The sequence below is a fragment of the Amblyraja radiata genome, chromosome 14 (assembly GCF_010909765.2).
Source record: "Amblyraja radiata isolate CabotCenter1 chromosome 14, sAmbRad1.1.pri, whole genome shotgun sequence".
In the NCBI taxonomy this organism is placed as follows: Eukaryota; Metazoa; Chordata; class Chondrichthyes; order Rajiformes; family Rajidae; genus Amblyraja; species Amblyraja radiata.
The window spans coordinates 30,306,953-30,379,041 of NC_045969.1; the positions used below are offsets into that span (position 1 = coordinate 30,306,953).

General features: G+C 43.7%; 2 protein-coding genes across 6 annotated transcripts; both read right to left on the minus strand.

The window, feature by feature from the left end:
- Positions 1–3,914: 3,914 nt before the first annotated feature.
- On the minus strand, positions 3,915–10,368 carry LOC116980598 (kelch repeat and BTB domain-containing protein 7-like). Its single transcript, XM_033032981.1, has 2 exons — positions 9,903–10,368; positions 3,915–5,590 (listed from the first exon to the last, which is right to left on the minus strand). Exons 1-2 carry the CDS (start codon positions 10,323–10,325, stop codon positions 4,097–4,099), a joined length of 1,917 nt encoding a protein of 638 aa, XP_032888872.1. The 5' UTR covers positions 10,326–10,368; the 3' UTR covers positions 3,915–4,096.
- A 4,651-nt stretch (positions 10,369–15,019) lies between these two features.
- tmco3 (transmembrane and coiled-coil domains 3) lies at positions 15,020–47,245 on the minus strand. 5 transcript variants are annotated; one of them, XM_033032984.1, is made up of 13 exons: positions 47,098–47,244; positions 40,909–41,423; positions 39,799–39,978; positions 37,097–37,288; positions 36,052–36,180; positions 31,470–31,562; positions 30,600–30,786; positions 28,305–28,422; positions 22,519–22,714; positions 18,790–18,940; positions 17,084–17,163; positions 15,665–15,814; positions 15,020–15,543 (listed from the first exon to the last, which is right to left on the minus strand). In XM_033032984.1, exons 2-13 carry the CDS (start codon positions 41,353–41,355, stop codon positions 15,430–15,432), a joined length of 2,037 nt encoding a protein of 678 aa, XP_032888875.1. In that variant the 5' UTR covers positions 41,356–41,423; positions 47,098–47,244; the 3' UTR covers positions 15,020–15,429. The 5 variants fall into 5 exon arrangements, 3 of the variants coding, with proteins under 3 accessions (XP_032888875.1, XP_032888873.1, XP_032888874.1); XM_033032982.1 differs by having other exon boundaries at positions 22,519–22,717; XM_033032983.1 differs by lacking the exon at positions 47,098–47,244 and adding an exon at positions 44,237–44,649 and having other exon boundaries at positions 22,519–22,717.
- Between the last annotated feature and the right edge of the window lie 24,844 nt (positions 47,246–72,089).

Here is a 72,089-nt window from a genome sequence, read left to right on the forward strand (position 1 = left end):
AAACTTGTTGAACTGGTGATTTCAGAAAATACTTTGTACAAATGTGCATCATTTAATTGCAGGTCAGGAAGGGGGAGGTTAGTGGAGTGGCTATTCCTTTTGGAAGATATTTCTCAATCTGCCTCATTGGACATTCAATGACTTGCACTTCCTATATTCCTTGAATCTTGTTCTTAAATGGTTCATGGATACAGCAGCTCCCATCGATGTTGCTGCTCCTCGTTGGGGGAGGCTGCAGTGTTCACTCACTCCATCCCTCCCCACTTATTGTGTAACTATGTGTCGGGGCAGATGTTAGTGGATAGGCTATTACTAAGGAGAAGGTGCTTGGGAGGCTGAAAGGCCTGAAGGTGGATTATTCACGGACCAAAAGGACTGCATCAGAAGGTTCCAAAGGAGATGGCTTTAGAGATCGCGGAGGCAAGAATGGTGATTTTCCAAGAATCACTAGTCAGCAGTAGTTTCAGAGGATTGAAAAATTGTAAATGTTTCTCTGCTGTTCAAGTAGGAAGTGAAGCAGGAGGGGAAATGATAAGCCGGTTACCATGACTTGTGGTTGGTAAGATTGGCCAGGAAGCGAGCGGGTAAGATCATCTGACCCCTCTCACCCTGGCCATAAACTCTTTGAATCACTTCCCTCTGGAAGGCGACTCCGGACGGTCAAAGCTGCCACAGCCAGGCATAAAAACAGCTTTTTTTCCACGAGTGGTAGCTCTACTCAATAACCAAAAATCTGTAGCATCCTTTTGCTCTGGTATTTTATTTAATTCATATGTTTAATCAATAATGTTTTATTATTAATGTTTAATGTTTTATGTATCATTCTTAAGTCACTGTATAGAAACATAGAAAATAGGTGCAGGAGTAGGCCATTCGAGCCTGCACCGCCATTCAATATGATCATGGCTGATCATCCAACTCAGTATCCTGTACCTGCTTTCTCTCCATACCCCCGGATCCCTTTAGCCACAAGGGCCACATCTAACTCCCTCTTAAACATAGCCAATGAACTGGCCTCAACTACATTCTGTGGCAGAGAATTCCAGAGATTCACCACTCTGTGTAAAAAATGATTTTCTCATCTCAGTCCTAAAAGATTTTCCCTTTATCCTTAAACTGTGACCCCTTGTTCTGGACTTCCCCAACATCGGGAACAATCTTCCTGCATCTAGCCTGTCCAACCCCTTAAGAATTTTGTGAGTTTCTATAAGATCCCCCCCTCAATCTTCTAAATTCTAGCGAGTACAAGCCGAGTCTATCCAGTCTTTCTTCATATGAAAGTCCTGATATCCTAGGAATCAGTCTGGTGAACCTTCTCTGTACTCCCTCTATGGCAAGAATGTCCTTCCTCAGATTAGGAGACCAAAACTGTATGCAATACTCCAGGTGTGGTCTCACCAAGACCCTGTACAACTGCAGTAGAACCTCCCTGCTCCTATACTCAAATCCTTTTGCTATGAATGCTAACATACCATTCGCTTTCTTCACTGCCTGCTGCACCTGCATGCCTACTTTCAATGACTGGTGTACCATGACACCCAGGTCACATTGCATCTCCCCTTTTCCTAATAATATTACCACTCAGGTAATAGTCTACTTTCCTGTTTTTGCCACCAAATTGGATAACCTCACATTTATCCACATTATACTGCATCTGCCATGCATTTGCCCACTCACCCAGCCTATCCAAGTCACCTTGCAGCCTCCTAGCATCCTCCTCACAGCTAACACTGCCCTCCAGCTTCGTGTCATCCGCATACTTGGAGATGTTGCATTCAATTCCCACGTCCAAATCATTAATTTCATAAATCATAAATACTCGTCCAAGTATGGCATGCTGTCACTTGCTGGCGGAGCACCAAGGCAAATTCCTTGTATGTGAATACTTGGCCAATAAACGTATTCATTCATTTTAGAGTCCATTATAAAGGATGAGGTTTCAGAGTACTTAGAAGCACATGATAAAATAGGCTGAAGTCAGCATGGTTTTCTGAAGAGATCTTGCTAACAAATCTGTTGAAATTCTTCAAGGATGTAAATAACAGGATAGACAAAGGAGATTTAGTAGATGTTGTTTACCTGGATTTTCAGAAGACCTTTGATAATGTGCCACACAAGGCTGCTAAAGAAGATGAAAGCCCATGGTATTAAGAGGGAAAATAGAATGTTGGCTGAATGGCAGATGGAACACAGCGTAGGGAGGTGTGGAGTCATGCATTTTTGGTGCAGGAGTAGAGGCTGAGGCTATTTTCTAAATGGGGAGAGGATTCAGAAATCAGACGTGTGAAGGAACTTGGGAGTGCTGGTATAAGATTCCTAGGACAGACCATTTTAGACCAGATTTTGGACTTCATGGCCAACTCAGGCCAAGACTTCAGCAGCCAAGGCGTTTAGCAATCAAATTCAATTTCAAATTCCTCTAACTGCATCTGTCCACCAACTTCCCCCATACATAAGCCCTGACTGACCATACAACCCTTTGTGCACACTACCAAAGGTAGATTTTACAATGTTAAAGGCCTTATATTAATACAAGTTGTTGCTATGGCTAATAAGGTTTAATTTTCAAGTTTCAAAATTTCTTTCCACTCTGTTGCTTTAAAAATTGAATTCTATTTTTTTAAACGAAAGATTTTAAACATCCATTTGGAATACCTCCTCCATTTGCCAAGCATAAAAAATATTTTTAAAGGATTGAAGCTAAATTTAAGATGCTTGATTCAATTATTATATCAATGTTTTCAAACTAGGAAAATAATTTCATCTAAAACAAAGATCTCATTTAGTAGCTGAATATTTCATTCGTGCACACCACCTAAACCTCTTTCAGTACTGTTTTACAAGAGAATCATGTATTACTAAGCCAAAACACAAAAAAAAATTCTGAAGCAGTTTGCAGATAATAGCTACTCCTAATCCAGATTTTGTTCTTTTTAACTGAATACCATGCCATTGTTGCTTCTATCAATTTCAGCATAATATTTAAAAATGTAAATGAGTAGGTTTGTTATTTTCACAGGTTTTTCAGCCACAAAATTAGAAGAGTAGACCATTCTGCGGTTCACGTCCGTGTTGCCAATGAAAGTGATCATGGTTAACCTTCATGCCTTGCAATTTTGCCTGACCAAATTCCCTAGAGACAAAGACCACTGCTTGTTCAGCAATGACAACACAAGTGCTGGGACTGAGTGACCACCAGGAAACAAATGTTCACATTATGGTCAGTTCCAATGTTCAAAACTACATTCGTAATCTCTGTAGATCTGTACTTTTAGTTTGTGTAGTGGGACTCAAAAGGGCTTCAATTTCACTGGTTGTCAGATTGTCAATTTCTGAAAAACAATACAACAGATTCCAAACTTTTACAAATATACGTGAAAGACTTAAGCATGTTGACATACTTCTCAAAAGGCGAATATTACTCAAGGATTCAATTACCATCTTTTAAAAATAGTTTTACACCAAAGGTAGTTGGGTTCTGTAATGGAGATACGGAAAATTACTATTTAATCTGTTGCTTACTTCCAATGCAAAAAACACTATGACATTTCCGAGTTACTTGATTTCATTAAATTGATACATTACCCAAATGAAACACAGGATAAAACTCTGGATTCACCTTAAACTGGAGCTCAGTTTCCACAAAGGGTTGAAATAATCCCACTTAAAGAATCCAAAGGCTTTTCCAGTTGTAAGATCCCTGTTGCTTTACTAAATTCTTCATGGATTTACCATCTTATAAAATGTTTGAGAACATGACGTAACTGTAAACCGCTACTTTTATCAAGGATAATTCTAAATATTGTTACCACCCTCCAAATCACTTTCAAAAGGATGTGACGTACTTTAAAAGGATCAGAGCACAATTCAACACAATTTCATGGTGTACCTGCTGATAAGAGGAAAATAAAACATCAATTTCAATGCAATTTTTATTTTTCCAGTTCTTCCAAAGACACTAACATGTACTGCAAAAAATATAATTGTCTGTATTTGCCAAAAACTACCATATCTGCAACAATCCAAAAAAAATACTAGTTACTTTTCACTATTTTTGACTTTTTTCCCCATTAATGACCGTTTAAAATAGAGCCTGTTAGTTCCCAATCTGACCGTTCATATGAGGAACTCTATTATCTGGAGGTACTGAATGACCATTTTGCTGTATTCTTTCAACTCTTAGTCCTCCTGGCGGCTGCCAATCATCATCTGAAAATGAACTGGAGCTTCCCGACTCCGAGTCAATATCACTCGATCCTTCAAAATCCCAATCTGCACTTGACTCGCTCCGGATATCATCATCCTCGCTAATAAAACTCTGTCCGGGATCCAAGCATGAAGGGTACAGACGTGCTGAAAGGCATATGAAGTCACTGTCATAGTGTAACAAACCCAACATTGTACCAACGTTGACCCACTGATCACCATTTACATCATACTGATGAACAGTCACTCTGTTCTTCCTCCACTGTGGGACTATAGTGGTTATGAGAAGCAGTTTGTTGCCATGACAAACAATTTGAAAATTGTGGGTATTAGCATCGATGGGGATATCACTGATCTTTCGCCACTCACCCTTCGAAGGGTTGTAAACCTTAATGACCGGGATGTCACAAATACAATAAATTTCATCATTGAAAACACAAGCTTCCTGGAACTCACTCCGCTTTAAGGAAGCACAATTCAGCCACTGATTTCTCTCTGGCACATAGCACAACATCCTCTTATTATTAACTGCATACAAGCAGTCTCCAACTGTAATCAGCTCAAATGAGTGCAATGCATGAGGCAAGGAGGCCACAAAAATCCACTGGTTTCTCTGAATACTGTAACACTCAACCTCTTTAACTTTCAGGTCCGTAGATGGGTCTCGACCGCCTAGGATGTAAATGTATCCATTCAAATAGGCAACATCCATACCTTCTCTTGCCAGCAGTCGCTCTGCAAGTTGTTGCCAGCTATTCTGAACGGCATTATATACCCATAGTTGTTTACTTGGTTGTGCTGCCAAAAAGACGTCATTGTCTGGCGAAACACAGACAGCGAGTGAACTGATGGACTTTGTAAGAGCTGGACTAGTCAAAGGTGAAGACATTGCATATATGTCACCAGAATATGGATCATAACACAGGAAAGGCTCCTTTCGATGGCCAAAAAAAATAACCATCTCCTTAGCACTAAATCCAACCCTCTTTGAAGAGTTATGCATATTGGTGGATAAATCAACAGCTTTGGGAAGTGAAAGGTCATGCAAAATAGAACTAAGAGATTTGTTTTTGACAAACAGCTGAGATTTAAGTGTATTGATGTACAGTCTGTCTTTCTCACTGAAATGATGCCACCTTACAGACTTCAACACTTCAAGCGCATATGCAGCACGCTCACTGATATTTGATTCAATCCACTGAATTGCCACGGTGCACACTTTCCTCTCACTGTCGATATCCAGTGTATCCAGCTTTAGGATCTCCTTAATCTGTTCCAGCGAAAGTTCACACAACTCTTCTGTTCTGCACAAATGCTGCAGGTTACGAGCGATGAAGGCAAGTGCCTTCTCTTTCAGTTCCACATTGTCAAAAGCATCTGCAAACTAAGGCAAAGGAAATTGGTTAGAGATCTGTCAGACACTGACAAGTGACTCTTCACAAATGAATTGATTTATTATGTTACATCCTCAAGGTGCCTCAGCTAATCAAGCAATTTTTGAAATATGAAATAATTACTATGTCTACTTGTCATCCACACATACATAGATCCCACAGCGAGTGTAATACCATTAATCTATTTTGGTGAGGGTGGTGGTGGATAAATGCGGATCCGATGTTGTTGTATATTTTGGGTACTTGGAACTGACTTAAAAGAACTCTCAGATACAGGAGTAAACTCACAAGCTACTTTATTGCAGGACGCCACCTTGAGTCTCCGCCAGCGCATGCGTCCCCTCGCACAAGACATAACATATGCTAATTACATTATATACATTACAGATGTCTTTTGTTTTTAAATTGTAAGCAGATGGAGGACATATTTATGCAACTGTCTCTGTGTAAGCAAGACTGCAGCACAAGCAAACGGTCAAATGAAAACATGCTAGAACTTCATTGTTAAAAGCACCAACATTTATCTCTAAATCTATTCTGTAACAAATGTAAGCATCGCTTGCTAAACCTAGAAAATAGGTGCAGGAGTAGGCCATTCGGCCCTTCGAGCCTGCACCGCCATTCAATATGATCATGGCTGATCATCCAACTTAGTATCCCGTACCTGCCTTCTCTCCATACCCCCTGATCCCTTTAGCCACAAGGGCCACATCTAACTCCCTCTTAAATATAGCCAATGAACTGGCCTCAACTACCTTCTGTGGCAGAGAGTTCCAGAGATTCACCACTCTCTGTGTGAAAAACGTTTTTCTCATCTCGGTCCTAAAGGATTTCCCCTCTATCCTTAAGCTGTGACCCCTTGTCATGGACTTCCCCAACATCGGGAACAATCTTCCTGCATCTAGCCTGTCCAACCCCTTAAGAATTTTGTAAGATTCTATAAGATCCCCCCTCAATCTTCTAAATTCTAGCGAGTAGAAGCCGAGTCTATCCAGTCTTTCTTCATATGAAAGTCCTGACATCCCAGGAATCAGTCTGGTGATTCCCAAACATTATGGAGGGCACTGTATGTGGCAAATAAAGCTCTATTGAACTATTGAGAGTTTCCTCCAGCAATATGTAGAGGGGCCCCACAGGGGAATGGGCAATACTTGATCTAGGTTTTGTAAATTGGGATGGGTAAGTGGATGTCTTTTTTAATTAGGTTTAAGATAGTTATGGGAGGGACAGAGCCGGCCCACGAGTTAAAATGATAAATTGAGGCAAGGCCAACTTTGAGGGTACGAGACAGGAACTTGCTCAATTTGATTGGATTCAGCTGTTTGAAGGAAAAAGAACGTGGGATGTTTTGAAAAGTGTGCTGACAAGAGTTCAGGACATGCACGTTCCTGTTAAGACTAAAAGGCAAGGCTGGTAAGCGTAAGGAAGTTAGGATGACTAGGGAAATTGGGGCTCAAGTCAAGAGTAAGGAGGAGGCATGAGTCAGGTATCAGCAGCTGGGATCAAGTGCATCCCTGGAGAAATTTTGGGAAAGAAGGAGCAAGCTACAACAGAAAATCAGGAGGGCAAATAATGGGCAGCTCTGGCAGATAGCATCTATCTTTTCATAACTAAAATTCTGATCTTGTGCTCTTCTGGTTTGTGGGGTTTTTCTATTTGCGCGAAAACGTTACGCGATAGCGCTACGATTATTCACCAGGTTACTCACCGTTCTCCTGTGCTGCGAGTGCAACAAGCTTCGTTCTGATCGGTGGTATATTGTAAAAGTTATCGAGGTTTAAAAATCATGAAAAAACACGAGTGCGCAGATCGGTCTCTTCTCCTGTCAGTCAATACCACGGCCGGCATGACGACGCCCCTTCCTGCCCCACTGGCGGTGGCCTGTGCCGCCTCACTCACAAATTCCTCTCTCCCCTCACAGTAACTTGTCTATCGTTTCCCCCACCACTGGCCGCGCGGGGGGCTCAGTGGGGGCCCTGGTCCCGTCTCTCTCTCCCTCATCGCTCACCACTCACCACTCTCCCCTGCCTGCCCTCTGCGGCAATGGCGGTCCAGTCTAACTGTTCCCCAGGTCCATCTCCTCTGCCGCCACCGTTGCGGTAACGCACCCTCACGCCTTCTCGGAGATCTTCTCCATCAGCTCATCGAAACTCATGGTGCTCACCGTGACGAACACCGATACCAAACCCCCCCCCCCCCCCCCCCCCCCCGGCAGCAGCGAGCAGACAGGCAGGTAGGTACGGCGGGCCGAAGTGGGCACAGGGAGAGAGGGAGAGTCAGGTTACAAGGCGGCCTAGCAGTTTGCACGGAGCTTGAGTAACTCACACACACACACACACGATTCAAAGTGGTCCAATCGTCAAGTCACGGGATCTAAGCCACAGCTAACAATGAATGACCTGTGGAGGATGGATGGGAGGGAGGGAGTCACTGAGGGTAGGGGAAAGGAGAGGGCGGGAGGGATTGGGGGAGGGGAAGGGGTAGGCAGGGAGAGGGGGAAAGTGGGGAAGGTGAGGAGAGTAGGGGTGGAGGGGGAATAGAGGGAGAGGAGGGGGGGAGGTAGGGAGTGGGGAATAGAGGGAGAGGAGGGCAGTGGGGGAGATCATGAGCGATAGTGGGGGGGATAGGGGGATAGGGAGGGGAGAGGAGTTATGGAGGAAGTGACTGAGGGTAGGGGAAAGGAGAGGGAGGGATTGGGGGAGGAAAGAAGAGCGAGGGTCAAGAGGAGGGGGAGGGTGTGTTGGGGGATGAGGGGAAATGAGCTGTGCCTGCGCAGTTGGGGCCTATGCGCGAGTGGTGCAACAATGTGTTGGGGGGACGGGTTGCATTGGGGGAACGGGTGAGTGTTGGAATATTGCATTGGGGAACGGGTTATGTTGGGGGACCAGGCCTCCCATGTGACAGGAACCCAACGGGTCCCACTTAGTCTAGTTCAGGATAATCCCAAGAGATTTTATAAGCACATAAAGAGAAAAGGGGTAACCAGAGAGAGACTGGTGATGGTGGAAAGTTGCTTGTGTGACTGGAGGCCTGGAGTGGTGTGCCTCAGGGTTTGGTGGTGGTCCCATTGACGTCTGTCATCTATTTTGGATGAGAACGTACATGGCAATTTTGTAGATGACACAATAGTGGGTGGTATTGCAGATAGTGAAGATGGTTGTCAAAAATTGCAGTGGGAACTTGATCGGTTGGCCGAGTGGGTTGACGAATGGTTAATAGAATTTAATAAAGAAATGTGAGATGTTGCATTTCAGGAAGTCTAACGTGGGCAGTACCAACATAATGAATGGTAGGGCTCTGAAGTGTTGTAGAGCAGAGGAATCTATATGTTCAGGTACATAGTTCCTTGAAAGTGGCATAGATAGGGTGGCCAAAGGCTTTCAAAAGGTACATGAATAGGACAGGTTTAGAGGGATATGGACCAAACACAGGCAGGTAGGACTAGTGTAGGTGAGACATGTTGGTTAGCGTGAGCAAGTTGGGCTTAACGGCCTGTTTCCACGCTGTATGACTCTATATATGAGGTGCTGGAGAAAGCCAGTGGTTCAGGCAGCATCACTTTGCACACACTATCCAACATGTGTCAAATACAGGAAAATAAGACATGGGAGCAGAATTAGCCCAGAGTCGACTTCGCCATGTCATCATGGCTATCAACCCTGTTCTCCTGCCTTCTCCCCTTAACCTTCGACATAATTAAGAACCTATCAATCTCCACTTTGAAAATGCCCACGGTCTTGGCCTCCACAGCGGTCGACGGAAATTAATTCCACAGATTCACAACCCTCTGGCTAAATTCCTCATCCCTGTTCTAAAAGGTACGACCTTTTTTTCCTGAAGATCTTCCCTCTTGTTCTAGACTCTCCCATCCTTTCCACGTCCACTCTATCTCAGCCTTTCATTACCCAGTAGGTTTCAATGAGACACCCACCCTTCCCCCCCCTCCTCTCCTCCCCCCCCCCCTCCTCATCTATGGGCTCCTATCTTGTCTAGCAATCTCACGTGCAGCATCTCATCAAGGGCTTTCGGAAATGCAAGTCCTGCTTGTTACCTCCTCAAGTCTATTCTGCTTGTTACCTCCTCAAAACAGGTTTGTCAGACAAGATCTCCATGTCAAAACCATGTTGCTTCCAAATACCCCGAAACATCATCCTGAACTGGGACTAGCTCAGGTAGACACCTTGGTTAACATGGACATGGGTCGAAGGGACTATTTCCGTGCTGTATGCCCCTCCCCCTCGCAGCCCCCGGGTGGGGCAATGGGAATCCCACTCAGCAACCCGACAGGTAGGGTGGGCTCACCTTTAAGATGCCGGCGCAGTTGTAGAGGTCGAGGCGCCGCGCCATGAAGGCAGCGCAGGCTTGCCGCACGTAATCGAGCTGCAGCATGTTGGCGGCCACGTAAAGCTTCTGCACGCTGGCCTCGCACACGGTGACGCGGCCCGTGTAGCAGTAGTCAATGATGAGGGCCATCGAGTCCGAGTCCACGTCGTGGATGGTGACGCTCTGCTGCTTGCTCTCGAACAGGCCGCCCGTGAACATGCTCCTGAAGTAGGGGCTAGCGGCCGCCAACACGTTCCGGTTGCACAGGAAGCGGCTCCCGCCGTCCACCTCCAACGTCACGTCCACTAGCAGCCGCGCGTCGTAGAAGGACTTGAGTTCCCGGAGCAGGGCCCCGGCGTAGGCCGTATCCTCCAGCTGCTCAGGACCCGACAGAGCCTCCATCTTGTCTCGGCCGCACCCAGAGCCCCGCCCTCAGCGCGTCACCAGCTCCCGCCTCGCCGGTCGCACTCAGCCAATCAGCTTCCATCACATCCGCCCCCTCCCCATGCTCATTGTCCGCCTTGGACGTCAATCACCGAACGTCACCGGCGGGCCGACCAGGGGCTCCACTTTTGTTAGGGCGCCTCCTACAGACCAACTCTACTCATAGCGGATTCTATTCTGGTAAATTCCAGAACTTTCTCCAGTTCAAAATAGAAATAAAATGATATAACGTGATTCCATAAATGCAGTTTAGGCAATATTGTCTAATAAGAAACAAGCTGGTTTTTCTGAATTAAAGGAAACGCAAGTAAATTTCCATTTCTTGGCTCTGCAGCTAAAATCTAGGACCCTCTATTAAATCCAATTAATGAGCCACCGTTTTCATTAGAAATGCTTCTGTGAGTATTGACCCGTATACCGATTATACCTCGTAATAGCACCCAGTCTCATCTATCCACTATTGTCACAACCCCACTGCATGCATTAAGTGCAATGTCACACTGAATGTTTTTGATTATTTAAACTTTACTGTTTTAATCACCAGTTCTCCAAGGCTTATGCAGAATGCATTAATAATGTTTCCCTTTTTGTGATTATCCGTTGTAGTGTTACTGGTCAGGTCGGAGGGAGTCCCCCCCCCACCACGGATACCATGTAATCCCGTGCTACCTGCTCCATGATTGAATAGTCGGCGACTAGACAGTCTCCCGCACCTGGTTTGCCAGGTGAGGAGGGGGCTGTGGACCCCCAGCAGGACCAAGAACAAGACCTGTCAAAGGGCGGATGAGCTCCTAGCGAGCCAACGGCCATCCACACTTCAGTAGAAGTTGAGATCACTGTCTTACATAGCATTGTGAGGCACCGTGCCTGTTGATGTTTTCAACGATGATGATGATTTGTAGTGTTGAATGGAAGTGAATTTCTTGGGAGAGACAAATAGGATTCAGCAAAGTCATCTTGTCTATAATTAACAGGACGATGATGGAGATTCAAAAGAGTCAAATTCTTGGGCATGCATATTTCTGAAGATCTTTCCTGGGCCCAGCACACTGATGCAATTATAAAGAAAGCACATCAACACCTCTACTTCCTGAGAAGACTATGGAGATTCCGTATGTCAGAGAGGATTCTCTTGAACTTCTACAGGTGTACAGTAACGAATATATTGGCTGGTTGCATCATGGCCTGGTTCGGCAACTTGAATGTCTAAGAGTGATGAAGATTGCAAAAAGTTATGAACACTAACCAGTACTGACCTCCCCACCATCGAAGGGATATACCGGATCGCTGCCTCAAAAAGGCAGCCAACATCATCAGAGATCCACACCACCCTGGCCACATACTCATTTCACCCCTGCCATCGGGAAGAAGGTACAGGGATCTGAAAACTGTAACGTCCAGGTTCAGGAACAGCTTCTTCCGTACGGCCATTAGGCTATTAAACACTACAATCTCAAATAAGCTCTGAACTACATGGACTATTATTGTTATTGTTGCAGTTATTGTTTGTTTTTTATGTGTACGTGTGAGTGTGTGTATACCACCAGGGGCGCTGCACAATTGGCAGCCCCGCCAACAGTCTGTCTATTTTTTCTTTTTTTTTTGTGTGTAAATGTTCTCTGGTTTGTTTTATGTGGGGGTCGGCGGAAATTTTTTTTTTCAGTTTCTTACCTTGCTGGAAATGCGATTGTTTTCGAGATTGCACCTCTGGTTGCTCTGCGGCCTACCATCGATGCAGCTGGAGACCTTCTCGGACTGACTTTGAGCCCCAACACGTGTCGTGCACTTAACATCGGGGTCGATCCCTTGCCTGGGATCGCTCCAACCGCGGCCTGTGAATTTACCATCAAGAGCTCACAGTCTCGGGAGAGGCAGTCGGGAGCTCCAATGACGGTGAGGCTCGATCAGCCCCAACCCGGGGTCCGATCGCCCAGCGCGGGGGAGCTGACATCCCCCCGATGCAGAAGCAGATCGCCCTGATGCAGAGGGCCCAAACGCCGTCAGCTACGGGAGTCAAGTTCATCCCGTCAACGGAAGACTCAAGGCCCCCTGCCACGGGAGAGCAAAGAAGGGAAGAGATTTAATCTTTTTTTCGCCTTCCGTCACAGTGAGGAATGTGGGGAAGTTACTGTGGTGGATGTTTATGTTAAAATGTATTTTGTGTGTTCAGTTGTTTTTTATTGGTATGACTGACTTGGCAAATGAAATTCCTTGTATGTTACAAAACATACTTGGCCAATAGAGTATTACTGTGATTGTGATACACACATTGAACTTTTTTTTCATATCGTTTACAGAGTACTATGTTTACATATTCTGTTCCGCTGCTGCAAGTAAGAATTTCATTGTCCGATCTACGACATATGACAATAAAATACTCTTGACTCATTGATCAATAGAATCAAAAGATTTAGTGAAAGAGTATGCACATTGGTTTATGTTACTTTCTGCATTTTAATTTGGAGTTGTCTTATGATGATCATGCTCACCTTGGTTCCAAATGGACAGGATACACACTGCAATTCACAGAGCGTCTCTTCAGCCATTTAGAATATAGTCAGTCTATTGAGTATAGAAGATAGACACAAAAAGCTGGATTAACTCAACGGGTTGGACAGCATCTCTGGAGAAAAGAAATCAATGATGTTTCGGGTCGAGGCCCTTCTTCAGAAGGAAGGTGATCTGAAGATGGGTCTTGACCCGAAACATCACCTATTCCTTTTCTCCAGAGATGTTTGTAATGGGCCTGTCCCACTTGGGTGTCATTTGGGCGACAGCCTAAAAAGAGGTTGTCGCTTGATGACGCGGGCGTGATGCGTGGTGACGCATGCAGTGACGCGCAGTGCTTCCCTGTCGCCCCAGGACTTTGGAATGTTCAAAATCCTGGGACATCATTTGGGAGTCTCTGTATGCTGTCCTGTGGGTGATGCCCGGTTAGGGTTATGGACCACAGATTAGCGATGTTACAAAACTTACCTTCAGCGGCGCTGCAGTTCTGCCACTGGCCGTGTATGCGTCTCTGGCGCCTTTGGGGGGGGGGGGGGGGAATTAAAATTCAGTTTTGTACTGCCTGACGGAGGCGGATTCCCTCGGGCTGCTAGCTACTGAAGAAAAATCGATCGGACTTCTGTTCCCGTTTTTTTTGTTTGTTTTTTAAAATCGCTAGACAATTTAATAATTGGATTAAAATAAAAAGCGACTTCTAACGCCCTCAGCAGGGAATAGGGAACAAGATGCTAATTTCCGAGTATGGTCATGACATTTTTAATACTGAAGATATGAAAGTGAATTAGGTCAAATTAAACTTCTTTTTATGCTTTATCTGTTGGGATAAATTGCAGACTTGATTTTTAAAATCTCAAAATTTTGTAACATTGCTACACAGATGGGCTGTAAAATATTCTTCCTTCAATGCATGGATTTTAAACATTAATATATTAAAATTAATACAATAAAATCAATTGTGCAAATGAAAAGATGTCTGAGTCGTTCAATTTTATTTATAGATGTAATGTCCGCTTCCAGATCCGATCACCGTCTCTATAACTTTTCACAGGGATGGATTCAGTGAGTGGAGACTAAGCTCCCCTCTCCCCTCTTTCCCCATCCCACCCCCATACCTCCTTCTCCACTCCCCCATATCCTTCTCCCCTACCCTCTCCCCCCTTCTTCCCTTCTCCCCTCTTCCTCCCTTCTCCCCGCTCCACTCTTCTCCCCCTTATCCACTAACCCCCCCCCCCCTCCCATCCTATCCTCCCCCTCCCTTCTCCCATTCTTCACCCACCCCCCCCACTTTCCCCAACGCCCCCCCATTTGTGGACCCAGCCTGCGACCAGCGATCCCCCGCACACAATCTCACACATGCGACAGACAATTTATACAAACCTGTGCGCCTTTGAAGTGCGGGAGAAAACCCTAACACTAGCCCTAGCTTCTGCTTGTCCCCCTCTCCTGCCTTCTCCCCGCTCCACTCTTCTCCCCCTTATCCACTGCCCTCTCCCCTTCTCCCATTCTCCACCACCCCTCCCCCCACCTTCCCCGACGCACAAAGGCCACATCATCTGGTTTAGTAACATTGGCTATGCGATTAATGCAGACTTTGGGAACAACACCCCCCCACCTCCCCCCTTGCTTCAAAATGGATGATGGGTATTTAGACCGTGGCCGGAGCAGGTGGGTGGCACTGTTACATTGACAACATTGCCTATACCCAGTTGAAAAGCCCACTGCCTCTGGGGGTTTGGAGAGACCATTGGAAGAGAGATCTGCCTCTGGGACAATTCGTAGCCATGACGAGCAAGCAGAACATTGCGGGTTTGAGTCCAACTCCTGGGATCCCTGTGTCACATTTAGTTCAGAACTTCAGAGATACAGTGCCCTTCGGCCCACCGAGTCCGCAACGACCAGTGATCCCCCGCACACTATCCCACACACACTAGGGATAATTTATACTTATACCAAGCCTATCAACCTAAAGTTAGGGTTGCGGTTAGGGCTAGGGTTTGGGTTTCCTCCCGCACTCCAACGGCGCACAGGTAGATAATTAGGTGAAGATTAGTCATGATTTAGTTAAATACTTTAAATTCAAGTTCAATAAAGCATTTGTAACAAGGATTCAAGCCAATTTGGAATATTCATCAGCTGTACCATCATCCAATGAAAACATTGCCAGTATTTATAAATTAAATACATTTACCAAAAATACATCTTATTCCTTCCTTCAATTGTTAATCCACAATATATATTATAAAGTTCAGCACATTTGCCTGTCATTTTGCCCTGAAACCCATTTCCTCATTTAAAGATCAGAAATATGAAGCAGCATGTACAAAGCATTCTACCAATGGATTTAAAGTGACTATTGCTCTTCTGAATCCAGTTGTCAGTTATATGCATGGGAAACAAAAGATAAAACAGTGATGTTAGGGGAAACCAACTTCCATATTTCAACTGGTACCAGCTTCTGCATAAAAGCTCCTTATGGAAATCTAGAGAACAGGAGTCTTCAATCTCCAACATTTAACAAATGCAGTGATTGGAACATTATCTTATCCGCTTTTCATCATGTGGTTAACCGCCTGTCCGGCTTAGGCGCACATTTTAAAATTGTTCCTCTCCACAGTGCTGGGGCAAGTAAAAGGCTCAAGGTAGTGACACTGAGAATGAGGAGGTACACCTGCAGAGAAAGAAGTTGTACAACAGCTTTAATTTTTACGTTGTATATAATGAATTGAACCACAACTGAATATATTATTGCTACATTTAAACAGATGCTGAACAATTACAAGGCAACTTACTTCTCGAGAGACAATCCCCGACTTGCGGGCTCGACTACTCAGAACAAAGGAAAATTCACTGACTTGTGCTAAGCCAGCGGAAACGATCCACCTGATGTACCTGCTGTTTCTTGGAAGAATTAGAGAGAGGACAAGTACTGCTAAGACGAACTAGAAAAAATAAATTTAAAAATGTGTTAACATTATCACTCACACATCTTTCGCTATGTTCTAGGTGATTTAATTGTATATATTTCCATGACCTGCATTCCACTTTCATCCCACATTCCAAAGACAAGCAGGCGTGTAGGTTAATTGGCTTTTGTAAATTGCCATTCGTATGTAGGATGCAAAAATGGGATATCATAGAACTAATGTATGGGTGATCATTGGATGGTGTGGACATAGTAGTCCAAAGGCCTATTTCCACACTGTAACTCTAAACTAAACTTCCATTTTGATTAGTTGGAAAGACCATCTGGTGTTGGTCCAAAAAAGCAGCAGCAACTAGTAACACAGAGTTTATTTTAAATACAAATTGGGGCATTGAGTATATTAGTTAGGGGCAATAAATATAAAGTGCAGGGAGTCATGTTGAAGCTTTATAAAAAGTTGGCTAGGCCGTATTTGGAATATTGTGTCCAGTTCTGGTCATTCCATTACAGGTTGTGGAGGCATTGATTGATTGATAAAGAATGCAGAAGAGGTTTACCAGGATGCTGCCTGGATTAGATGGCATTAGCTGTATGGAATGTTTGGACCGACTAGGATTGTTTTCCCAAAACCAGAGCTGAGGAGAGACATGATTGAAGTTTATAAAATGAAGGATAGACAGTCAAAATCCATTTTCCCAGGGTGGAAATGTCAAAAACTAGAGGGCATAACTTTAAGGTGAGAGGGGGAAAGTTTAAAGGAGAATTAATTTTGTTACAGAGAGTGGTGGGTGCCTGGGATGCACTGCCTGGGGTGATGGTGGAAGCAGATACATTAGTTACATTAAATAGTTTCATTCAGATAGGCACATAAAGATGGATATGGATCAAGTGCAGGCAGAAGGGATTAGATTAATTTGGTATTAGGTAGTGTTGAAGCTTTATGCGCATGAGCTGAAGAGCTTGTTCCTGTGCTGTACTGTTCCAAGTATAATTTTAATAAGGCAAAAGCAGAAACAATTGTGGATAACAATGTACAAATGTACAAAAACAAGACAATTACGCCAAACCCATATGAAGTTAGAGCTTAATTTTAGCTGGAATATAGTATCCACATTCTTCACATTGAATTTCATGTCATGTTGTGAACGCATAGCCATCCCAGCAATACATTCTAACACCACAGATTTCCAAAACCCAAACATTAGAAAGTGGAAATGCTTGGGTCAATCTATGGAGAAATGAACGTTTTGTCAACCTTCCTTAAGGCTAACATTAACTACGTTACCTTCAACACCACCACGGCCAGTGTAAGGCACATTAGCACAGTCAGTTCATAAAGAACAAATGTTGGGAACACGTGAAGACCTAAGAAGAGCAGAAGAATTGGATGTGCATTCATTCAATACGCAGATACCTTGTTAAATGATAGTTTACATATCATTACCCAACAGCACTAATTTGGCTTTATCAGCTATAAAACAGTCAAACACAAAATGAACATCAAAAACTCCAGATGCGGGAATTTGAAACACTATCAAAAATGGTGGAACACTCAGCTGGCCTGGCAGCATCAATGGAAACATACACAAGTTAATGTTTTAGGTTGGAGTCCCTTGATCAGAATTGGGACAGATGGATAACCCGTCAGAACTGTCCATTTTTGATACTAACAAAGAAAGCACATGACCAGAAGCTGTTGAATTCAGTAGAGTTCAGAAAGCTGCAACATTATTCTCCTGTAGTTAAGGTGAAAAAGTGAGAAATGGAATGATTGATGGGAATGGAAGAGTGGACCAGGGAACATAGAACAGTACAACACATGAACAGGCTCTTTGGCCCACAATTGTTGCATTGAATATGATGCCTAGTTAAATTCAACCCAACTCGTCCATGCCGATGATGATGCCCTAAGCTCGTCCCATTCGCCCACATTTGGCCTATCTCTCAAATATTTCCATCCATGCACTGTCCAAATGTCTTAAATGTTGTTATTATACCTGCCTCATCATTTTAAGGTGAGAGGAGGAAAGTTTAAAGGTCATGTAGGGAGCAAGTGGTTTTTTTGTTCGCACGCACACACATGCGCACACACACATAAACACGCACGCACACACGCACATACACGGTGGTGAGTGCCTGGAACACGCTGCTGGGGGTAGTGGTTGGAGCAGACACTTTAGTGGCATTGAAAAGACTTTTGGATAGGCATATGTATATGCAGGGAATGGAAGGATATAGGTTATGCGCAGGTAGATAAATGATGGTCCTGGCATTATGTTCGGCACAGACATTATGAACCGAAGGGTCCTTTCTATGTAACGATTATTCGTCAATTTCTAAAGTAACTGCCCTCCCATGATAAAACTGGCAGCATGTTTTTTTTAATTAAACAATAATGTTTGATTACAAGAAAGCTTAATCAGTTTCTAAAGTAACATTTTTGTCTGATTCCTGTGGGGCTAGTTCCTGATCAAAAACATATTTTATCAAATCCACCCACATAATCTAAGCAGTGCTCCCTAATTCATCACTCTATTTATATCCGGGGCGGCACAGCGGTAGAGTTGCTGCCTTACAGCGCCAGAGACCTGGATTTGATCCTGACTACGGGTAGTTGTCTGTATGGGGTTTGTACATTCTATCCATGACCTGCGCGGGTTTTCTCCAGGATCTCCGGTTTCTCCAAAAAAGTACAGGTTTGTAGGTTAATTGGCTTGGTATTATTGCAAATTGTGCCTAGCGTTAGTGTGCAGGAATCGCTGGTCGGTGCAGACATGGTGGGTCAAGGGGCCTGTTTCCATGCTGTATCTCTAAACTAAACAAAAAAATATCCAATTTGTGTTATGTAAAAAAAGACCTCATAGCAGAAATAACTGTATTGTTAATACTTATTGTGATCTGCCCAAATCTCTGGCTGTTATTAAATACCTTTTAAGAATAAGTTATAAACAGCAGACACATTCCCTAACAATTTAAAATATTGTTAATTACCAACAGATGCAAAGAAAATTATGGCCAGAAAATCCCGTATAGGTTCCATACACAACATCACTTCGTCTGTGGCAATGTGGCCTTGTGATGAAATTAATGCCCCGGCTAAGAAACAACCCAGTTCCATGGAAATATTCAGAATTTCAGTCACCTGCAGGAGTAAGTAAACAAAGTTCAACAAGTGAAATGTAGTTCAAAGATCTGCAGCTAATAACAATTTAATACCAAATAATTAATGGAAAATAAAAATAGTAGCACTTGTATTGGTATATCACAAAGCAGTGATATACAGTACTTATAGGCCATAGACTAGTGTAGCCATAGCATTATACTGCATGAAAACAGGCTCTTTGGACCACCTTGTCAATGCTAACCAAATTGGCATACTGGACTAGAAACATAGAAAATAGTTACAGGAGTAGGACATTCAGCCCTTCGAGCCAGCATCGCCATTCAATATGATCATGGCTGATCATCCAAAATCAGTACCCCGTTCCTGCTTTCTCCCCATATTCCTTGATGCTGTTAGCCCTAAGAGCTATATCTAACTTTCTCTTGAAAACATCCAATGAATTGGTCTCCACTGCCTTCCGTGGCTGTGTAGGAAGCAACTGCAGACAAAATGTGTAGGAAAGACCTGCAGATGCTGGTTTAAATCAAAGATGGACACAAAATGCTGGACTGCCTGCTGTGAAAAAAAGTTGCCTGATGTCCTTAAATCTATCCCCTTTCACCTTAAGCCCATCTCTAATTTTAGAATTCTTTACCCTGGGAAAAAGATTGACTGTTCACTTTATCCATGTCTCTGATCTTATACACTTCAATATGGTCACCCCTCAGACTCACAAGCTCCAACTCCTCCTTATAACTCAAATTTGCAAGCCAAAGTAATATCCTGGTGAATTGTTTCCAACTTAATGACATAATTCCTGTAGCTGGGCAACCAGAACAGCTTGTACTGGAGCCTACCAGGGAGAAGGCAATTCTGGATTTAGTATTGTGTAATGGACCTGATTTGGTAAGGGAACGAGGTTAAGGAGCCATTAGGAGATAGTGACCATAATATGATGTTTCAATCTACAATTTGAGAGGGAGGAGGGTAAATCGGAGGTGTCGGTACTACAGTTGAACAAAGGGGACTATGGAGCCATGAGGGAGGAGCTGGCCAAAATTGACTGGAAAGCAGGGATGACAGTGGAACAACAATGGCAGGTATTTCTGGGAATAATACAGAAGGTGCATGATCAGTTCATTCCAAAGAGGAAGAAAGATTCCAATGGGATTAAGGGGCAACCATGGCTGACAAGGGAAGTCAGGGATCGTATAAAAATAAAAGAGTAGTACAACATAGCAAAGATGAGTGGGAAGCCAGATGATTGGGTAATGTTTAAAGAGCAACTGGAGACAACTAAAAAGCCAATACGGGTAGAAAAGATGAGGTACAAAGGTAAGCTAGCCAAGAATATAAAGGAGGATAGTAAAAGCTTCTTTATGTATGTGAAGAGGAAAAAATTAGTTAAGGCCAAAGTTGAACCCTTGAAGACTGAAAAGGGTGAATTTATTATGGGGAACAAGAAAATGGCAGATGGGTTGAACAGGTACTTTGGATCCGTCTTCACTAAGACACAAACAATCTTCTTGATGTAGTAGTGGCCAGAGGATCTGGGGTGATGGAGGAACTGAAGGAAATCCACATTAGGCAGGAAATTGTGTTGGGAAAACTGATGGGACTGAAGGCTGATAAATCCCCAGGGCCTGATGGTCTGCATCCCAGGGTACTTAAGGAAATGGCTCTAGAAATCATGGACGCATTGGTGATCATTTTCCAATGTTCTATAGATTCAGGATCAGTTCCTGTGGATTGGAGGGTAGCTATTGTTATCCCACTTTATAAGAAAGGCGGGAGTGAGAAAACAGGGAATTATAGACCAGTTAGCCTGACATCGGTGGTGGGGAAGATGCTGGAGTCAATCATAAAAGATGAAATAGCAGCACATTTGGATAGCAGTAACAGGATCGGTCCGAATCAGCATGGATTTATGAAGGGGAAATCATGCTTGACTAATCTTTTGTAATTGTTTGAGGATATAACCAGGAAAATGGACAAGGGAGAGCCAGTGAATGTAGTGTACCTGGACTTTCAGAAAACATTCGATCAGGTCCCACATAGGAGATTAGTGGGCAAAATTAGGGCACATGGTATTGGGATAGAGGCTGACATGGATAGAAAATTGGTTGGCAGACAGGAAACAAAGAGTAGGGATTAGGCAGTAGGGAGTAGTCTGGAATTCTCTGCCTCAGAGGGCGGTGGAGGCAGGTTCTCTGGATGTTTTCAAGAGAGAGCTAGATAGGGCTCTTAAAAATAGCAGAGGCAGGGGATATGGGGAGAAGGCAGGAACGGGGTACTGATTGGGGATGATCAGCCATGATCACATTGAATGGCGGTGCTGGCTCGAAGGGCCAAATGGCCTACTCCTGCACCTATTGTCTATTGATTAACGGGTCCCTTTCAGAATGGCAGGCAATGACTAGTGGGGTACCCCAAGGCTCGGTGCTGGGACCGCAGCTATTTATAATATATATTAATGATTAAGATGAAGGGATTACAAGTAACATTAGCAAATTTGCAGATAACACAAAGCTGGGTGGCAGTGTGAACTGTGAGGAGGATGCTATGAGAATGCAGGGTGACTTGGATAGGTTAGGTGAGTGGGCAGATGCTTGGCAGATGTAGTTTAATGTGGATAAATGTGAGGTTATCCACTTTGGTAGCAAAAACAGGAAGGCAGATTATTATCTATGATGTCAAGTTGGGAAAAGGAGAAGTACAACGGGATCTGGGGGTCCTTGTTCATCCGTCAATTAAAGTAAGCATGCAGGTACAGCAGGCAGTAAAGAAAGCAAATGGCATGTTGGCCTTCATAACAAGAGGAGTTGAGTATAGGAACAAAGAGGTTCTTCTGCAGTTATACAGAGCCCTAGTGAGACCGCACCTGGAGTATTGTGTGCAATTTTGGTCTCCAAATTTGAGGAAGGACGTTCTTGCTATTGAGGGAGTGCAGCGTAGGTTCACAAGGTTAATTCCCAGGATGGCGGGACTGTCATATGCTGAGAGAATGGAGCGGCTGGGCTTGTACACTCTGGAATTTAGAAGGATGAGAGGGTTTCTTATTGAAACATATAAGATTATTGAGGGTTTGGACACGCTAGAGGCAGGAAAAATGTTCCCGATGTTGGGGGAGTCCAGAACCAGGGGCCACAATTTAAGAATAAGGGGTAAGCCATTTAGAACGGAGATGGGGAAATACTTTTTCACACAGAGAGTTGTGAGTCTGTGGAATTCTCTGCCTCAGAGGGCGCTGGAGGCCGGTTCTCTGGAAACTTTCAAGAGAGAGCTGGATAGGGCTCTTAAAGATAGTGGGATATGGGGAGAAGGCAGGAACGAGGTACTGATTGTGGATGATCAGCCTTAATCACATTGAATGGCGGTGCTGGCTCGAAGGTCCGAATGACCTACTCCTGCACCTATTGTCTGTTGGCTATAGCTCTATTTGAACACAAGGCCTTTCCTGAAATCTATTGAATATATATTCTACATAATGCTTCAAAACATTTGGATCTAACTGATAGCTTTGGATGCCATGAACAAAGCTCACAGATTTTACTTATTTCTACTGTTCTCAATGTGGTCTAAAATTCTGTAACTTGAATCAAAATAAATATAATTACCATTAACATAAGAAAGATAAATGCACATATGCCTAGGACAATTATCTCTCTATTTCCTTTACCCTCAGTGTGTAGTTTCCTGTAAAACGGTCCGATGAGGTAAGTCTTTATCACAAGACACATCAGAAGAATTACAGCCAACGAAAATAGAATTTGACCAGCAAGAGCGAAAACCCGCAGTATTTCTAACATCATGCTGTTGAGAAAGAAAGACAAAATTATGAAAACATATTCAAAAACAATTCCATACTGTATCTTTCAATCAATTCAATCAAACAACTAAATATTATCAATTTTTAAGGATTATAGTCTGCAGATAGTTGTTTCTTTTAATATTTTGCTCAGAAATTTGTAAGATGATGAGGGGCATAGATAGACTACACAGTCAGAATCCTATTCCCAGGATTGAAATCTCAAATACTATAGGCAAAGCTTTATCGTGAGAAAGGCAAAGTTTAAAGGAGATGTGCGGGATAAGTTTGTTTTACACAGTGGATGGTGAGTGCCTGGAATGTGCTGCCAGTGCATTCCAGGCACTCACCATGCCACTTCACCAGGTGGAGGTAGACACGATAGTGGCATTCAAGAGATTTTTGGATAGGCACATGGAATGAAGGAAATGGAGGGATATGGATAACATGTAGGCAGATAAGAATTTGTCTTGGCATCATGTTGGCACAAGAGGCAGCACTGTGGCTCAGCAGTTAAGCTGCTGCCTTACAGTGCCAGAGACCCCGGTTTGATCCTGACAACAGGTGCTGTCTGTATGGCGTTTGTACGTTTTCCCTGTGACCGCGTGGGTTTTTCCCAGATGCTCCGGTTTCCTCCCACACTCCAAAGACGTACAAATTGGCTTCGGTGAAGATTTTACATTGTCCCTAGTGTGTGCGATGGAGTTAGTGTATGGGGATTGCAGCCAGCGTGGACTCGGTGGGCTGAAGGGCTGAATCTCTAAACTAAACTAAAGTCATTGTGGGCCAAAGGAACCTGTTCCTATGCTGTACTGTTCTGTTCTATTCAATTTCCATATAATGTTTGTGATACTGCTATCACTTTGCAGGATCAAATCACCTTGAACACAACAAATAAAGTCATTGGGACTGGGCCAAGATTATGTAGTCTCATGCGGGATCTTGATTGCATTTCTTTTTTGGCTGAGACGGGTAACAATTTACTGCTGTTTTACCCACACTAGGTAACATTTAGATTTTTATGTATATTTTTCTACATTCTGGTAGTTTCTGGTTTTCCCTGTAGATTAGTTACATATTACCAACTATATCTCAGAGAAAGCCTCCCTCAATCAGCTCAGTTCAGTTCAATTCAATTTTTAAGAGCAATCTATCAATTCAGTTTAGAGCCACGTCCTGGATTTACTGTCCGTACAAAGCAGGGCATTATCTGATTTAAATTAATCCTTATTATTCAGCACTAATTCTCGACATGAATATATATACCCACAGGGAATTATGGAATGATGATATGTCAGCAAATATTATTAGTTCACAAGTTATAGGAGTAGAATTAGGCCATTCGGCCCAGCACTCTGCCTGGCTGATCTATCTTTCCCTCTCAATTCCATTCTCCTGCCTTCTCCCCATAACCTCTGAAACCAGCACTAATCAAGAATCTATCAATCTCCGTCTTAAAAATATGCATTATATCGTGTTGTATCGAATACCTATCGTATCTGCCTCAACCACCAACCCTGGAAAAGCCTTCCAAGCACTCACCATCATCTTTGTAAAAAATGTTATTCACATGTCTTTTTTAAATTTGCCCCTCTCACCTTAAAGCTATGCCCTCTGGTATTTGATTTTTCCATCTTGGGAAAAAGATTGCAACTATCCATCCTATCTACGACAAATCTAATGAATACATTTCACTGGTGATTTTTCACAGTGCGTATATGTAAGGGTTTTATTCATGAAAACTGTTCATTAGCTGATTTCGCCACATGTCAGAAAAGCCCATATTGTTTTGCACACACTTCCTATATTTCTCTCATTTTATTCAATAATCATCCCAATAAAACTAATGGAACATCACATTAGTTTGATTTCAGCATGACAAATTAACCCAGGGAGCCACTGTTGAACATGACATATTTACAAATGGACAACTTTATTGCATGTAAAAATTATCTTTAAGATTTATAATTTCCCACCATCATGGACAGACAAACTGGAAGCTAAATACGCAGTCTTCCCTTGAGTTCATCCGAGCATATTTCCCATATTTGTGGTAACTTGTGCAACGGGATTGGCAGGGGGTGGCATCTCGTGCAGGACAGAGGCACGTGAGAGGCCAGAAGTTGGTATGGAGGGTGGTGTGGGAAAGGTTAGTGGACAGAATAGACAGGTGAAAGGCGAAGAGCAAGGAAAGAGGGTTTGTTTAAACTGCACGTATTTTAATGCAAGGGGCCTGACAGGTAAGGCAGATCAGCTTAGGTCATGGATAGGTACGAGCGACTGGGACATTGTAGCCGTGACTGAAATCTTATTAAGGGACAGGCAGGACTGGCAGCTCAATGTTCTGGGGTACAGGAGCTTCAGGAGAGAGAGGGATGAGGGAAAAAGAGGAGGGGAGGTTGCATTATTGGTTAAGGTGGATGTCACAGCAGTGTTCAGAGGTGACATTACGGATGGTTCGTCTAGTGAGGCTATATGGGTGGAGCTGAGGAGCAAGAAAGGGATGATCACTTTGTTGGGGGTGTACTACAGACCCCCGAATAGTCAACGAGAATTAGAACAAATGTGCCGGAGATTGCAAATAGCTGCTGTTCAAATAAGGTTGTTGTAGTAGGGGATTTTAACTTTCCCAATACAGACTGGGAAAATCATAGTGTGAAGGGTTTAGATGGGGTGCAATTCCTCAAAAGTGTTCAGGAGAGTTTTCTTAAGCAGTATGTGGAGGCTCCCACACGTGAGAGGGCAATGATGGATCTAGTATTGGGAAATTGGGAAGGGCAAATTAATGAAGTGTGTGTGGAGGAGCCTTTTGGGTCCAGTGGTCACAGTTCGATTAGATTTAAGATAGTTATGGATAGGGACGGAGAGGGGCCACGTGTTAAAATGCTCAACTGAGGTAAAGCCAACTTTGAGGGTATGAGAGAAGGTCTCGCTTAAATTGATTGGAGTAGGTTATTTGAGTGGAAAGCAACATCGGCCAAGTGGGATGTTTATTGAAGAAAGCTCAGGATGTGCATGGCCCCGTTAGAGTGTAGGGCAAAGCAGGCAAACATAAGGAAGCTTGGCTGACGAGGGAAATTGAGACATTAGTCAAAAACAAGAAAGATGCATGGGACAGGAATAGGCAGCTGGAATCAAGTGCATCCCTGGACGAGTTTTGGGAACTAAGGGGTAAACTAAAAAAGGAAATCAGAAGGGCAAAAAGGGGCCAGGAGGTAGCTCTGCCGGGTAGCATTAAAGACAATCCCAAAAGATTTTATAAATACATAAGGGGGAAAAGGGGAACTAGAGAGAAAGTGGGACCTCTCAGGAATCAAAGCGGTCACCTCTGTGTGGAGCCACAGGAAATGGGCAAGGTACTAAGGTATTAATGAGTATTTCTCCTCTGTATTTACTGAGGAGAAAGACAGTAGGACGAAGGAAATTGGAGCAGTCACTGGAAGTGTCTTGAGAGCAGTCAGGGTTACCGTCAAAGAAGTACTGAAGGTACTGTCATGTTTGAAGGTAGACAAATCTCCAGGGCCTGATCAGATATATCCGAGGACATTGCGGGAAACTAGAGAGGAAATTGCGGGAGCCCTGGTTGACATTTACGAGTCGTCCTTGAATACAGGAGATGTGCCGGAAGACTGGAGGGTGGCAAATGTTGTACCTCTTTTCAAGAAGGGCTGCAGGGAAAATGCTGGGAACTAGAGGCTGGTGAGCTTAACATCTGTAGTTGGTATGTTACTGGAGAGTATTCTGAGGGGTAGGTTATACAGGTATTTGGATGGACATGGGCTGATTAGGGATAGTCAGCATGGTTTTGTACGTGGGATGTCATGTCTCACAAATATGATTGATTTTTTTGAAGACGTGACCAAAAAGGTTGATGAGGGCAGAGCTGTAGATGTTGTATACATGGACTTCAGTAAGGCATTCGACAAGGTTCTGCATGGTAGGCTGCTCAGGAAGGTTAGATCGCATGGGATCCGAGGAAAGAAAGCTGAATGGATAGCAAATTGGCCCCATGGAAGGAAGCAGAGTGTGATGGTGGAGGGTTGATTCTCGGACTGGAGGCCTGTGACTAGTGGCGTGCCTCAGGGTTCGGCGTTGGCCCCGTTACTGTTTGTCATCTACATCAATGAATGAGAACATACAGGGCAAGATTAGCAAGTTTGCTGATGATACAAAAGTTAATGGTTTTGCAGATAGTAAAGATGGTTGTGAACGATTGCAGCAGGATCTGGATCGATTGGCCAGGTGGGTGGAGGAATGGTTGATGGAATTTAATACAGAAAAGTGTGAGGTGTCGCATTTTGGGACGTCAAACAAAGGCAGGTCCTACACAGTAAATGTTCAGCCTCTGGGTAGTATTGTAGAGCAGAGGGATCTAGGAGTACAGGTGCATGATTCCTTGAAGGTCGAGTCGCAGGTAGATAAGGTGGTCAAAAAGGCTTTTGGCACTTTGACCTTCCTCAGTCAGAGTATTGAGCTGGGAGGTCATGTTGCAGTTGTATAAGACGTTGGTGAGATTTAGAATATTGTGTTCAGTTCTGGGCACCATGTTATAGAAAATATATTGTCAAGCTTGAAAGGGTTCAGAAAAAAATAACAAGGATGTTGCCAGGACTAGAGGGTGTGAGGTATAGGGAAAGGTTGAGTAGGCTGGGTCTCTACTCCATGGTGGTGGATGAGGGGAGATCTTCTAGAGGTATACAAAATCATGAAAGGAATAGATCAGGTAGATGCACAGAGTCTTTTGGCCCGAGTAGGGGAATCGAGGACCAGGTGAGGGGGAAAAGATTTAATAGGAATCCGAGGGTTAACTTTTTCCGCAAAGGGTGGTGGGTGTATGGAATAAGCTGCAGGAGGAGATAGTTGAGGCTGGGACTATCCCATCATTTAAGAAACAGTTAGACAAGTACATGGATAGGAAAGGTTTGGAGAGATATGGACCAAGCACAGCAAGTGGGACTAGTGTAGCTGGGACATTGTTAGCCGGTGTGGGCAAGTTGGGCCGAAGAGCCTGTTTCCACACTGTATCACTCTCTGACTCTAAGCCTTCCTCCAGGACAGAGAGCTGCAGCTTTGTATTCACTAATTTGATTGGGTAGGGGGAGGGGCATTACCACACCCTCACTGTAGGTTGGAGAAGGGAATACAAACACCCTGACTGATAGAAGAGGTAGAAGTGCATTGGGAGTGTGGGTGGAAAACTGAAGGGGATAGCCTCCAAAACAAGCATAAGCTGCAATACATGCCTGGCAGAGCATCACCATAGAAGACATCCAGCAACTGGTGATGCCCATGAATCGCAGTCTTCAAGCAGTCATTGCATGCATGACTACTTTCATTTACATGACATTGCAGTGTCCCAAACATTATGGTGCCCTGAAATGGGGACCATGTATAAACACTGCTGTAATTTCTAATTGGTGAAACTAAAATGTGTAAAAATGGCCTTTATTAAAATCTGACAATGTGCACTTTAACCACATGTGATTTTTTTCTATTACAAATCTCAAAGTGTGGAGTACAAAGGCAAATAAATAAATGACGGGTCTTTGTCCCAAACATTATGGAGGGCACGGTAAGTACCTGACGAGCATTCACCTGTTAGCAGTGCTATTGCCTGCTTGAATTAGCATAGGCATCACAGCAATGAATAAACTCAGCTGAACGTCCTGCATCACCAGCATTCCAAGCAACACGCTGCTATAATCTGCATCCCCTATTCAGCGACAGGAAATTAAGATCAAAAGGAGTGCATGGACAAATGTGACATGAACTGAATGTGTTCAATCAAGTCATGTTATTATCAATATTCCTCTATTTTTTAATTATAGTTCAGTTGGAGAAATCAGCAGTGCGGTGCGAAAATGACAGAAAGTTGGAACACTTTGATTGAGAGACAAGTGCTTTAAAGATTGTACCTCTCTGCAGCCTTCCTGAAAACATGTAAACAAAAAAAAATCCACTCAGATCACTGGTTAAAATAATACTTTGTCCCCGATCACATCATCAGAACCATATCTGCCATGGTGCATTGCTACTGTCCATGCTATCCAATCAATTGAGTGGATTGAACATGAAAACAATCAGTGGGCATATTCCAGGTAATTTCAGCTGCTTGCTCAGTTCCAAAAGGGTGGGCAGAGCTGCAATCTCCTTTCATCAACCAAACATGGAAATGATTTTATCTCCCAGACAGTGTGAGCCCCCACCCTCACACTACTGCAATCTTTATAAGGCCAATGGTACTGTCTTACCATCAGGAAACTTCAAGTTTGCAGATGATACAAAAGTGGGTGGTATTGTAGATAGTGAAGATGGTTGTCAAAAATTGCAGCATGTTCTTGATCGGTTGGGCAGGTGGGCTGAGGAATGGTTGATGGAATTTAATACAGAGAAATATGAGGTTTTGCATTTTGGGAAGATTAACATGGGCAGGACGTACACCGTGACCGCTAGGGCTCTGGGGAGTGCTGTGGAGCAGAGAGACATAGGAGTGCAGGTACATAGTTCATTGAAAGTCGTGCTGCAGGTAGATAGGGTGGTCAAAAAAGCCTTTGGAACTTTGGTCTTCATCAGTCAGAATATTGAGTATAGAAATTGGGAGGTCTTGTTGCAGTTATACGAGACATTAGTGAGGTTTTATTTAGAATATTGTGTTATTGAAAAAATGTTGTCAAACTGGAAAGGGTGCAGAGAAGATTTGCAAGGATGTTGCCTGGTCTCGAGACTGAACAATAGGGAGAGGTTGAGTAGGCTGGGACTTGGATATTCCTTGCACTGCAGGAGGATCTTATAGATCTTATAGAGGTGTACAAAATAATGAGAGGAATAGATCGGGTAGATGCACAGAGTCTCTTGCCCAGAGTAGGGGAAATCGTGAACCAGAGGACCTAAGTTTAAGGTGGGGGGGGAGAGAAGATTTAATAGAAATCTAAGGGGTAACTTTTTCACATAAAGGATGGTGGGTGTATGGAACAAGCTGCTGGAGGAGGTAGTTGAGGCAGGTACTGTCGCAACATTTAAGAAACATTTGGACAGGTAAGTGGATAGGACAGGTTTAGAGGGATATGAGCCAAAAGCAGGCAGGTGGGACTAGTGTAGATGGGACATGTTGATCAGTGTGGGCAAGTTGGGCTGAAGGGTTTGTTTCCACACAGTACGACTCCAAGCACGTCAATGTCACATGGAACACAAGTGCCAGCCACAGCTTTGGACAATATCCTAAGAGCCCTTAAGTAGGAAGAATGCCCAAAATCCAAAGCTGACGGAGGATACTTGGGGCAGCATTCAATGAGAAATTATCTGAATTAAGTTTTCTCTTCATTTGTGACAATTACAGCCATTACTGCATTTGTTCAGTTCTTACCCATCAGACAAATAGGAGGCTAGAACCTATTGTCTGACATTTGTGACCCACAGAATTGGCACAACAAAGGCGTGGGGGGAGAGTGATGTAGCAGTTTGTTAGCTCTCTCTGTAACAACACAAGATTCCTCGTACTACTCTGGTTTCCTCCCACATCCCAAAGCCATGCAAATTGATGCATTAAATGCCCACTGTAACGCCCTTAGTGTGTTGGTGAGTGGTAGAATCTGGGGATTGATGAGAATATGGGGAGAATAAACAATGGAATTAACGTAAGATTAGTGCAAGTGGGTGGTTGACAGTCGACGCAGACTGTGGCATCTCTCTATAACTAGCTACAAGGCACAAAAATTCAGTTCTTAGTATATATTCTGTCTAATCTAAGACATTCTACGTACATTAAGGGAAAAAGAGTACTACACAGAGAATAGGGCACTCCTCCAATATGGTTCAGTGTCTCAAATCTTTAAATTCAAGTTACAAATTACAGTACAATACAACTGCATCCATTAATTGTACTACATTTACCTTCTTTCTCTCCTCTGGCACCGAAAGCAAGGAATTTGGATACCAAAGGGGTACTTGATAGAGACAAACATGTGGAAATGAATATGCTTTGTGTTGGCCTAATATTCAACAGATATCCCCAGAACAATCCAAATGCAATCATTAGGACTGTCATATAACTGGTACCTTGCAAGGAAATCTTCCAGACCTAAAAGAAGAAAAATATAAAATAATGCCTAATAATATTTTAATGAAAATATTGCCAAACCAATCAAGAATTCTTTTAGGAATGAACATGAGATAATAAAGGATTGATCTGATATCCAAGGGCATACAATGGTCATATCCTCCGAATTACGAGGTGACTTGTTCAAATGTTGAAGATACATCATGGTTTAAGCGTTAAGGAATCATCTGCAAGTGGCTAAAATAGAATAAAAATTCAATTTCAAATGCCTGAACATTGCAGTTGATGTCACTGACATTTGAATTTCAGATTTATTATTTTTTTTAGCAGATAAGGTAAGCTTAAAAATGGCAATTTAACATCAGCAGGGTACAGTTTTGTTTCATCCACATCCCCCAAAACAATGCTTGGATCAGATTTCTGCATGAATTATGTCCACATTTGGGACATAATTCAGCAGGGCATTCATGTCAATTCTCATGCAATAAAGCAGTTCATCAGAGATGGCTACTTTCAGATATCAGCAAGTTGTAGCAACTGCTTGAGCTTAGCTAATTCACTGCAAAGAAGATTTCACCAAAGGGTTATGATAATGAAAACATTAATTAATTTTCAAAAAGACTATGGAAAGAGGGAAATCATTCAAGAATATATAGAGGTTACTTCATTCAAATATCTTTGAATGTTAGATAAATAGTCAATACCTTTCTCAGCTTGTCAGGTGAAAACTCAAGACCAACGACAAACAAAGTTAAGAATACTCCAAATTCACCAAGAGTCTCCACTTGCACAATAGACTGTCAAAAAAAGACAAAATTGATAAATGTCACGTGAAGTCACAAATCAATTCCTATACAGTGCCCTCCATAATGTTTGGGACAAAGACCCATCATTTATTCATTTGCCTCTCTACTCCACACTTTGAGATTTGTAATAGAAAAAAATCACATGTGGTTAAAGTGCACATTAACAGATTTTAATAAAGGCGGTGTTTATACATAGTACCCCCCTTTTCAGGGCACCATAATGTTTGCGACACAGCAATGTCACGTAAATGAAAGTAGTCATGTTTAGTATTTTATGCATATCCTTTGCATGCAGTGACTGCTTGAAGTCTGCAATTCATGGACATCACCAGTTGCTGGGTGTCTTCTCTGGTGATGCTCTGCCAGGCCTGTGTTGCAACCATGTTTTGGGAGCTAGTCCCCTTCAGTTTTGTCTTCAGCATATAAAAGGCATGCTCAATTGGGTTCAGATCGGGTGATTGATTTGGCCACTCAAGAATTGACTATTTTTTAGCTTTGAAAAACTCCTTTGTTGCTTTAGCAGTATATTTGGCATCATTGTCTTGCTGTAGAATGAACCGCCGGCCAATGAGTTTTGAGGCATTTGTTTGAACTTGAGCAGATAGGATGTTCAAATATTCCTACTTGAAGTAGCCTGGCCAACTGGGCAGAAATGTGAGAACGTGGATAGGTGGCATTTCGCTTCAGGACCCTTCTTCAGACTGGTTGTGATGTCTTAATCAGTCTGAAGAAGGGTCCCAACCCAAGGTCACCATGTTCTCCAGAGATGCTGCTTTGCCCGCTGAGTTATTCCAGCACTTTGTATCTTTGTGTGCAATATTAAATGGAATAAACAATGTTAAAAGTAGAATATTCCGAGTGCTAGCATCTTTGGATAAATTATCAGACTCAGTTTGAGTATATCTCAGTCCTTTAAGAGGCAAGGGGTGAAACTGTGGTCTGAACCTCACTTTTTGTATCTTCCCTGGCAATAGTAGTGCCGGATAATAGAACAATTGAGGAGCATTGTACTGTTGTTTCAAAAGACAGGAAGGCTTAATCTGAGTACTACTAGCCAGCCAGTTGAAAATTGGACAGATTATTAAATTCAATTCTAAGGGACATGATAAACCTTAATTTAAAATAACAGCTTAAACGATGCAGCATGAATTTGTGGAAGGATAACATTTAACTAATTTAATGAACTTTCAGAGGAGATAATTAAAAAACTTCACAAGGCCAGTGTTTTTAATGTAGTCTGTATGTAAGAGCAAGTCTTTTGAGAGGAATCTGCACAGAAGAGCAGACTAAAAAAAAGGTGAATGGGATCCAAGAAAGTGGCAACTAGATCTAAAATTCCCTCAGTGAAAGGAAGCAAACTATAATGAATGGCAGACATCTTGAGAAGGGCTGGTGTTTTTGCTACCAGTGGGTAATCACCATGCTCCAGACTCAATCCCTCAATTTTGCATATTAATGATTTACACTGAAATGCAAGAGGCACAACAAATCGAATAAATATTCCTACTTGAAGTAGCCTGGCCAACTGGGCAGAAAAGTGGGAAATTGAACTTAGTCTAGAAAGCCATGAGATAATGTATTTGGGAGAGCAAAGCAAAGAAAGTACATAAGGAGAATACGGAGTAATTTGCAGACCAGGGAGAAAAAGGTGGCTGGGGACAATTCAATAAGGTGGTTACAATCGCATATGGGAGGCTTTCCTTTTTTTTTTTTTAAAGCAGAGGTGTAAAATATAAGAGGACAGAGATAATGGTAAAATTGTATTCAACTTTATTTAGACCACAGCACAAATGCTGTGTCCGATTCTGGCTTCGCATTCCAGGAGAGATGCGACAACAATGAAAATGGTGCCGAGGAGATTTATAGGGATATTGCCATGAGTGTAAAATTGTACCTGTGGAAAGATCAGCAAGGTTGGCAAAGTTGAGTGGTCAGAAACCAGGCGTTGAGACAGTCTAGATTTTGGATAGATGACAAAAAAAACTTTTCACTCAGAGGGTGCAGGGGTCTTGAATTCTCTGCCTGAAAGATTGGTAGAGGTAGAAACCCTCATCACATTTAAAAAGAGTGCTTGAAGATCAGATCAATTTGTAATTAGACTGGTGAGTTCTTTCTTGATCAGCATTAACACCATGGACCATGGCATTATAAATCTTCAGTGATTCTACAGTATAATGTGGTGGGATCCTTGAAAATGAGGGTGCAGCTGTAAAAATAGCATTCAACAGCAGGTGTACAGCAACACAGTCACATCCATTACGCTCTCATTACACCTTTCAGCCAGTAAAGAGCAAAATACACATCACAGGCACGAGAAGAACCCACAGATGCAATCCAGTGACCTTGCTAAGTCCTTCTTCCTAAGGGAAGAAACAAGTATGGTCACATAAAGAAGCTATATATCGGAAAGTGTGTTAGGATAAGTAAAATAGTAAGGGCAACCCAGGGAATTGTAGGGCGGTGATCCTCACATCAGTGGTAGGGAAGCGAGTGAGGAAGATTCTTAGAGATAGGATTTGCTCACATTTGGAAGAGAATGGCTGATTAGTGACAGTCAGCATGGCTTTGTCCATGGCAGATCATGCCTTATAAACTTAATTTAAGTTTTTTTGAGGAGTTGACAAAGGTAATTGATGAAGGTTGGGTAGTGACTGCTAGGGACTACAGCAAGGCATTTGTCAAGATTCCTTATAGCAGGCTGATCCAGAAGATTAAAATACATGGGAGCCACAGTGACTTGGTGGTTTTGATTCAGAACTGGTTCACTCACGGAGAACAGAGAGTAGCAGTGGAAGAGTGTCATTTTAGCTGGAGGTCTATGACCAGTGGTGTTCCACAAGATCAATGCTGGGATCTCTATTGTTTGTGATCAACTGGATGAAAATGTAGTTGAGTTGGTTGATAAGTTCACAGACGACACAAAAATTGGTGGAACTGTAGGCAGTGAAGAAAGCTGTCAAATGATGCAGCATGATGTAGATCAGTGGGCGGAGAATTGGGCGATGATGGCCATGCAAGTGGGAGGTATTTTACTTTGGGAGGTCAAACGCAAGTGGAAAGTATACAGTAAATGGCAGCTTTATCTAGAGCATTGATGTACGGAGGAATGAATCTTGGGGTTCAAGTCCGTAAGTTAATTGAAAGTAGCAAAACAAATAGAAAGGGTGGTAAAGAAGTAGGGTTGCCAACTCTCCCGTATTAGCCGGGACATCCCGTATTTTGGGCTAAATTGGTTTGTCCCATATGGGACCGCCCTTGTCCCATATTTGACTGCTACTACTCGGGTCGAAGGGACTGTCGGATCAGAGCGCCGCATTCGGCTCCGCCTCCCACGTCTCCCCCATCGAGATGAAGTGCAGCAGCAGCGCCTCGCCAGTGGCCCCGTCGCTCGGCAGCCCGGCCAGCTGTTCGACCTTCTGACCTTTGCTTACTGCCGACACCACCACCTCTTCTTCTTCACATGGCTGATCATCGGTTCATGAGTTGGATGGGGTGCCGGACTTTGCACGCGATGTCGCGTGCAAAGTCCGGCGCCCGGGCCAAAACTCCTCAGCTAGCCCGCCACGGCCGAGTCGGTCAACGAATTGCCACGGGGAATTTGTCCCGTATATTGACTCTTTGTCCCTTATTTGGGAGTGAGAAAGTTGGCAACCCTATAAAGAAGGCATACAGTATGCTTGCATTCATTGGTCAAAGCATTGAGTATAGGACTCAAAATGTTACTTTGAAGTTTTATAGGACTTTGGTTAGGTGGCATTTAGAATATTGTGTGCAATTCTGGTCAGCTCATTGTAGGAAGGATTTGGAAACTTTGGAGAGGGTTCAGAAGTGGTTTACCCAGATGCTGCCCTTATTGGAGGGTATTACCAAAGGAGGGAATAGACAAACTTGGATCATCGGAGGCTGAGGGGAGAGCTGATAAAAGTTTATAAAATTATGAGTGGCATAGATAGGGTAGGCAGTCAGAATCTTTTGTCAAACTAGAGGGCTTTAAGGGAGAGGAGGAAGATTAAAGGGATTGTTCGGAGCAAGGTTTTTTTTCTCTTACACAGAGAGTGATGGATACCTATATTGTGCTGCCAGGCGTGGCGGTGGGAGCAAATATGATAGTGATATTTAAGAAGCTTTTCGTAGGGCATATGGATACGTAGGAAATAGGTCATGAGCAGGCAGAAGGTACAGACGTCGTGGGCTGAAGGATCTATTCCTGTGTGGTACTGTTCGATGTTCTAACTCACATCCCAGTACTGTTCCAATGCCACAAAGATTCAATAAGTCAACCTGGGAAGACATGGTAACACACCAATAATTATGAAAATCCTTTCTTGATAAAACTCGCACAATCCTTCTGCTTCTCCCCCACAAACAGTATGCACATTCATGTATATGATATGTCTTATAACGCAAGGTACATTAAAAAAAAAATCCTTGTCTGAAGATAACCCAAATGTGATGAGAATGCATCACTACATGATAGTACCTTGATATGGTTTAGTCCTGAAGGACCCAACAATACTCCACAAATGATATAACCAAACATCATAGGAAGCCCCATCAGGTTACAAATCCAGCCACAAGGCAGAGATAATACCACAATAGAGATTATATCCTGCAAAGAAATTACATGTTTAAACACTTTGGAACTCATTAAATAAAATCAGATATTTTACATAAATGTGCAGATTGAACATTGGCTTTCATAGCACCTTGTTCTTGCCTGGCGATTCCAGCTAGTTAAAACATAAATCATTTAGCTGAACATTTTTACATGTCGTTTATAACCCCAGCTGTGATCTAACTAAAAACCTATATAATTGCAGGAATGCACCTTTACTGAACTCATCCCCTTGCACTAAAGACCAACATACCACTTGCCTTGCTGACCACCAGCGGTATGTTGGTTTTTATTGACGTATGTCCAAGGTTTCACTGAATATCAACATTTCCCAATCTATCACTATTTTTAAAAGATTCAGTACCCACCAAAGCGGCTAACCAAACATGTTTCTACATTGTACTCTTTCTGCCATGTTATATCTTTTTGATGTAATTAGAAAGCTTAAATATGTTACATTTAATGGGCCACATACTCATGTTATTCAGTAACCTTCAGTTTTAAATCTTTTCATCAGCCTTCCACGAATACACACATGCATGGATTCCTCCTAATTTATTTTACAAGATACATACTCAAAGAATACATACTGCCATTATTCAAACTCCTCCGATATAATTAACATTCAATTCCCTTGCTTAGACGACGCCAACAGCATTTCAGTCAACTGCCTTCACCTTCCACCCAATCAGAGACATTCTTTTGGTTCTCTCCACCCCCTCTGAAATCCAAAACAACTTGCCTGCTCAGTTTCCCACATTCTGATGAAAAGCCATTACTTTAAACACATTTATTCTATTCCTCTCTCCATAGATGCTGCCTGACCTGTTGTGTAATTCCAACATTTTCTGTTTTTATTTCATCTTATATGAAGTATTTGGTTACCATTACAAAATAAAAGCTCGATTACCTTTATAAAATGAATATCAGCTCTTGGGACAGTTGAGTCCCGTGGTTTGGTCAGTATATACTGGTTGTTCTGCGAGTCAATGAGCATGCTCAGCCCAAAATTATCCTGCACCTCACGCATGGAAATATTGTGTTTACTATCTCCCTCATCTTCTTGAACTCTGATGACAGCTTCAACATTTCCACCGTGAATCTGAAAAATAATATAATACAAAGGTCCAGAATTTGTGGGAAACTAATTAAATCAATAAAACTCACTGTGGTCAACTGTATTCATTCTCAGGCAAAAGATAAGTGCTGGAGAATCTTGTGGGGGGGGGGTCAGACAATATCCATAGACATACAGCCCAGAAACAGGCCCTTCAGCCCACCAAGTCTGCACCAACCAGTAATCCTACACTATCCTACACACTAAGGACAATATACACCAGCCAATTCACCTACAAACCTGTACACTTTTGGAGTGGGGATGAAACCAGAGCAGAGATAACCCATGCAGTCACAGGGAGAACGTACAAACTCCGTACAGACAGCACCCGTAGTCTGGATTGAACTCTGGATTCTGACGCTGTAAGGCAGCAGTTCCTCCGCTACACCACTGTGTCGCCAGGTGATCTCTGTCAACTTGATTGCCCAAATCTATGCAAATACCCAGATAACCTGATACCACAAACAACCCTATGGATTTAAAAACACTGGGATATTTTTTGCAGAAAGTACAGCACAATTCTATTCAGTGTTATTTTCACCCTCAACTGTTCTGGGAGCTGCAGCTGATCATTGCGAAGCATGCATCAACACCTATACATTGTAGGAGTTGAGCACATAACCTTTGGGTTGATAAAATGTCGAAACAAGGAACCACAGATGCTAGTTTATGAAAGAAAAGACACAAAGTGCTGGAGTAACTCAGTAGGTCAGGAGCATACTGCAGAGATGCTGCCTGTCCCTCCGAGTTAATCCAGCACTTTGTTTCTTTTTTTAAACATTGTATTGGTCCTCATTTAGGTTTTAATTTAGGATTTTTGATTGGCTGATCATGGTAATTTATCAGTTTATATTCTGGAGAACAGGAACTCCTCCCTTAACGATATCCTGCATAATGCTGCTTTGCTATAGCACTCTTTCATTTCCAGTCCTCACCTTAGCTTTAATGAATGCTGGGGGCTTAATAGGTAGCATGGAGGTGCTTTTGAATGTGCTGCCATGGTGGAGGCACAATTGTCGGTCGTCGCCAGTGTGTTGGGTGTGTGTGGAGGTGTTTAAGCAGCGTGGTGACTGTGTGTGTGTGGGTTTATAGGCTCCTTCTACTGGGTGAGTACGGGTGTTTTTCCCTGGCCACCAGGAGATCAGAGTAGTGCTAGGGGTTGGATTTACTTACTTCTGCGGGGCTGGAGGAACCTTTCACTGTGTAAGTATAGGTGATATTCCTGGGCAATCAGGCCACAGGTGAGTGCACGCAACAGGATTTGGCAGTTTTTATGGCACCTTCTCCCTGGTGTGAGCGGTTTATTTACCCACTAAGGTTCAGGCGAGTTTTGGTTTGTGCTTCACCGATTTAGTGTTTTGCCGTTCCCCCGGTTAGCTTTATGGCAGGTTATGGTCCAGCATTCCCCAGGTTATGGTCCAGGAGTTCCCCTTACAGTTAGGCAGTGGACACAAGGAACTGTAGATGCTGGAATGTTGCATAAAATACAAGGTGCTGGAGTACCTCAACAGGCCAAGCAGGCCTCTGGAGGGGCTTGTTGGAGTTGCGTGGGAGAAATCAAAGCTCCAATTGGGGAAATCTTATGCATCTTCTCATGCCTCTATTGATACTGGAGCCACAAATGGAATAAGCGAGTTAAAAATAATTTATTCGGATTGTATCTCCATTTATGCTACGCTCTAATGACTCCCTATTTGTTTAGCACAACATTTTCTATGAATGTATCTAGACCGCTATTTGAGATATTACTGTACTTCCTCCTAGGGATTTAATTCAATGTTAAAATATGGTACTTGAAACTAACCTTTCTGGCAGCTGCAGACCACAATGCCAGATGAATGCCAGATGGATGCCAACTCTACTTGCACACCACAATGTAATCTCCAGCCACCATGGCTGGCTGGAATGGGGTTCAAACATTTTAGATTCCAACCAGGTAGGAATGCTAAAAAAATAAGCCAAATACCCATTCCTGGAAAGAGATACAGTGTGGAAACAGGCCCTTTGGTCCAACTTGCCCACTCCGGCAGTTGCATGATAGTACAAATCTTAAAACTGTTTGTTTCACTTTTTTTATTCCAATATCAACTTTTCTTGAATCCACCGCTCGCTTTTATATTGGGTTTACCTACTCGTGCCTATTAGTAAGAAAGTAGTCTCTGCGTTTACCCTGATCTACTTTCTCGCCTAGTAACCAAAAGTGTGCCGAATAAAAAATAAACATTTTGTAATAACAATTTAAATTTATCCAATGAAATTTTATTTTGTGCCCACTTTTATCTGCATAAAAATGTAATTTGAAGACAGCTCTGTCGCAAATTCTGGACCTGGATTTGACGTTTTCCTGTTGTTATGATTCAGCGGACATTAATTGTGCAATCAGACCATCGTAGAGTATTTATCAGTTTATGCAGCATGTAATGCAACAAATATCAGCCTTTCCTTTTCTAGAAAAATATTCAGTTTTATGGATTGCATTGCAGTTAACAACTCACAAGTTTGTTGTTGTCAAAGACGTGATCTTCAATCTCCTCCTCCAAACGATCAGCAGCCTTCCGCACATCCTCAAGAATTTCATCAAGGATTGACAAGCTTTTATTTGCATGCTGTATATTCTTGAGCACTTCAGCTTGGTGTTTCTCTGCAGCCAACATCTCTACATACTCTTTCTCTTCCTGCAGTTTCAGAAGAGCATTAAACAAACAAACTTACAATGTCAGAAATGTTTTCCCAAACAATCTATTTTCAGAAGCCCTTCTCACCTCAAAACTATGCACTCAAGCATTTGATTTTTCCATCTTGGGAAAAAGATTCTGCCCATCTATCCTATCCATGTCTCTCATAATTTTATTTACATCTATCAGGTCTCCCCACAGCTGCCTCTGCACCCTTTCTAAAGCCACCATAAATATTATTCTTCCTATGGCAAGGTCCTTCACAAAGCAGAGAAATAGGCTGTATGAAGACAAGAGTGTGAAGCTACAGTCAGTAGTTTTTGACCAAGGTTTAAGGTCAGAAACAAAGTATGAAAGCATTTGATAACAGTGGGCAAAGGAGAGTTGAATAACTACAATACGATCACAGAGAGCTATTATCCTGGTGAGAACCAAGGGGTTCAGGGCGCATAATTTGATTAAGTCACCAAGTAGAATATAGTAAAGTATTACATGGCAAAGATTTTCAGGTTGTTTCACTACACCACGTGCAATTTCTGTTATGGAATTCATCAGAACTGCAGGAGCATGGATTGGGGATGTAGTGGGCAGCAATGGAAAGTAAGAAGGTACACAAAAAAGCTGGAGAAATCCAGCGGGTGCAGCAGCATCTATGGAGCGAAGGAAATAGGCAATGTTTCGGGCCGAAACCCTTCTTCAGACTGAATGGAAAGTAAGATACTGAGCTTTTAAAGCAGTCATAGTGTTGAGGTAAGGATTTTATTGGAATCCTCTGTACCTGGTCCAGTTCACCAGCTGATAGTACTTCTTTAACGGCAACCCCTAGTGCCTTTACTCCACATCCCAATAAATGGTGTCCAGATGAGATAAGGTAATCATTCACACAGAAATATAACAGGCATGATCTGTAATAAAAATGAAGAGTCTGACCTTTATAGCAGCTTCCCTTAAGGCTTCGAGGCGTTGTTTGCTGCTTTCTTTCATGTTTACTATATCTTTGTAGTCCCCCTGAAGAACTCTTTCAAGCCCATGAACTGCCTGGAACACTGACTTCTCACTTTCATTCAACTCTTTCTGGAACATCTCAAATGTGTGAATCTGGAAGATCTTTTCTTCCACTGACAATCTGGATTCCTTCTTTATTGTTTCAATGGCTTTCTTCAGTTTGTTGAGTACTACATTTTTCTGGTGAAGCATTCCAGACAACCTTTTACAATTGTCCATAATCCACAAATTTCCTTTAGTGATTGGGGCCCCTCTTCCTCTGTGCAGCTTGATCACATGTCTGGCCACATCTACATGTTCCACAGCTTGCAATGAACACCAGTAAGCCAACGCAAACACAATCCCGATGACTTCAAATTTTAACTGCTTCATTTTGTGTCATTAAATTCACAGCCACAGGGCCACCACGTGAAAAAACACATTTCTGGTCATTTACAATCCTACAAAGAAACGGATGAAAAAATTAGTGACCAAAATGTAAAACCATGCACGTTTTTTTTGCAAGCAATGTCATGCGTTCAATTTTATAAATTAATTATTCAGCTACTGAAAATGTAACTATTGAAAGACATTGTAAATCAGATGTTTGATAGCATACAAGACTCCTTAGAAACCCACATCCTTTACCCACATCCAAGAAGGACAAGGGCAGCAAAAGCTTAGGAACACCACCACCTGAAAGGTGCCTTGTAAGACACACACTATCCTGAATTGGAATCATAGAACAAGATAGCACATGCCCTTTGGCCCACAATGTCTATGCCGAACATGATACCAAGGCCATCTCATATATGCCTGCACATGATAAATATTCCCTGCAGATCCATGTGCCTATCCAAAAGACTCTTAAATGCCATTTTCGCATCTGCCTCAACCACCACCCTGCACGTTCCTGGCACTCACTGCCACCTGTGTAAAAGAAAAATTGCCCTGCAAACCTTCTGTAAACATTGCCCCTCTCACCTTAATGTTATGCACTCTTGTATTTGTTTTTTCCATCCTGGGAAAAAGGTTCTGTTTATCCTATAATAATTATTATAAGCCTCTTATAATTTTCTATACCTCTATCAGTTCTCACCACAACCTCCGGCATTCTAGAACAATGCACGACTATCCAACCACTCCCTTTGGCTAATACTCCCTAATCCAGGCATCATTCTGTTCTTTCACTGTCGTTGGGTCAAAATCCTGGAACCCTCCCTAACATCATTGAGAGTATAGGACACCTCAACTACTGCAGTGGTTCAAGCCAGCAGCTTACGATTGTCACCTCAAGAGCAATTAGGAATGGGCAATTAAATGCTGACTCAGTCTGCAAAATCCATATCCCTCGAATGAAGATAATAAAATGTGCAAGGAAGCCTTTTGGCTAACTGAATCTTGGAAAAGTCTCAAATAGGGATAATACACTTTTCTTTCTCCAATGTTTCTGGAAACACTTTTCCACTACAGAATCTTAAATATGCATAGTAATCAGGAATCTAGGATGCTAATTGCTTCGCATAAAATGGTACAATTCTCTGCATGTCTATGTATGGAGCACAAATAATTGCAAAAAAACAAAATGCTGGAGAAACTCAGCAAATAAAACAGCATCCGTGGAGGCAGAGAAATGGTTGACATAGAAGGTAGACACAAAATGCTGGAGTAACTCAGCGGGACAGGCAGCATCTCTAGAGAGAAGGAATGGGTGACGTTTCGGGTCGAGACCCTTCTTCAGACGCTACCCGAAACGTCACCCATTCCTCCTCTCCAGAAATGCTGCCTGTCCCGCTGAGTTACTACAGCATTTTGTGTCCACCTTCAATTTAAACCAGCAACTGCAGTTCTTTCCTACACGAGATGATTGACATTTCAAATTGAGATCCTGCATCAGAACCAACGGTGGATGAATATATATCCATTCACAATTATTTGATGTTAAGGAATTCAAGGAGTATAGAGTGGGCACAGGAATGTGATCCTGTCACAAATGACCAGCCATAATCCTACTGAATTGCAGAGCAACCTGTGAGCGATCAAATGGCCTACTCCTGCATCTACTTCTTTTGTAGACCCAGAATTTCCATCCAGCAGGATCAATACTGAAATTGCCACTGATTATTATATTAACAAGGGCGAATACCAAATTTACCTTGGAATTCAATTTATCCAGGACGAAACATAGAACTAATTTAAATATATAAATGCAACGGTGCAGAAAGGGAGCAAGTACTTTCATTCATGAAATCTCCCCAGAGTCCAATGGTTCAGTAAACCCTCAATCCACTCTGCCTCATATTTCCTCAACAAACATTTGTCAGACATGATTTCCCCTCTTCTGACTCAGCTCAATCAGATTGCTACTGTTGCACGCACCTCCTTAAAAAATGATTCTACTGTTTATCCAATAATTCATGTTAATAATAATAATAATAATAATGGATGGGATTTATATAGCGCCTTTCTAATACTCAAGGCGCTTTACATCGCATTATTCATTCACTCCTCAGTCACACTCGGTGGTGGTAAGCTACTTCTGTAGCCACAGCTGCCCTGGGGCAGACTGACGGAAGCGTGGCTGCCAATCTGCGCCTACGGCCCCTCCGACCACCACCAATCACTCACACACATTCACACACAGGCAAAGGTGGGTGAAGTGTCTTGCCCAAGGACACAACGACAGTATGCACTCCAAGCGGGATTCGAACCGGCTACCTTCCGGTTGCCAGACGAACACTTAGCCCATTGTGCCATCTGTCGTCCTTAATGGCAGTTGTAAATACGATACGATAAAACTTTATTCATCCCTGGAGGGAGGGAAATTGGTCTGCTGACAGTCACAACACACAAGGTACACAAAAACTTGAAATTAAAAGTGAAAACAAAAAGAAAAAGACAAGCAACTGTTAGCTGGCTGCCGTGTCACTGGAACAAACAAACACAGACTTATCCCCTGGGCAGACGACTCTAAAACTAGGGTGCCCCCCCACCCCAGGTCCCCATTTGTTCTCCCACTGCCCCTCACAACAGTCCCCCCAAGCCGGGTCCCCATTGTCTTCCCCTCCCTCCGTGAGGCCCCACCGCCACCGAGGCTCCTGTTGCCACCGAGGCTCCCGTTGCCCGCCAAGGCCCCACTGCCGTCGAGGCACCCGCTGCTGCCGCCGGTTCTCCCGCTGTCACCTCCACCCCTGAGGCTCCTTCGGCCCAGACAGGCCTCGCCACCCTGCTTCACCACAGTCCCTTGGAGGTCTGTGGGACAAGTTGGGCCTACCGGGGCACGTTCCAGTCTTCGGTCGTCGTTCTGGTCCTCAAATAAGGTCATCACATCACAAGGTTTTCCAATCCTTTGGTACCTTTCCAGTGACTCACAAAATTCTGAAAATGATCAGTTGTGCTGCAAATCTTTGAAGCACTTTGGGTTCTCTCTGAGTGTTTCCCAGTGTGTACTGTTGAATAAACTGACTTTTTGATAAACTCGCCACTGCTCTACGAGATGTTCTTTATGTCTGTTCCTATCGGAGCTGTAATTAAGGGGGAGCGACTGTACAACAAATACAAATACAATTCAATTTACAAATTCGAGGACAACACCGCTGTAGTGGGCCAGATGTTAAATAACAATGAGACGTAGTACAGTCTGGAGATTGAGAACCTGGTAAATTGGTGTCAAGACAACACGGGGAAGCATGGTGGCACAGCGACAGAGTTGCTGCATTACAGCGCCAGAAACCCGGGTTCAATCCTGACTACATTACAGCGCCAGAAACCCGGGTTCAATCGCTGTCTGTACGGAGTTTGTACATTCTCCCCGTGACATGCGTGGGTTTTCTCTGAGTGCTCCGGTTTCCTCCCACACTCCAAAGACACACAGGTTTGTAGGTTAATTGGCTTGGTATAATTGTAAATTGTCCCTCGTGCTTGTAGGATAGCAGTAGTGTACGGGGATCGCTGGTTGGTGCGGACTTGTTAGGCCAAAGGGCTTATTTCCGTCCGCACTGTATCTCTAAACTAAACATGAGAGAAATTAAGGAAGAGAAATCAGAGGGAATGTGTTTTAATTGTGGAAAACCAAGATAATTTGCTAGGCTGCCTAGGTCACTCTGATGGTAACCAAGGAAGGGACCAGGATGTCTCACAATTTTTCTTCCTGCTTTTAAATCTACAATTCAAATGGAGATAAAATATCACACTTGCATACATCTGTGTCTTCAACTCATCAGCTGTATTCCACATATTTAGGTACATATACAATTAAGCAGAGACAAGCTGCCTTTTTGTCCATTTTCCAACCTTTGTTTATTGTGGCTGTAAAACACTAGATACATTTTTGCCTTTATTTCTAGATACACTTTCTGAATCTTTGCAACCCATTACCCAAGCTACCGCTTTTCAATAGTAAACCTGTCTACAATTATACTGGCTCCAACCTGTTGAACTGCGTCCCATCAGGCTTGTACAGATCTCGCCTACTCCATTATAGTTGACTCTAAATTATCTCCAATTTTAGGGACAACTAGAGGTGGACAATTCAGACAGGCATCTTGTGAATAAATAATGAAAAACTGTGCTAATGACGGTCATCTGCATTATCTTCCTATTTCAGTATCAAATGGCATCTGACCAAGAATAAAAAATAGACAGAAATACTGGAGAAACTCAGCGGGTGAGGCAGCATCTATGGAGTGAATGTGACGCTCGACCCGAATTCCTTCGCTCCATAGATGCTGCCTCACCCGCTGAATTTCTCCAGCATTTTTATCTACCTTCGATTTTTCCAGCGTCTGCAGTTCTTTCTTAAACATAAAGAATTAAAAAAATAACTAGCTTTTGAAGTTATTGTTATCTTAATCATTTTCTTATCTCCTGAAAAACTGTGTGTGAGGCATTATCCATCCACCCATTTCTGCTGTTGGTCCTCCAGTACTTCACAAACTACTTAGAATAGGTTATATAACACAATCAAGGATACCTTTGCCCTCGCACATTCCTCCTCCCCTCTCCTTCCCTAACCCACCTACCCCCTGGGAACACGCAGCGTGTTCTCTGCTGGGAAAACCCACAGTCCCATCCCAAGTCACCGCAGTCGAGGTACCCTCGAACCCAGGCAACCTCCTCCCCACCCACCCCTATCCCCCCTCCTCGTCCCTCTCCCCCCCCCCACCTCTCATCCTCCCCTCCCTCTCATCCTCCTCCCCTCCCCCTCCCTCTCATCCTCCCCTCCCTCTCATCCTCCCCCTCATCCTCCCCTCCCCCCTCCTCGTCCTTCTCCCGCCTCTCATCCTCCCCTCCCTCGCATCCCCTCCCTGTCATCCTCCCCTCCCTATCATCCTCCCCCTCCCCCTCATCCTCCCCTCCCCCCCACCCTCTCATCCTCCCCTGCTCCCCCCCGCCCTCTCATCCTCCCCTCCCGCCCTCTCATCCTCCTCCCCTCCCCCTCCCTCTCATCCTCCTCCCCCTCATCCTCCCCCCTCCCCCTCATCCTCCCCTCCCCCCTCCTCGTCCTTCTCCCCCCTCTCATCCTCCCCTCCCTCTCCCCCGCCCTCTCATCCTCCCCTCCCTCTCATCCTCCTCCCCTCCCCCTCCCTCTCATCCTCCCCTCCCTCTCATCCTCCCCCTCCCCCTCATCCTCTCCCCTCCTCGTCCTTCTCCCCCCTCTCAACCTCCCCTCCCTCTCATCCCCCTCCCTATCATCCTCCCCCTACCTCTCATCCTCCCCCCTCCCTCATCCTCCCCCGCCCTCTCATCCTCCCCTGCTCCCCCCCGCCCTCTCATCCTCCCCCCTCTCATCCTCCCCTCCCTCTCATCCTCCCCCTCCCCCTCATCCTCTCCCCTCCTCGTCCTTCTCCCCCCTCTCAACCTCCCCTCCCTCTCATCCCCCTCCCTCTCATCCTCCCCCCTCCCTCATCCTCCCCCGCCCTCTCATCCTCCCCTGCTCCCCCCCGCCCTCTCATCCTCCCCCCCCTCATCCTCCCCCCACCCCCTCATCCTCCCCTCCCCCTCATCCTCCCCTCCCTCCCCTTCTCCTCCCCACCCTCTCATCCTCCCCCCACCTTCCCTCGCTCCCCATCTCCTCCCTCCCCTTCCACTCCTCTCCCCGCAGCAACCACATCACGTCACGCTGCTGCCACTCACCAGGCTGTCGGGCAGGGGCCGAGCGAGCGCTATCACCGCCTGCTCCTGTCCGGGCCGAGCGTTGTCACCGCCCACTCAATGAGGCTCCGGTGAGGTCACGGCGCCGGCAGCGCGGCCTGTTGCCAGGTGTCAGCGGGAGCTGGGAGACTGTGGGCGGCGGCGGCCGCTGTCACTTGGGGTGGCGGATGGGGTGTAGTTACTGGAGTGCCACGTCTTCGATGAGGTCATGCCTGACTTTTGTACCACTTTGCTGCCTGATCCACATCCTCCCACACTCTGCATCTGCAGTGAATGGGGATGCCACACCTGGTATATACATAGTTGAACTTGATACTGCTGCCCAAAGACTATCTTTGCTGCTGCCTGCTGTTGAGATGCCTTACAAAGAATATGCCTTTCTGAGCTGTGTTTGACCTGAGTGACAATATATTAAGATTTCATTATTCACAGTCGTTGTATGAGAGGTCACCTGTGCATTACTTTTTTACTTTTTTTAAATTATACAATACTTCTATTCAAAAAAATAAAGATAAACATACTATTAACACAATCAAAGGCTGCCTATATTGACAGTTTACAAACAAACAGTCATCAAATTAAAGGTACACAAAAATGCTGGAGAAACTCAGCGGGTGCAGCAGCATCTATGGAGCGAAGGAAATAGGCGACGTTTCGGGTCGAAACCATCAAATTAATATAATCTAATCAAATTAATATAAATTAATCTGTGCATTACAGGGAGTGCTGGCCTGGGTGGGCTGTCCTGAGCCAAGCTCTGGAATGTGGACACGGTGTGCAGCCGGAGCCAGGATCTGGGCACTAGCTGGGTACAAGGAGAGGCGGGATGAGGGTCAGAACCCAAATTCTATTTAGGCAGATGATTAAGAACGTCTACTTTGGAGTCTACTTTTCAGTCTCGAGCTGAAACGGCACCTATTCCTTTCCTCCAGGGAAGTTGCCGGATAGAGTTACTCCAGCATTTGTGTCTATCTTTGGTGTAAATCAGCATCTGCAATTCCTTCGTACACATTTCATGTACCTTGATGAAGTTCTCCTCCGAGCCTCTCTCACTGCTTTCCCTCTGCGATTACTGCTGCTCTCCGACCATTTCTGGCCAGGACTGGATACCACAGCCACATGTGTTTCCCCAACACTTGCCTCCACTGCCATCTTCTACCACATGGCTTCTTGTTCCACTTCCAGGCCTCCTCGTTTGGAACCAACCAGGATTTTCAGGAATCGACACATATTCCACGGTTCTCCTGTGGCCTGCATTCTACACTGGCCGACATGTGCTGGCACCAACAGGCCCTTACTCTATCCCTCCCGCAGCTCCAGACCTCACACACCCAGTCCTGCAATGGACCTTAACCTTACTTTTTATAAGGCACGAGTCTGAAGAAGGGTCCCCTCCAGAAAGGTCACCTATCCATGTTCTCCAGAGATGCTACCTAACCCATTGAGTTACTTCACCCAGTACTTGGTGTCCCACTTTCATGACTTAATTCAAAACCTCTGCCGAGTTTAAAGGACCTAAAAAAAAATCAAGATTGTGGTAATCTACGAACTCCTACGACCTTCCACGACTATGTTCACGAACTCCTACGAACTGCTACGAGTATGTCTACGAATTCCCACGACTATTTCTTAGTCGTGGGAATTCTGGATTCTTAGAGCAGCTTGTAATGAAGCCGACCAGAGAGAAGGCAATTCTGGATTTAGTGTTGTCCAATGAACCAAATTTGATAAGAGAACTCGAGGTAAAGGAACCGCTTGGAGGGAGTGATCATAATATGATTAGTTTTAAGCTGCAATTTGAGAAGGAGAAGGTTAAATCGGAAGTGGCAGTGATGCAGCTGAACAAAGGGGATTATGAAGGCATGAGAGGGGAGCTGGCCAAGGTAGACTGGAAAGGGATACTAGCAGGAATGACGGTGGAACAGCAATGGCAGGAATTTCTGGGCATAATCTGAAAGACACAGGATCATTTCATTCCAATAAGGAAGAAAGATTCTAAGGGAAGTAGGAGGCAACCGTGGCTGACAAGATAAGTTAGGGATAGAATAAAACTAAAAGAAAAGATGTATAACACAGCAAAGAGTAGCCGGAAGCCAGAGGATTGGGAAACTTTCATAGGACAACAGAAGGAAACAAAACGGGCAATACGGGCTGAAAAGATGAAGTACGAAGGGAAGCTGGCCAGGAATATAGAGAAGGACAGTAAAAGCTTCTTTCGATATGTTAAGGGAAAAAGAGTAGCAAAGTCAAATGTGGGTCCCCTGAAGGCACACACGGGTGAAATTATTTTGGGGAACAAGGAAATGGCAGAAGAGTTGAACAGGTACTTCGGATCTGTCTTCACTAAGGAAGATACAAACAATCTCCCAGAAGTACTGGAGGACAGAGGATCTAAGGGGGTCGAGGAACTGAAATAAATTTTCATTAGGCGAGAAATAGTATTGGGTAGGCTAATGGGACTGAAGGATGATAAATCCCCGGGGCCTGATGGACTGCATCCCAGGGTCCTCAAGGAGGTGGCTCTAGAAATAGTGGATGCATTGGTGATCATTTTCCAATGTTCAATAGATTCAGGATCAGTCCCTGTGGATTGGAGGATAGCTAATGTTATCCCACTTTTCAAGAAAGGAGCAAGAGAGAAAACGGGGAATTATAGACCAGTTAGCCTGACTTCGGTGGTGGGAAAGATGCTGGAGTCAATTATTAAAGAGGTAATAATGGGGCATTTGGATAGCAGTAATAGGATTAGTCCAAGTCAGCATGGATTTATGAAAGGAAAATCATGCTTGACTAATCTGGAATTTTTTGAGGATGTGACATAAAATGGATGAAGGGGAGCCAGTGGATGTAGTGTATCTAGACTTTCAGAAAGCCTTTCATAAGGTCCCACATGGGAGATTGGTGACTAAAATTGGAGCACATGGTATTGGGGGTAGGGTGTTGACGTGGATAGAAAATTGGTTGGCAGACAGGAAGCAAAGAGTAGGAGTGAATGGGTCCTTTTCAGAATGGCAAGCAGTGGCGAGTGGAGTGCCGCAAGGCTCGGTGTTGGGGCCGCAACTGTTTACCATATATATTAATGATTTGGAAGAGGGAATTAGGAGCAACACTAGCAAGTTTGCAGATGACACAAAGCTGGGTGGCAGTGAGAACTGTGAAGAGGATGTTAGGAGGTTGCAGGGTGACCTGGACAGGGTGAGTGGGCAGAAGCGTGGCAGATGCAGTATAATATAGATAAATGTGAAATTATACACTTTGGTGGCAAAAACAAGGGGGCAGATTATTATCTCAATGGGGTTAGGTTAGGTTAGGTAAGGGGGAGGTACAGCGAGACCTGGGTGTCCTTGTACACTGGCCACTGAAGTTGGCGTGCAGGTACAGCAGGCAGTGAAGAAAGCTAATGGAATGTTGGCCATCATAACAAGAGGATTTCAGTATAGGAGTAGAGAGGTTCTTCTGCAGGTGTATAGGGCTCTGGTAAGACCACATCTGGAGTATTGCGTACAGTTTTGGTCTCCTAATTTGAGGAAGGACTTCCTTGTGATTGAGGCAGTGCAGCGTAGGTTCAGAAGGTTGACCCCTGTGATGGCGGGACTGTCATATGAAGAAGGATTGAAAAGACTAGGCTTGTATTCACTGGAGTTTAGAAAGATGAGGGGGATCTTATAGAAACATATAAAATTATAAAAGGACTGGACAAGCTAGATGCAGGAAAAATGTTCCCAATGTAGGGTGAGTCCAGAACCAGGGGCCACAGTCTTAGAATAAAGGAGAGGCCATTTAAGACTGAGGTGAGAAAAAACGTTTTCACCCAGAGTTGTGAATTTGTGGAATTCCCTGCCACAGAGGGCAGTGGAGGCCAAATCACTGGATGGATTTAAGAGAGAGTTAGATAGAGCTCTGGGGGCTAGTGGAATCAAGGGATATGGGGAGAAGACAGGCACGGGTTATTGATTGGGGACGATCAGCCATGATCACAATGAATGGCGGTGCTGGCTCGAAAGGCCAAATGGCCTCCTCCTTCACCTATTTTCTATGTTTCTATGTTTCCATTATGATGCCCTCCTTACGAGTAAAAAGTTGCAATTTCTTTCATCCCGACCATTTTTTTACTCGTGGACATTTTTTATCGGACTGGGAAAAAAGTCCCGACTTACCTGATGCCACGAGTACCTACTGCTGGCATAATGAGCCGCTACGATATATCTACGAACTCCTATGACGACCTACAGACTCGTTACCAACATTCTGCGAGTTTGAATCAAGGGGAAAACTCAGGAGAATTTATGAATAACTCATGAAAGTGGGACAGGCCCTTTAGGAGGGAAGGATGTCTCCGACAGTTCAGACTGAAGGAATTTGCAAAGAAAATGACAAAGATGATAGCAATGGGTATGACTGAGTATACAGTACCTTAACACGAGAGCCTGTAAGCTTGATTGAAGAAAGAACAAAAAAGAATATCAGGAATCAAAAATGTTTAATTGTCACATGCACCAGCAACAGAGCAAAGAAAGTCTTATGTGCTATAGCTTAACAGGACCATGACACATGTAAATATATCATAATCTATAATACACTGAATTAATATGAGTAACACTGGCAACCAGAATAGTGCAAAACAGAAGTTCGGATTCCAACACCATAGTTGCTGAGGTAGTTGTTGGTGTTGCGTAGTTTTCAAGAGCCTGATGGTTGATGGGAAGAAGCTGTACTTGAACCTGGAGGTCATGGTTCTCAGGCACCTATATCTTCTACGTGATAGTGGTACCAAGATGACAGTGTGTCCAAGTGGTGTGGGTCTTTGTTGATATTAGCTGCCTTTTCATGCAGCACCTCATTTAGATCCCTTTGATGGTAGGGAGGTCCGAACCTGTGAAGAGCAGGCAATGTCTACCACTTTTTGCAGCCTCCTTCATTCCTGGACATTCGAGTTACTGAACCAGGCCGGGATGCAACCAGTTTCTATACTCAGTACTGTACATATGTTGAAGCTCCATAGAGTATTCAAAGTCAACTTGCAACAACTATGGTCTTGCTAACAATCAGAGCAAGATTGAATTCAATCAGATTATTAATCTTCCATCTTGCTGCAGCTTAACGGGTCCATTAACTTATTGTTGCCCATTATTCATCAAACAACAGTGGTATTGTCAACACATTTACATATAGCATTGGATCTGTCTCTGGTTATACAATTAAGGATATAGAGAGAATAGAGCAGTGGACTGAGCACATATCCTAGATGTTTCTGTGTTGATTTGGAAGAGTGGGCTGAAAGATGGCAGATGGAGTTTAATGCTGATAAGTGTGAGGTGCTACATCTTGGCAGGACATATCAAAATAGGACGTACATGGTAAATGGTAGGGAATTGAGGAATGCAGTTGAACAGAGGGATCTAGGAATAACTGTGCACAGTTCCCTGAAGGTGGAATCTCATGTAGATAGGGTGGTAAAGAAAGCTTTTGGTGTGCTGGCCTTTATAAATCAGAGCATTGAGTATAGAAGTTGGGATGTAATGTTAAAATTGTACAAGGCATTGGTGAGGCCAATTCTGGAGTATGGTGTACAATTTTGGTCGCCTAATTATAGGAAGGATGTCAACAAAATAGAGAGAGTACAGAGGAGATTTACTAGAATGTTGCCTGGGTTTCAGCAACTAAGTTACAGAGAAAGGTTGAACAAGTTAGGTCTTTATTCTTTGGAGCGCAGAAGGTTAAGGGGGGACTTGATAGAGGTCTTTAAAATGATGAGAGGGATAGACAGAGTTGACGTGGATAAGCTTTTCCCACTGAGAGTAGGGAAGATTCAAACAAGAGGACATGACTTGAGAATTAAGGGACAGAAGTTTAGGGGTAACATGAGGGGGTACTTCTTTACTCAGAGAGTGGTAGCTGTGTGGAATGAGCTTCCAGTGGAGGTGGTGGAGGCAGGTTCGATTTTATCATTTAAAAATAAATTGGATAGTTATATGGACGGGAAAGGAATGGAGGGTTATGGTCTGAGTGCAGGTAGATGGGACTAGGGGAGAATAAGTGTTCGGCACGGACTAGAAGGGCCGAGATGGCCTGTTTCCGTGCTGTAATTGTTATATGGTTATATGATTATCGATGAGGAAGTGTTGCTGCCAATTCATAATGATTGTGGTCTGCCAATGAGGAAGTCAAGGATACAATTACATGGAGACGAGCAGAAACCCAGCTATCTGAGTTTGATCATATGTTTGGAGGGGATAATGGTGTTGAACGACAAGCTGTAGTTGATGAACAGCAGCCTGATGTAGACGCTCTTATTTTGCAAGTGATTTCATTTTAGAGATACAACATGAAAACAGGCTCTTCGGCCCACCAAGTCCGTGCCGATCAGATATCCCCGTTTAGTTCTATACTAGACACTTGGGACAATTTACAAAAAACAATTAACCTACAAACGTGCATGTCATTGGACTGTAGGAGAAAACTGGAACTCCCAGAGAAAAGCCACGCGGTCACAGAGAGAACGTACAAACACCGTACAGACAGCACCCATCATTAGGATTGGGCCCAGGTCTCTAGCGCTGTAATGCAGCAATTCTAGAAGTTATACCTACACGGAATAGTTACGAAGAAATACACCAACCACATGCTATACATTTCCTTTCTGCTCCCCAACTGACCCCGTTTCTTCTCCACCAAATACACCTACTGCTTCGCACTGCTGCCTCTGACATCTCCATTATGCCATTACGGCCTGACGCAAGCTCTGTCCGCAAATTCTTAGCTCTCCAAATAGCGACATGGTCGATCATGCAATGAAACCTCTACAACCCACTTCTACTGGACATACTTTTGCTTTCCATCCTCGCTGCTCAACCTCTGCTGCCAAGTCTACATGTCTGAGCACTTTCCTTTCATAAAACTCATCCACTAAGTTCTCCCAAGGAACGCTGACCTCCGCTAACTAACTGACCATAACACTATATCTGGCCTCAAACTAGTACTAATTATTTCCTGCGGAACAACAAGCTTTACTCCCAAATCTATCTGCATTTCCCAATCATTGGCCTAATTCATACCTGCCTGAAAACTCCTCTACCTTTCTCTCCCTTACGGACAAAATGAATCGCTACTCTCTCAGCCCCAATGCCTACTGAATTCACCTGTGCTCTCCTCTTCTCAATTGCTGCTCTTATGTACTTCAAGACCTTGTTATCCACCAAGTATATGGACCTTGAGAAAGATTAGTCTTACAACCTGACAAAATATGCCACCTCTCAACACAGGGGACATGCTGGATCCCCACCTACCCACTGTAGTTCAAGACAGATTGGTTAAACTAGATTTATTCTCATTGTAGGTAGGACACAGAGGGTTGACCTTATAGAGGTTTATAAAATTACTAGACTAAGTGGGACCCGTTGGGTCCCATGTTCACACGGGAGGGCTGGTCCCCCGACGCAATATTCCACCTCTCCACCAATTCCAATATTGGTGGCCAGTGGGGGGGCTTTCTGGAGTGCTGGTATGGGTTCTTGGGGTGGCAGCTCAGTCCCTCAAGCCTGATCTGCTGGCAGCTCACTCACGGCTGGTGGGCTGACTGTTGACTCATGACTATTCCTTGAAATTCCATTTCAAGTAGGGTGCAAGGCCACCAAATTCAAATCCATGTTCCTACCATTTCAAGCAGGGTGCAAGGCCACCAAATTCAAGTGCAGTTTCATACCACTTCAAGCTGGATCCAAGGCCACCAAATTCAAGTGCAGTTTCATACCACTTTCAGTAGGGTGCAAGGCCACCAAATTCAGTGCAGTTTCATACCACTTCAAGCAGGATGCAAGGCCGCCAAATTTGTGCAGTTTCATTCCACTTCAAGCAGGGTCGAAGGCCACCAAATTCAAATGCAGCTTCATACCATTTCATGCAGGGTGAAACCACCATAAAACCACACGAAACACCAAACTCACAGTTCAGTAGACATTCAGTGTGTTCAGTTGATTCACAGCTCAGCCAGAGTCATGACCTCTCCCTCCCCCATCATGCAGAGACTGAGCCACACGCACACTTCCGGGTTTTATAACCCCTCCCCCTCCCACCGGAAAAGGTGTGGCTTTCAGGGCGTGATTGACAGGAGAGAGATTCTCAACATTTTTTAAACACTAAAAACACTTTTCATTGATGGGAAGAATTATTTGCACCTGCTCAGCGGAGGAGGGAGTGAGTAAGATGGCCAAAAATCACAGCCGTAATTGGTAGCGTTTTATCTAAATTGAATATACAGCGCAAACAGGAAGTGCATTTGCAGTAGTGCCTTTTAACTTCAAGCCAAAGCACCCAAGCCACCATTTGCAGTAAGTAGTGCCTTTCAACTTCAAGCCAAAGCACCCAAGCCACCATTTGCAGTAAGTAGTGCCTTTCAACTTCATGCCATCATTTGCAGTAAATAGCGCCTTTCAACTTCAAGCCAAAGCACCCAAGCCACCATTTGCAGTAAGTAGTGCCTTTCAACTTCATGCCACCATTTGCAGTAAGTAATGCCTTTCAATTTCAAGCAAAGCACCCAAGCCACCATTTGCAGTAAGTAGTGCCTTTCAACCTCAAGCCAAAGCACCCAAACAACCATTTGCAGGCAGTGCCTTTTTACTTCAAACAAAGCACCCAAGCCACCATTTGCAGTAAGTAGTGCCTTTCAACTTCAAGCCAAAGCACCCAAGCCACCATTTGCAGTAAGTAGTGCCTTTCAACTTCAAGCCAAAGCACCCAAGCCACCATGTGCAGTAAGTAGTGCCTTTCAACTTCAAGCAAATCACCCACCTCCATTTGCAGTAAGTAGTGCCTTTCAACTTTAAACCAAAGCTCCCAAGCCACCATTTGCAGTAAGTAGTGCCTTTCAACTTCAAGCAAAGCACCCAAACAACCATTTGCAGGCAGTGCCTTTTTACTTCAAACAAACCATATTTTCATTTTCAAACCACATTAAGGGTACTCACAGTTGTGTAGACATTTGTTCAGTGTTATTCAGAGTTCAGAGAGACGTGACCCTTGGCTTCATCCATCTTGCAGAGTGAGTGAGGCACACCACTTCCTGGTTTTATAGACCCTCCCCCTCCCTCCAGCAGGTGCAGCAGAGAGAATGGTGATTTTTTTAAACTTCAAGCCAAAGCTCCCAAGCCACCATTTGCAGTAAGTAGTGCCTTTCAACTTTAAACCAAAGCTCCCAAGCCACCATTTGCAGTAAATAGTGCAATTCAACTTCAAGCAAAAACATCCAAGCCACCATTTGCAGTAAGAAGTGCCTTTCAACTTCAAGCCAAAGCACCCAAGCCATCATTTGCAATAAGTAGTGCCTTTCAACCTCAAGCCAAAGCACCCAAGCCACCATTTGCAGTAAGTAGTGCCTTTCAACTTCAAGCAAAGCACCCAAGCCACCATTTGCAGTAAGTAGTGCCTTTCAACTTCAAGCCAAAGCACCCAAGCCACCATTTGCAGTAAGTAGTGCCTTTCAACTTCAAGCCAAAGCACCCAAGCCACCATTTTCAGTAAGTAGTGCCTTTCAACTTCAAGCCAAAGCACCCAAACAACCATTTGCAGGCAGTGCCTTTTTACTTCAAACAAACCATATTTTCATTTTCAAACCACATTAAGGGTACTCACAGTTGTGTAGACATTTGTTCAGTGTTATTCAGAGCTCAGAGAGACGTGACCCTTGGCTTCATCCATCTTGCAGAGAGTGAGTGAGGCACACCACTTCCTGGTTTTATAGTCCCTCCCCCTCCCTCCAGCAGGGGCAGCAGAGAGAATGGTGATTTTAAAAAAACCATTAATATCTCTCTGATTTGTCATCGATAGGAAAAATCCTCCGCACCCGTAAGGCGGAGAGGGGCTCTGAGCGAGGTGGCCAAAAATGACGGCTGTAGGTGGCGGCGTTCTGTCGGAAATCACAGCACAGTGGGCCAAACGCGGTCAAGATCAGAGATTTAGTAATATAGATGAAGGGTTATGGATAAGATAAACATTCAGAATTTTGTTTTCAATGATACAGAATGAAAACAGGACTTTCGGTCCATTGAGTTCACGCTGACCACAGTTCATACTAATTCTGTTACTTCTTTCCTCTTTCTCATCCACCCTCTACCCACGGGGGGAAATTTACAGAGGCCAATTAACCTACAAATCCATATGTGTGTGGATGGGAGGAAACCGGAGCACCAGGAGGAAGCCTGCAGTCACAGGGAGAAAGTGCAAACCCCACGCGGACAGCACCCATTGTCAGATTGAACCTGGGTCTCTGGCGCTGTGAGGCAGCAGCTTTTCCGGCATTGCCACTGAGCCACCCAAGGTGACTCTAGAGGGCACGGTTTTAAAATGAGAGGGGAGGAATTTAAAGGAGGTCTAAGGGATAGGTTTTACCACACAGTAAGTTTTATCGGGAACGAGCTGCCAGAGGGGGTAGTGAAGCAGATACAATTATTATAACAGTTAAAAGTTATTCCCTCGCTCTTGAACACGACTGAAACATTGAAACCCTGGAACATTGTGCCTCATGTCGTAACCTCGCAAGCACATTTCTGCAGTGGCAACAACATCATAGTCCCATTCACTGATCCAGCTTTGAAGTTCATCAGCTTTCTTCATAATAAATGGGGAATAAATGGTGGATATTTGCAATGATCTGCCAGGGAATTGGTGGAGGCAGGTACCACGCAATGTTTATAAAACATTTCAACCGGTAAATGGATAGGGAAAGTTTAGAGGGATATGGACAGATTGGATAAACTTGGAGAGACACCTTGGATGATATGGACACGTTGAGCTGAACAGTGGATTTCTGTGTTGTACACCATGGTTTAATACATCATTTATTTCTATTACTGCAATGTACTATTCAAGGATAACTGCTTTGTGAAGTATGACTCTACTTACTTAATTTTTAACTTGGTAGTCAATAAACTGGTCAGGATGGGTATGTTTTAGTTACAGCATAGCAACCGTTAGTCTCTCTTAGAAATTCAAGTACTTCTGAATTAGTCCTCAAGAAATCAGTACAGGGAAACAGGGTACGTTGTTTAATCTTTGTATTTTATCGTGCGATACTTCAAAGTGAAATGTATAATAGGTTGTTCCAAAGGAATTTTGCATTGCACGTGGTAATATGTCTCCTTATCTGAACATTTATCAGAACCAAGAATAACAAGCATCCTAGGGAGTTTGATATCCTGTTACAGATTCCCATGGCTCACAAAACTCAGGAGGCAAGTATACCTGACTATGCAAAATTACTTAACTTGCAAGTGCTAATTATGGTTTCTGAAATCATGGAATAATTACAGCGTAGAAGGGGATCCTATGGTCCTTCATGTCTATGCTGACCTGAATAAGAGCGATCCTGTCTGTCCCATTTCATTTCGTCCCTACAAATTATCCTCTCCTCAGTGCCAACCCAATTCCTATTTGAAGACCCTGACTGACTTTGTCTCTAACACCGATTCCAGAGCATCATTGCTCTCCGCACTAAAAAGCTCGCCTTTTCATATCCCATTCTGTCTCATGCCCGACATTTGAAATCAGTGCCATGATCCAGTTCGAATGCTCTGCTAAAGGGAACAGCTCTCCATTAGCTAAACATCCTTCAGCAGTACTGTCAGTGCTGCCGCATTATCCTAGTGAAACTGTGATGTCCAGAATGGAAAACTACATTTGTGCCCAGACATAACCTGTGTTTATTACATGAAAATCCCACCAAAAACACACAACAGAAATGTAAAATAAAAAAAACATAACATTCTGGAAATATTCAGCTGATCAGGCCATTTAGTGGGAAGTGAAAGTGAATTAGTGTTACATGTTGAAAGCCTTTCAGAACTGGAAAGGAGACAAAATAAGTTTGTTAAACTGCAGGGAGGGTGGAGATAGATGATAACAAAAAGAATGTAGACTTTTTCTCCTCCCACCTGACAATCCAATTTTGTCAGTCTTTTCTCCTGAATTGTCTGTATTTACCACAATTCAGACATTTCTTGTCATTTGTGAACTTTGAAGTTGCATGTTGTATACCCCATTATTGTGACAATACGATCAACCCACTCTTTCCATTTAGTTTATAGTGTACAATAAAACTCCAATAATCCAACATTCTTGGGACTATGGAAGTTCCAGATCAGCAAATTTTGCTGACTGTTGGATATTATTTCTATCATTACTCAAACACACTTTAAACACATTTTACAGTAAATCCAGTGAGTTTAAAGTGTGTGGGAAATACACAAGGTGTCTGGCTCCAGCTGCATCTCTCCAAGTTCCTGATTCCTGGTTCCTGAACCCCAAACCATGTTGCAAAGGGCAGATACTAGCATGGATAGCAGGTTGGCTGGATGGCAGAAGGCAAAGAGTGGCAATAAAGAGAACTTTACCCGGTTGGCTGCCACTGACTAGCAAAGTTCTGCTTGGGTGAGAAGTGGCAGATGGAATACAGCGTAGCAAAGTGTGGAGTCATGCATTTTGGAAGTAGGAATAAAGGCATAGACTATTTTCTAAATGGGGAGAGAATTCAGAAATCGGAGTTGTAAAGGGACTTGGGAGTGCCGGTTTAGGAATCACTAAAAGTTAATTTGCAAGTTGAATCACTAGTGAGGAAGACAAATGCAATGCTAGCATTTATTTTGAGAGGACTAGAATACAACAACAGGGATGTAATGCTGAGGCTTTATAAGGCACTGGTCAGACCGCATTTGCAGTATTGTGAGCAATTTTGGGCCCCTTATCTGAGGAATCGAGGAGATCTACCGGGAAACTGCAACAAAGCCTCTCAGCCAGGACATAGAGGTACGTAGGATGAAATTTGCAGGACGTGCTCAGAATGTCACCAGGACGTGCACCTAAGATAGCAATGACATGGCAACCTGACGGAAGAAGGAAAAGAGGCCGACCTATACTCACATGAAGGCGAACATTCCAGAAGGATTTGGAAGCCCGGGTCGTTAACCTATTGAGGGTGGAAGACGTCGCACATGACCGAACAGAATGGCGAAAGCTTGCTGCCCAATGCACTCAACAGTGTGGGAGGAACTAAGTCTAAGTAAAGTATCTGAGGAAGGATGTGCTTGCGCTTGTGAGAGTCTGGAGGAGGTTTACGAGAATTATCCCAGAAAAGAGTAGGTTAACATACGATGAGCATTTGACGGTGCTGGGCCAGTAATCGCTGGAGTTTAGAAGGATGAGGCGGGACCTCATTGAAACTTACCGAATAGTGAAAGGCCAGGATAGAGTGGATATGGAGAGGATGTTTCCACTAGTGGGAGAGTCTAGGACCAGAGGTCATAGCTTCAGTATAAAAGGACATTCCTTTAGGTCGGAGATGAAGAGGAATTTAATTAGTCAGAGGAATCGGTGAGATTAATGCCACAGAAGTCTGTGAAGGCCAAGTCATTGGATATTTTAAAGCAGAGATAGATAGATTCTTGATTAGTATGGGTGTCAGGAGTTATGGGGAGAAGGCAGGGGAATGGGGTTAAGAGGGAAAAAGAGATCAGCCGTGATTGGCGGAGTAGACTTGATGGGCTGAATAGCCTAATTCTGCTCCTCTCACTTATAAAGATTCTATTAGCTTCTGTCCTTATCCTCTTGCACTTAACTTCATATCTCAGCTCACCACTTGCTCGAAAATTTGCCATTTCTTTCACTTTCTTCCCATCCATCCGAGGTTAAGCTTTCTGATGCATTGTCCAACTGAACCTGATAGCTTTGGGGTGTTGATTATGAAGAGCTGTTGTCGTACCCCAGGATACTGTGATCAACCTGAAGTTTGTCCAAGAACTCGCCAAAGACCTAGGCTTTCAATGGACTATCGTTGCTTTCGAGCTGGGATTCACCAGGGCTGAGATTGGTCGCTTTCAAGCTGCCTCCATGCGGAAATATGTGCAGGCAAAGAAAATGCTGGAAAGCTGGTGAGTCAAATGTTTCAACACTGTTTCAATAATTTCAAGGTGAATTCACACAACTTTGAATGTTTTCCAGTTGGCACCATACAGACTGACTGACCCTGTTAGTATTCTGACCGTATATCCACCTCTCCAAGCCAGCACCCAACAGACCCGATCTTCCAATGGATGTGTATTAATAATAATGGACCGAAAATAGCAGTACCATTAACAAACTGCGATCAGGTCTACTTGTGGGCACAGCTCTAGCATTCGATCTTGACCTTGGGTTCTTGACGTTTTCATATTCTTCCTGTGACAACTTGGGTTTTCTCCGGATGCTCCGGCTCCCTCTAACATCCCAAAGAGGTGCAGGTTGGCTGGTTAGTTGACTGCTGTAAATCTCCCCTTGTGTGTATGTGGGAGGTAGGAGAATTAGAGAGGAGGCGATGGGCAGGTGATTGAATGTATGGAACTCATGTAAGGACCACAAATCTATGTTTTTCTGTGTTTCAATATTCTGAATAAGAAGAAAATAAAAATTTATATTTATATACTATGTCTTCCATAACCAACTGCAGGTGTGAGGCAGCAGCTCAACTAGCTCTGATAAAAGGAGACTTGTCTGTTTACAATATTATATTTCTGCAAAAATGCTCAGGTATGAAAAATCAAAGAGCCAACCGAACAAAACAAAACAGCTACTGAGGGCTCTGGAATGGGCTGGATGCAAGGAGCTAGCTGATAGGCTGCAGTGCCTGCACTGGGGGCACCAGAAGCTGAGCAGCCGTGTGGAGCTTCCATCAGCCTTCCCGTACCTCATCACCGTTCACAAGACGATCAACAACCACCAGGGGCTGCAGAAGATCAACCAGCTCGGCCACAGGTAGTAAGACGAGGGAAGGGATGTCATGTCTTTCAGTAGTGCCATCTGGCTAAATGTCACAATGTTGTTGCAGTTCCATCTGTGTGCAGAATAAAGATATGAAACTTTACCTGGTTCACGTGTCATATTTCACCAGAGTTCTCAATCTTTTTGTTTCTTCAGGTGCAATTATCATTTTCCAGGGCAGCCTACAATCCACTGCCTGGTTTTTGCAAGCAGCTATTCAGAGTACATATCTGGGATTTGTTTCTTGAGCTACTTTCAATGTAAACATTTGATTAATATTTATGGTAGAAGGTAATTTTAGCAAAGCCATATATTTCTTCACTGGAGGCAATTTGGCCCATCAAGTCGAAACTCGCTTACAGATCAATTCCATTTCCCCATTAACATTCCTGAGACTTATTCTCCCCACATTCCCTTCAGTTGTCCCAGATTTCACAACTGCATATTAGGAGCAACTTTAGTAAACCAATACCAAATTTGGGCAACTAACCTACCAACTAGTGCTTCAATTAAATGGTGGAGGGACTGAGAGCTGCTGGGCAGAAAGCCAATGCGGTCACAGAGGGAGCAAATACACTGCTTTTGTCGAGAAGATCAAACCAATGTGTCCCTGTGCACCTTAATATAATATTTCTACTATAAGAAGAGCAGTAACACCCCTGGAGTTTCATTCATCCACTAATTGAACTCCATTGGAAATTATTTGTGTTCCCAAGGTAATCAATGTTACAAAATTTTGAGATTTAAAAAATCAAGTCTGCAATTTATCCCATCAGATAAAGCATAAAAAGAAGTTTAATTTGACACCTAATTCACATTTCATATCTTCAGTATTAAAAAGGTTATGGCTCTGACTAATTAAAGGTCATACTCGGAAATTAGCATCTTGTTCCCTATTGCTTTTCCATTGACTTAACACAAAAGCTGTGATCGAGGACAGTCAAAAGCCCATAACTTTCTTAAAAATTAAGGGAACAGAAATAAATTTTCAGTTATTATAGATTGAAGCATTCTGAAACAAATATGAAACAATCTTACTTAGATGACTTGAAATTAAAGCATATAATTAGTTAGTTACCTAATTACAAAATTCAATTACTAGATCTAAACATCTATCAATTTCTTAAGAATAGATTAACATTTTTAAATAGCCTATATAGGCCATTCTCATGTTACGAGCTGACACAAGAGGTAACCCGAGTTAAACCTCGTGGTAATAACGTACGATTAACGTACGGCATTCGTGGACGCAACGTAGTGCATCGTGGCGCTAACGGCAGGTTCTCGTGTAACTTGTCTACTCTTGCAAAAAATCAAACATGTCTGAAATTTTCCACGAGTCAATTTTACTCTTGTGGTTAATAATTGAAACATTTTAACTCGATTTAAGAACGTAGTGGCCCATGCGTTTACCTTAGTGTATCGTGAGTCTACCGTGGGAACTCTTTAACTCAGCGGGCAGGCAGCAGCAGATTGTCGCTCCCTTCAATTTTCCAGTGACAGTCACCTGCCACGCGAGAGAGATCATGCACTGTTGTAGGTCTCCTTTGCACGTCGGTGTTTCTGTCTTTCTCCACTCATTGTTGGCCCCATCTGTCACCACCCCCACCTACACCCCTCTGCTTCCCGGCCATGTGTGTGACCCCTTCCCTCCCCTCTCCAGCTCCCCGCCCATTGCACCGGCGCGGGGGCTTTGCACTGTCTTCACGTCGGCGATGCCAGCAGGTCCGTGCCAGTCACCGGAGACGTCAGGACCAATGGGACATCGACCCCCATTCCCACCAGGCCCACTGCAAGCACGGAGAACCCAGAGACCCACAGCCAACAGCAACTCCAGCCCAGCCCCGCTCCAACTCCAGAGGAACCCGGGTTGCGGATGAGGGGGCGCAGCTCGGGCTGTGGGGGAACTGCCACTTGTCGCTGTAGCGGCCCTTCGGGGAGCGGCTTCCTGTTGGTCCTGACGTCTCCGGCCACCCCCTTGTACAGGAGCTGAGACTGGGAACTGTACCGCCTTTGCAGGTGAGCAGGAGAGTGTGGTTGTTTGCAGTTGCAGAGGGAGGGGGCAAGGGCGGTACAGTTCCCAGTCTCAGCTCCTGTCCAGGGGGGTGGCCGGAGACGTCAGGACCAACGGGACACCGACCCCCAGGCCCACTGCAAGCACGGAGATCCCAGAGACCCACAGCCAGCAGCAACTCCAGCCCAGCCCCGCTCCAACTCCAGAGGAACACGCTCCCCGTAGGGGCAGAAGCTGATGGTGTGCAAGGTACGTCTTGTTCTTGGGGTGGCGGATGAGGGGGCGCAGCTCGGGCTGTGGGCGAACTGCCACTTGTCGCCGTAGCGGCCCAACGGGGAGCGGATTCCTCTGGAGTTGGAGGGGGAGGGGGGTATTGTGCTGTTTGATCGCCCCCTGCTATCCCAGGGACAGGGAGACACAGCGGCTTTTGAGACTGGTGGGCAATCACTTCCAAAGTTCTGCCCACACAGTCAGTACACCTATCCTACACTTGTCTCCCACACTAAGATCACCCCGCAGAGAATGATCCCAGCCTAACCCAAGAGCCATGGCACCCAGACAGATTAATGACGCTTCCCCCCCACCTCTCTCCATCTCAACTCACGCCTAGGCACCAAAGCAACTCAGGAGGCGAACCTTGAGTCCGTCTCACAACAATCTGATGTGCACATCCGTCCACATTCAAAGATTTAATCTCCCGTCTCCCCGCAGTGTGTAGACATGGCAGTAAATTCAATTAAAACATATCAAACCTGTGTGTTTCAAACAAATCATAAGTATAACTGCTCTGGCACTGGATGGTGCGCATTTTCCCTTTGTAGGTCACATCAATAGATGCGGCCGCTCTGAATTATATCTTTAAAACAAAGCCACAGGATGGAGAGGTCTTCTTTAACACTGTTGCTTATTAAAACATAACACTGTTGCTTATTAAAACAAAACTTCAATCAGGATTGGCTCAAGAGTAACTCGGGAGACGAACTGGGAACATCGCAGAAATGACAAGTAAACGGGAAACTGCCGTCTACCCGTGGGAACTCGGTTAACCTCTTGATCTTTCACTTGTTATATCGTGCTCAACCACGACCCCTTCACTCGGGTTACCTCTTGCGTCAGCTCGTAACGTGAGAATGGCCTATAAAGTGTCCAAATAACATTCACACAAGAATTCACAATATAACATAATTTTTTTATCTAATTGTCATGGATTTATAGGCCAAATGGAAGGAATTTAATGTTTAATACCTGTAAATTAATGGCCATTTAAATCATCTTGCGAGTGGGTTTTTCTGGAATGCGATCATTTGGAACGTGGCGGTTGCGGTGAATTTAAACCCCATATCGGCAGGAAGAATACTGCCGGTTCGTATGGGGAACAAATCACCGTTTTGCAATGTAAAATGTGAATTAAAGGCATCTTAAGGAGCACTTTTATACATAAAATAAACGGCTTTCCTTTACCTGTCCCGTACGTGAAATCCGTCCCCGTTGTCGGCGTTGACGGCTTTAGAAGCTGATTTTAAAATTACTCCAGAGCTGACCTTGTCGGGCGATTAAAAAAAAAAAATACACAGAACGCCCGTCGGAACGATTCTTCAGCAGAAGCTTGCACTCCAACGAAATATAATCCAGGACAAGGTAGGAGAAACCCGCGTTTTAACCCCGCCCCCCCCTCAAAGGCGCCAAAATCGCGCAAACGATTGCCGAGCTCGGCCTAGGGCTCACGGCCGTTGCGGTCCAGATCCGCCCCCACTTCTACTCCCAGAGCGGGGCTGTAATGGGGGAGGGGGGTGTCGTGGCTGTGATGGTGGGTGTTGAGGAGAGACGTGTGCATGGAACGATTCCGGACGAGCTTGCCCCCGTTCAGTCGGAATTGTTCATAGGGCCCAAGGCCCGGGTCCCTCCCCGAGAGTCGGCCACATGCAACATGAGCCGCCTTTCCGAGATGCCCAGCGTACCGTTCTGTGACGCGGAGAGGCGCGTACTGTACAGGCTGCTCCTGCACACTCTCCACTTCCTCCCCCTCGTCTTTCGTCCAGACACACCCTGGAGGTCCGTGTTACCACCTGACGAGGGGAGCGGTCCCCAGTGGAGGTCTCTCTACAAGGGAGTCCTCCCCCTTTACATCGGGGACCTGGGGTGGAGAGTGTTGCACAAAGCCGTGGCCTGTAATAGGTATTTGAGCCGGTTCACGGACTCCTCCCCTGCTTGTCATTTCTGCGGTGAGGTAGAGACCGTGTTCCATGTGTACATAGAGTGTGAAAGGTTGCAGCCACTGTTCGAATATCTGAAAGGGCTGCTCCTCAAGTTTTGGCTACATTTTAGTCCAACACTATTCATTTATGGGCATCCGGTGCAGAGGGGGGAAGGATGGGAGGGTGGAGTGGGTCTCCCTGTCGGTCTGCTCCTGGGCCTGGCCAAGATGGCCATTCGCGGGTCCAGGCAGCGGGCAGTTGATGGCCGCACACCGGTCGCCTGGCTGCCCCTTTTCCGGGGTTAAGTCCGAGCTCGCGTGTCCCTAGAAAAGGAACACGCAGTGTCCATGGGGACTGTGGAGGTCTTCTGTGCACGCTGGTCACCACAGGAGGTTGAATATATTATCGATAAGAATGTTAATATTTTAATTTGATAATTTTGTTTAAGTGTTAAGGGGGAACACGTGGTGTCCATGGGGATTTAGGAGGCTTTCCATGAATACTGGTCGCCGTTGAAGGTCGAGTGTTTTGTTGATAAACGGAACACTCGACCTTCAACGGCCATTCGTGGGTCCAGTTGACGTTGATGTTATTAATTTGACGATCATTTATTTGTAAACTGTCAGCATAGGCAGTCTTTGATTGTGTTAATACTCTATGTTTATGTTTATTTTTTGAATAAAAGTAGTTTCATAATTTAAAAAAAAAAAAAAAAAAAAAAAAAAAAAGAAAGAGCGGGGCCCAGAAAATTGAAGATAGACACAAAATAGAGGAATAACTCAGCGGGACCGGCAGCATCTCTGGAGAGAAGCAATGGTTGACATTTCGGGTCAAGACCCATTTCAGACTGAAGAAGAGTCTCGACACGAAACGGGACTGGCAGAGACGCTGCCGGTCCCGCTGAGTTACTCCAGCTTTGTGTCCATCTTCAAATCTTCACATGCGTACGCATGAAATCGCGCCCGACCTTCGCTCGACCGTCTCATAATTAAGTGGGACAGGCCCTTAAGAGTATCTGATGGCAGCTGACTGGAAACACTCTAGCATGTCCACCTAGTTGCCCTGGCTGGGAGTTGTGTGGCAGGATAATATAATCTCAAACAAAAACTGTTTCTGATCTGATAAACCACACCACTGCTGGATGTAAAGACGTGGAAGATTTAGAGATGAAAACTGTTGGGGAATATTGGATAAAATAAGGGTGAGAAGTAAAGGAGTAGAAAGATTGTGGAGAGTGTGCGGCATAAGATTCCTGGTGAATCGAGATGGTCATCGAGTCATACAGCATGGAAACAGGCCCTTCAGCCCATCATCCACACCGACCATCACTCACCTGCACCCATTGTACGATAATCTAATTTTCTCCTTTCCCTTTCCCATTAACCCCATCCACCCCCAATCCCAGTCTCTAGGTACCCACACATACTGGGGCAAATTCCAGTGACCATTTAACCTACCAATCTGCATATCTTTGGGATGCAGAAGGAAACAGGAGCTATCCTGGCGGAAACCCACATAGTTACAAGGAGAGCATGCAAACTCTACACAGATAGAGTTGGAGGTTGAGATTGATCGTGGGTTGCAGGAGTTCTGAGCCAATGACGCTAACTGGCGTGCCAATATGCCACTCGTGTTCAGTTTGATTGATATATATCGCAATTTGCACATCTGGATAATATGTTCTATGTGTTATGTAAAGCATGAAACCAAATCTAATAAATCTGTTCGGGTGGAAATAAAAAAATAACTTGCATCTCTATCTTTCCCAATTCACAGATCACACTCTCCACAAAAACTTTCTCTTTCCATAGCCTCATCGCAAAAGAAAGCATCCATGTATATTAGTTAATTAAAGCACACAAAGAGATACTCTGCCTTTTCTGAGCCACGACTCCCTTTATGATCATCAGCTGGGTCTAAAGTTTTCACGTAGTGGAGAAATTAACTGCCGCAGAACAGAATAGTAACCATCATGAGGAAAGTCCAAGGATCGAGCCTACTACCAATTCAAGGCAGCAATATTGGGGATAAAACACAGCCCTGCCACAATGGTTCTGAGAACATATGTCAAGGACCTGGAAGCATATTGAGATGCAGCATTTTTCATCATGGAGAGACTCATGTCATGTATATTCGTGTCATGAGCAACAGCGGAGGGATATTTCTACATGGTTAATTTAAGTTCATCAAAGAGGAAATAGCCTTAGAATGTATACCTAGCTGGGCTTTTTTTCGGCACTTTGAGAGGTATGGCTAAGGAGCAGGATGGAGAAGGGCTTAAAAGCATCAAGAACAATGTTCTTGAACTAGAAGACGTAGGTTTCAGCTTGGGAATAAGAGAGTTAAAGGGGACCCTGAGGAGATAAAGAATTCCCACCCAGTGGTTTTTTTCAACCTGGGGCACACTGCCTGGGTGTGAAGACAGGTGCTCTCACAGCAACGAAGAAGCTTTCGGGTGAGCACTTGAATGGTTCAGGCATAGAAGTCCAAGTGCTGTGAAATGAGATTAGTGTGGATGCTCAACAAGAACATGGTGGACTGCATGGCCTGTTTTTGTGCTATCGCACGCTGCACTGGGATTACCTGAATCAGAGTATAGATTTCAAAACATTTGCAGTAACCACCTGCTAGGAACCCATAAAAAAATAATTGTTGAAAGAAATAATTGTTGACTTTCAGTAAATCATTTAGCTGAAATTTGACACGGCCCCTCCCACTCTCGCGGGAACGCTCTCGGTATTTTTGAAAACCAGGCGCAATAAATATCTCCCAACCTTACAGTTCCATAAACTCAGCTAATAAATGGACTCCAGATCCCCCTCCATTACAGATACGTTTACAAATACACAGGACAAGATGTTAAAAGTCCAAAGTGCCAAATATCAACTTACTCCCGATGGTGATATAAAGTACTCAACACCTATTACAAACACTTTCAATTTATTGGCCTTTTTTTTTTACATAAAACTTATGAGGACATAAGAACAACTATCTCAAAAGCTCCAAAAATAGATCTTTCTAAAACAAAACTGTTGACATATGATATCAGTAGCATTCATTTTATTAATAGAGATGTTCGGCAGGCTAATGGAATTCCACTGACACACGAATCGGCCCACTAACTCCGAGCCTGATCATTATTTGCAGATTCTTTTAGTGCACATTTTGATCAACACCAGAAAAATGAAATGTTATTTTACATGAGAAGCAATGATCAGCATTGCCAAGAGTTTCCATCCTTGGCTGCGAAGTGGGCATCTTTCCTTGTCGTTTAGATGAATTGCACAGATGCATAATCCTTATTTCAGTCCAGTTTGATCCTTGTGTACAGTGTAATTTTGCATAGAAAACTGACGAAATTCACATATCCGTTTAGTTGCAACTCAAACTGTGATTCATCGAATGGAACCCTTTCAAAATGCATAATTGTAAATTTATACTGTAAGCATATTCACTGCAAGCATGCTGAGGGGAGGGAACAGAGACTTCATAGCATTGCATGAAAATGTCGCAGCAGGGATTTTGACTCCACTGTAGCGAAGCAGGAAAAGCAAAACTTTGGATTATAAAAAGTAGAGTGTAAACATGTCCTTTCAGAAAATGGAGACTCTCTAGGGAACCAAGAATTCTGTTTAAACATAATTGTGATAGACTTTCCTCAGCAGTTTTACTTGTAAAAAAATCCCTATTTTCCTGTGCAAATAAACCTGAAGTATAACTGTTTATTCTGTGCGAGGTGTGCTTTCAAATACATTTTCCTGCAATATCTCTCTTAATCTGACATTGTAACTGCACAATCATCAAACATTAAACCCATGCAGCTTTAAAAAGCAAAGAGAAAATTAGTTCACGTATTTAGTCAAACTCTAAGAGAGACATCTTTTCATAAGACATTCTAAAAGGATCATTCCACCGTTGAAGGTAATGCCCCAGAGTTTTGGGATGTGTAAATCTCTTTACAGGGTTTTCACTTCATCTTTACCTTTCAGAGATATTCTTTTCTTTGACCAGTTTCAAGTTCAATAGCATAAATTGCACCCGCATATATGATGATATTCCAGTCACTGGAATGCGACTGAAAGATGCTGAAACCAATCATTGTCTTCTTCCTCACATTGAGTAAAACATAGAAAATTGCTCAATATTTTTGATGATGACGATATCTTTTAATTTACAACCTATCTCCCTTTCCTTTTAGCCTATAGCTTATGCAAATCAATCTCTGAGACTGGATGTTCGATGATGTTTAATTTACATAATACGTTTCTGTGCTTTTATCTTAATCTCCAAGACTGCATAACAGGCCTGCTTTCATTCTCATCCAAAGAAACATGAATTAACTTTAGACATTACACGATACACAAAGGCCATGCATAAACTGCTCTATATTTTCAATAACACTCAACATTTATGAAGATTTACTAGTTAGTTCAAACCTACAGGGTGTGCATACAAAAGCACAAGAGAAGTGAATTGTTCTTGGAAACAAATAATAGTCTGGTGAATAGTATCACATAACTAAGTAATTGATACTAATGGTCACATTTCTTGCTTAAAATACTTAGAAATGTATCCTGAAAGTCCAAACTGCAGCCCTAATTAGTTAGTTACTTCAAATAATGCTATATTTTGCATTCCTAAAAAAGTAAATTGTAAACGGTCTAAGTAAAAGTTAAGTATAATTTTTTTTCAGTTTTGAAAACCATTTCTGCTTCCTACTATGTACTTATCTACCCATTAATCTCACCATCCGTCAAATCAGCTGCCATTAACCTCATTCAGCTACTTACCATGTAGCTTGAAACCATCCATCAACTTGCTTGTTCATTTTTCCATCTTTCTCTCTGGCAACCATGCATCAGTCCATATAGCGATCATTGTCTCATCCATCACTACATCTGCAGTTTCACATCCATCACATATCATTTACCGGACTGTTGTCAATCTTTTCATCCGACCACTACGCTATCTTTCCACCAATGCATTATCATTTTATGCTCCAACGTGCTTTTATCAGCCACCTATGTGTCATTATATCTTACTGCCACCACTTCACCAATTAACTTGTTGCTCACTACCCATGAATAAGTCCAAGTTCCAATTTGTCTGTCCAGTCGCCTATTTTGCACCGGCTGCCAATTTGTCTGTCCATTTGCCTATTCATCGTACGATCATTCTGTATATCCATCTCTTTCAAACCTTCCACCTCCCTGTATATTCATGTGCCAACCAACTGCCATCCTGTTATGGATCAGTTTATCTTCCATCTCTCTCCACTATCCTATGTATCTATGGATACAACACCTATTCTTTCATTCATTTATACAGCAGAAAACCTATTTAATTTATCCATCAATCTGATGTTAACCCATCACTGCCCACGTATCCACTCTCTGTGTACATCCTATCCAAACAGAGATTGTGCTTTCTTTTATCTATTACAGATATTTTCACCAGTTCCTGACCATCCAAAATGCATTGACTCGTTCAACTAGTCCCCTTCCCCCACTCATCTGATTAATATTGGCCATTTATTGAAAATGTATCTACCTCCAATAACCTCCACATTTAGGCCTCCGTTCAATCAGCTTTCAAACACTAAAACTCCTTTATATTTCATACACCCATCTCCATCCACTGAGTGAATATTGTCTTTTCATACAAAATCTATCTGCAAATCAGTCCCCCAATGCTAATGCCATAGGAGCAGATTTAGGCTATTTGGCCTATCGAGTCTACTCCGCCATTCTATCATGGCTTATCTATATTTCCGTCTTAACCCCATTCTCCTGCCTTCTTCCCATAACCTTTGACACCATTACTAATTAAGAACTTGTCAATCTCTGTTTTAAAAATACCCAAAGACTTGGCCTCCACAGCCATCTGTGGCAATTAATTCCACAGGTTCACCACCCTCTGGCTAAAGAAATTCCCCCTCATCTCTCTAAAGGTACGTCCTTTTATTCTGAGGCTGTGCCCTC

What these genes read in the sequence shown, in the direction of transcription:
- LOC116980598 (XM_033032981.1), bottom strand. Translation starts at nt 10,325, where the DNA reads ATGGAGGCTCTGTCGGGTCCTGAGCAGCTGGAGGATACGGCCTACGCC. An exon ending in ACTGCGCCGGCATCTTAAAG is followed by an intron (nt 5,591 to 9,902) that starts GTGAGCCCACCC and finishes CCTTTGCCTTAG; the next exon opens with TTTGCAGATGCTTTTGACAA.
- tmco3 (XM_033032982.1), bottom strand. Translation starts at nt 41,355, where the DNA reads ATGAAGCAGTTAAAATTTGAAGTCATCGGGATTGTGTTTGCGTTGGCT. An exon ending in TCTTTGACAACAACAAACTT is followed by an intron (nt 37,289 to 39,798) that starts GTGAGTTGTTAA and finishes ATTATTTTTCAG; the next exon opens with ATTCACGGTGGAAATGTTGA. An exon ending in TTATCTTTCTTATGTTAATG is followed by an intron (nt 18,941 to 22,518) that starts GTAATTATATTT and finishes TTACTCCTGCAG; the next exon opens with GTGACTGAAATTCTGAATAT.